The 67,989-nt window shown below is 54.5% G+C and overlaps 4 protein-coding genes across 11 annotated transcripts; 2 read left to right on the top strand and 2 right to left on the bottom strand.

Annotated features, from left to right (window-relative positions):
• The first annotated feature begins 26,255 nt into the window (after positions 1 to 26,255).
• On the top strand, positions 26,256 to 42,352 carry TTYH1 (tweety family member 1). Of its 6 annotated transcripts, none has more exons than XM_059381593.1 (14): positions 26,256 to 26,682; positions 30,598 to 30,772; positions 32,737 to 32,848; positions 33,567 to 33,787; positions 35,935 to 36,030; positions 37,269 to 37,341; positions 37,711 to 37,786; positions 38,280 to 38,335; positions 38,503 to 38,595; positions 38,758 to 38,850; positions 41,390 to 41,532; positions 41,661 to 41,706; positions 41,795 to 41,875; positions 41,995 to 42,352. In XM_059381593.1, exons 1-13 carry the CDS (start codon positions 26,271 to 26,273, stop codon positions 41,831 to 41,833), a joined length of 1,635 nt encoding a protein of 544 aa, XP_059237576.1. In that variant the 5' UTR covers positions 26,256 to 26,270; the 3' UTR covers positions 41,834 to 41,875; positions 41,995 to 42,352. The 6 variants fall into 6 exon arrangements, with proteins under 6 accessions (XP_059237576.1, XP_059237575.1, XP_059237577.1 ...); XM_059381597.1 differs by having other exon boundaries at positions 26,472 to 26,682; positions 30,598 to 30,776; XM_059381592.1 differs by lacking the exon at positions 41,661 to 41,706.
• Positions 42,353 to 46,311: 3,959 nt separating this feature from the next.
• LENG8 (leukocyte receptor cluster member 8) lies at positions 46,312 to 58,125 on the top strand. Of its 3 annotated transcripts, XM_059382759.1 has the most exons (16): positions 46,312 to 46,418; positions 47,993 to 48,085; positions 48,801 to 48,975; positions 49,297 to 49,398; positions 50,250 to 50,360; positions 51,198 to 51,450; positions 51,650 to 51,791; positions 52,006 to 52,194; positions 52,590 to 52,868; positions 52,962 to 53,102; positions 53,209 to 53,494; positions 54,025 to 54,126; positions 54,204 to 54,272; positions 54,363 to 54,492; positions 54,576 to 54,783; positions 56,857 to 58,125. In XM_059382759.1, exons 2-16 carry the CDS (start codon positions 48,048 to 48,050, stop codon positions 57,017 to 57,019), a joined length of 2,388 nt encoding a protein of 795 aa, XP_059238742.1. In that variant the 5' UTR covers positions 46,312 to 46,418; positions 47,993 to 48,047; the 3' UTR covers positions 57,020 to 58,125. The 3 variants fall into 3 exon arrangements, with proteins under 3 accessions (XP_059238742.1, XP_059238739.1, XP_059238741.1); XM_059382756.1 differs by having other exon boundaries at positions 54,576 to 56,950; XM_059382758.1 differs by lacking the exon at positions 47,993 to 48,085 and having other exon boundaries at positions 46,319 to 46,418; positions 54,576 to 56,950.
• Positions 57,903 to 60,430, bottom strand: LENG9 (leukocyte receptor cluster member 9). The gene has a single exon (XM_059382760.1). It carries the CDS (start codon positions 59,656 to 59,658, stop codon positions 58,210 to 58,212), a length of 1,449 nt encoding a protein of 482 aa, XP_059238743.1. The 5' UTR covers positions 59,659 to 60,430; the 3' UTR covers positions 57,903 to 58,209.
• A 434-nt stretch (positions 60,431 to 60,864) lies between these two features.
• Positions 60,865 to 65,324, bottom strand: CDC42EP5 (CDC42 effector protein 5). Its single transcript, XM_059382761.1, has 3 exons — positions 65,053 to 65,324; positions 64,683 to 64,799; positions 60,865 to 61,397 (listed from the first exon to the last, which is right to left on the bottom strand). Exon 3 carries the CDS (start codon positions 61,395 to 61,397, stop codon positions 60,933 to 60,935), a length of 465 nt encoding a protein of 154 aa, XP_059238744.1. The 5' UTR covers positions 64,683 to 64,799; positions 65,053 to 65,324; the 3' UTR covers positions 60,865 to 60,932.
• Positions 65,325 to 67,989: the final 2,665 nt, after the last annotated feature.

The raw sequence follows: 67,989 nt of genomic DNA, 5'->3' as shown, positions 1-67,989 counted from the left end.
ACCACTGTATCTGGGAATCCTATGTCCCCCTTAATAATGGAGGGTCTCATGAGACCTTTGCCCCTTTACTCCTCTCCTTCACTGGTGACTGTAGCATGATGGTGTGATAGATCGAGCTGCAGCATCCACATTGCAGCCATGAGGCAACAAGCTTGAAGGCAACAGCAGAAACAACTGGGGTGGAAGGGCACAAGGTCTAGGACCCATAGGAGGTCCCTGTGTTGCTAAACGAACCCCAGGACCACTTCTTCCTGGAGTTCTTGATAAGTAAACAATAAATATCCTAGATTTTCTGTCAAAATGGCAGACTAAGTCTATGGAGTTACACTCCACCTTAAAATACAATATTTCTAAAAACCTAAAGCTGCTTAATACAACATCTTAATAATCTTCTCAAATGCCTTAAAGAAATGAAAAGTATGTCAAGACTATGTAGCCAGAAATTAAAGGAAGTTGGGGTTCCCCAGAGTCAAAATGGGGGCTAAACCCAGCTCTCACCTTGATGGTGATGAGTTAAGTCTTATCTCCATTGCCTTGCAGACCATGGAGCGACGGAGTAAAGCCCAGAGGTCACCCAGGTCAAGGAGTCTGGGGATACTCTCCCTTTGCTAAGCCAGAGTCTGGAAGCTTCCATTTTAGCAACAGAGCGAACTGAAATTACTCACCTGTTCCTGAAGGCTTCCAAGAACACGTGTTTTGAAACAGGAAGCCGAAAATGGTTGCTCCTGAAAATTCTTCCGACTCTGCAACTTCCTGATCTTGTTCTGTATGTGTATTCGTCCTGGGATCTCTGTGCCTTTCGGTCTTTCTCTCACACTCCCACTTCCTTTCCGCCTTGGTATTTGTTCCTCTTCTTTCTCGTCCCCAGTGGCTGTGTGTCCCCAGGCTTCACAGCATCGTTCCTTGGTCTCCATCCATCAGGTACCCACCCACCCTACCCCAAACTGTGCTGATGGAAGGGGTTGACCCCCAACACACCCAAGGCCGAGATTGCCGATCTCCCTGGTGACTCCAGGTCACCCCAGACACTGTCCCAGCTTTGTAGGGGGCCAGGGGACAGCTAGCCCTGTAGGGTTAGTTGCCTGCTTTCTCTGGACCTCCAGCTTGCTCACTGGTGATGTGGGCCTGGTCCCCTGTTCTGCTTCTCAGTCCTTCTTCACTTGGGTGATGCCTCCCATGCATGAAATCCGCCCCTGGCCCCAATTTTTGTGTAGTCTTCATTAGTGATTTTTCACCAGCTTTATTTAGGCCTAATTTACATACAGCACACCGCAGCCACAACTATGTGCAGTCTGATGAGTTGTGAAACCACCATCGTAGTGACGATTTCCATCACAACCAAAAGAGTCCTTGTGTCCCCTTTGCCCTCCCAGCAGCCACTGATTTTCTTTCTTTCTTTCTTTTTTCTTTTTTGGAAAACATGTATTTGTTCGACGACATTTTAAAACAAATCTCTTCCCGTGAAATAATGTTAGATTTGCGGAGAAGTAGCAGACACCCAGAGAGTTCCCCTATGCCCCTCCTCCCCTCTCCCCAATGTCAGTATTTTACGTAACTGCGCTGCATCTGTCAAAACCAGGCAATTCACGTTGATACAGTAATTAACTAAACTGCAGACTTCATTTGGATGGTATCCATTTTCCCCCACTAACGGTCTCTCCCTGTGCCAGGATTCGATTCAGACCACATATTGCATTTACTTCATTCTCTCTTTTAAATAAATGGAAGAGTTTCTATTTTCCTAGTCGGACTCTAACCAGCACTCTCAACACACCTGCAGACCATACACCCAGGGATGGTGGGGGATGGGCTGGCTGTTAAGAACAGGAATGGCTGACAGCACCAATACCTAGAGGCTCCTCTGAAGACCGAGGTCATAGGGTCCCAGCCAGAAGTTGGCTCCTCTGGGTGGTTTTTTAGTTAAGGAAGGCAATGCGTTGCTGTCACCCGTCGCCCCTCTCAGACAGCCCCTCCACCATTGTATTCTTCTAAGATGTTGATCCCCAACGGGAGAATATTTAAGTCAAGGCTCACCACAGGGTAAGCATAGCACACCCTCCATCAGCAAAACCTTTCCTTGGTGGGTGCCTGGGAGGTTCAGTGGGTTAAGCCTCTGCCTTCAGCTTAGGTCATGCTCTCAGTGTCTTGGGATCGAGCCCTGCATGGGGCTCTCTGCTCAGTGGGGAGCCTGCTTCCCCCTCTCTCTCTGCCTGCCTCTCTGCCTACTTGTGATCTCTCTCTCTGTGTCAAATAAATAAATAAATGAGTGAATAAGTAAGTAAATAAATAAAAACCTTTCTTTGGACCGTTGTATGGCCTGACATGGTCCTTCCAATAGATTAAGATAGACATACAACATTTGCAAATTAAACATAAGCTGACTGTTTGCAAAGGCAAATGCTACAGACACACAAGATGTGGGGAGTGTAAGATGCGACAGGAAATGTTATTTAAGATGAGTTCTGAGAGAAACCAGAGTTTAAGGGTGGTCACCTAGTGGGTGGGCCCTTGCTGGAGACATTGGGCAAGGCTGTATATTTGTATCCTGGAGCCCTAACACAGGAGAGTGATTTTAGACAACAGAGCTGTATTCTAAACTGTTACACGTGCTTGGAGACTAGCTCTTAGCTGCTCCCACGACAAGAAGAAATGGGAACTATGTAACAGGACCCAGGTGTTGGCTCAGAGCACAATGGCAAGCCCATTGAATGTAAATGTATGGAAGTTGTGGAACTTTGGGTGGAAATTGTAACTCAATGTATTTATTTTATTTTATTTTAGCTCAGTAGTGGCAGATTTATTTGACTCTGTTTCACTAAAATTTCATTAAAATTTTCAGTTAGCCAACGTAGAGTACATCATTCGTTTTTGATGCAATGTTCACTGATTCGTTACCTGGGTATAACCCCCAGTGCTCATCACGGCACGCGCCCTCCTTAATACCCATCACCCAGTTACCCCATCTCTCCACCCCCTTCCCTTCTGTAACCCTCAGTTTGCATCTCAATTAAAAAACAAACAAACAAAAAAGATGAATTCACATCATAATAACACAGATATTCCAAATATCACAGTGTGGTCCTTCCTTGCTGACCAGTCCTCCTCCTGGGACCTCGATGGGGTAATGTGCTCGTGGATGTGCTGGGTTTCCGAGCTGGATCCCGGGCCTCGGGAGGTCTGCTTGGTGCAACCCCGGATCTCTGCCTTGTTACAGAGTACCCGATCAGATCCCAAAGTCCCCCATATCTGAGTGTCTGCAGCATGGCTCGGCCACCTAGGAGTGTCTGCGGGACAGAATCTGAGCCTAGCAGGCCCAAGGGTCTCCAATTCCTGCTGTTTCTAGAAAACTGGCCTGCAAAGTCCTCCCCAAGGCACCCGCATTAGCCTCCACCTCTGTGCTCCACAACTCTTGCCTGGATGTGTTCTCGTAAAACTTTTTTATTTTATTTTTTTAAAGAGCCTGGTGGTGGGTACCTTAAGAAGGGCACATATTGCATGGAGCACTGGGTGTGGTGCATAAAAAAGGAATCTTAGAACACTGAAAAAATAAAATTAAATTTTAAAAAAAGGTAGGACAGCACCCCCCAAAAAAGTTTTGATTTATTTATTTGAGACGGCGCATAAGCAAGGAGGTAGGGGCAGAAGCAGAGGCAGAAGCAGGCACCCCACTGAGTGGAAAGCCCGATGGGGAACTCGATCTCAAGACCCCAAGATCATGATCTGAACTGAAGGCAGGCACTTAACTGACTGAGCCACCCAGGTGCCCCTTAAGAATTTCTCAAATATATAAATTCAGGCAAAGCAACCTGGGGGTGGGGGTTCCAGATCCTCGGGCCTTGATGGAACCCTGGAGGGAAGGCTCGGGAAGAATGACCTGCTTCCAAACACATCCAAGCTCTCAGTAATGTGGCATTATCCCCGCTCCACGCCAGAGCAGCCTGGCCAGGACGTGGATAGTAGATGGACCCCACATCCCACAGGCTCCCGTGTCTTTAGGACAGGATTTTCCACTATGACACTGAGCTCCTGTCCCTTCCAGGGCTTAGGGAGACACACAGGTGGCCGATGTGGGCATGCAGACATGCGTCTGTAACTCCCGAGGCAGGAACCAAACACGAGTGAAAAAATGCACAGGATATGGTGTGGTTGGCACCAACACCATAGTTCAGAGAGTCTGCGAGTTAGCAATCATCTGTGAAAATGAGTGGTTTGGTTCTGCTCTGGGTGGGTCTCTGATCTTCCTCACTGGGCTGGGCTGAGAAGAGAACTCAGCTTCCTGGAAAGTTTCTTCACAGGAGACCCAAGGCTATATTAGGCAACCCACATCCTCAGGCACAAACCTCCTTTTTGTCCAAGTGTCATATCAAAGGATCACAATTTGGTGTCACCAAATGCTTAACTCATAGCAAAGTTTAAATTTTTTTTTTGTCTTTTTCCTTAACTACAAGGTTTTATTATTTTTATTATTAACCAATTAAACATTCCCTTACCAACTAAATATGTAAGTGTTCTTGTAAATTTTTTAAATTGTATCTTTTAAAAGATGTTATTTATTTATCTGAAGGGGGACAAAGGCAGAGGGAGAAGCAGGCTCCCGGCTAAGCAGGGAGCCCAATGCAGGACTGCAAAGGCAGACGTTTAACTGACTGGGCCACCTAGGCGCCCTGTAAAAAATTTCTTTAAACATACAAATTCAAATGATTATTTCAACTAGAATTCAGACTCAGTACCATATATAAAGCCATCAGTTTTCCTTCATGAAGCTCAGTGAGCTAGCTACTGAATGTAACTTGGAATTCCATATAATTAGGAATGTATGACACATATGAAAACTTTCTTGAGAATTTTATTTAAAATCCTTTTGTTCATTGGTCAAATAAGGGGTGTCCCTCCCTCCCTCCCTCCATCTCTCTTCCTTGCATACACCTCTCCCCCTTCCTGACTTTTATTTTTCTAGATGCTAGAAAATAGATGCTAAATGCTAGGCCCTTGTGAATACAATTTTCACCCTACTCAGGGCTGTGTTCAGTGGTGTGCCAGTCTCAGCCAGCTCAGACCAGATCCTGACACCCGACCAGGTGCCTCTGTTGCCGATCAACTTTCGGTGATGCCACTGTAGTAGCTTGGAAGTCATCATTATGTGAGTGCTTACACCCCAGAAATTGGCAAATGCTACAAACGGTGTTTTCTTTTAGAGAGCAGATTGTGAAACGTAGGATACCATGCTGATGGTCAAGGCTGAAACCCAACTTTAATGAAAATTAAACAGAACTCTAGGGACAAACCCTGTGAAATCAACATCCTACAGGAAAGTAGGAAGTTTGGTAAGATTGTATCTGTGTCTGTGGTGTATCCTATCCTGCCCCATTCCTTCCCCCCTAAAGAAAGGAACAGCTGGAATCCCGCTACATTTCCCCTGTGCTTTTATAAATACAATGTTACCACACACGCCTATGTACCTAGGTCCAATGTCATTGGTCATTTTATGACAAAGCATATTGATTATTGAAATCTCTTCAAATACAGAATCAGCACGTGCTAATATTTTATTTATTCATTAACAATGTGATCATCACTCAAAATTCTTATCCTTGGGGTGCCTGGGTGGCTCAGCGGGTTAAGCCTCTGCCTTTGGCTCAGGTCATGGTGTCAGGGTCCTGGGATCGAGCCCTACATCAGGCTCCCTGCTCAGCGGGGAGCCTGCTTCCCGCTTTCTCACTGCCTGCCTCTCTGCCTAGTTGTGACCTCTCTCTGTCAAATAAATAAAATCCTTTTTAAAAATTCTTATCTTTACTCAAGTATTTACACTTTCCATGCCTCTTCCTTCCATCCTGTGTGTCTCCATTTCCACTGAAAAGGATTAATTTCCTTTTGCCTGAAACTTTTTTACTTGTGGTCCCCGTCTGTCACCAGATGTTGGTAAGATTTATCCACAATGACGTGCGAAACTGCAGACCACCAATTCTCATTGTTCTAGAATATTCTGTTGTGTGAAGACCCGAGAAGCATTTATTCACTGAGCGTTAATGGGTATTTATTTATTTATTACATGGCCAACATTTTTGGAAGGATTGTATCGATTTAGACACAGTGACTTTGAGTGCCTTGGTTACTGCTGGACCGTCCGTTACTCACCAGCTGTGGAAGTTTCTACCTCTTCTGTTTCAGCTGCGCAGCCACTGGTAGTGATGACTTACTGAGGTTTCGTTTTACACTTCTTTGATGACTCATGCTGCCGGGAAATATTTTCATATGGTTTTGGTCATTTACATATCTTTTTTATTTGTGTGAAATGTCCATGGGAGTCTTTTTCTCTTGTCCTCATTTAAAAAAAATTGGGGTGACTCACCTGTTCAAGTTAACGGTAGGAAGCTTTTTGTTTTTCTTATTACGCACATGAGGGCTTGGTCAGATATGGTTTCTGTGAATAGCTATTTCAGCTCTAGTTGAAGCTTTACTCTCTTATTGGTGTATTTTGAAGAATGTAACTTCTTGCAGATGTGGAGACCACGTCCCAATGCTGGCGCTCCTCTGTGAAGGGGAAAACGCACACTTGCCTGCCTCATATAGGAAATAACCTAAAGAAGAAATCCGTGTGGGTCTGTGTAACAAAGGAGTATGTTCAAATAACCCCTCCAACCTGTGCACCACCTGGGGTGACTGACTCCTCAAGACATAAGAGGGACGGGCCACGTTGGAGTTCTGAGTCACATCACAAAGGCACAAAAAACAACATGCGTCTTGGCTAACCCGAAGAGAGTTGCCACAACCAACGAGAAGAGAGAGAAGTAGCCATCTGAAGGGGGGGTGAGTTTCCCATTCTCTTGGTGCTTGACTTTGGGCTTGAAGGGGTCCGTATGGCACATTCATTTCCCTTTCTGTCTGAACACGAGGAGCAGGACCCAAGACCGGACAGCCTCTGGATGTGTCCCCCGGAAGTCACCAGCTGGGGCTTGGACTGACACAGTGACTGTTGCAAAGTCCCAAACTGTCCAGTGCCGTGCCGTGGATGTGATGAGCAAGCTGGCCATTTTCCCACATTCCCAGCCATGAAGACAGAAGAGCAGAGTGTGGCGGTTAGGAGCTCAATCCCAACCATTGTGTGGTTTTCCTACCAAGTGTTTCACCGAAAGGTCATCCACACGACTTAGTTCCTTTTTCCCTTGACTGGGAGGATAGAAGAGAGCTTCCCCCCTCCACACTTTCTCATCCACACTCATGCCCTCCTTGAACATTATCTCAGGCCCAAACACGAAATCCAGATTGGCAACCCTGGCCTTGGGGTGTGGGGAGAGATTCCAAGCACTGATTTGGGTGTTAGACGTGTCTCACATAGAGTACGGTACCTCAGGGCACCCCGGCAGTCAGTCCATTAAGCATCTGCCTTTGGTTCGGGTCATGATCAGGGTTCTGGGCTCGAGTCCCATATCAGGTTCCCTGCTCAGCGGAGAGGCTGCTTCTCTCTCTCCCTCTGTTGCTCTCTCTGCTTGTGCTCTTTCTCTCATTCTCTCTCTCTCTCAAATAAATAAATAAATAAAATTTTTAAAAAAATAGAATATAATATCTCCAATAAGTCACCTCCCCAAGGAACTTTCATTGATGTGATTTGGTGAATTCCCCCCCGCCCAAACAGCACTTATTTATTGGGTACCCATCAAAGGCATGCGCCTGTGCCCAAAATTTGAGATACACAAACCAAAGGAGCACCTGGTCTGATGGGGGAAGACACCTATTGAACTGTTCAAAAAAGTCTATCATTGCAGTGGTGACACATAACCTATAGCAACCCTATACGTTCTTTTAAACAAATCAGCCTCACAAATAGCAGTAGTTCGTGGCAATGGAAGGTTCAGTGCTCACTCAGGTATGGGTGTCCTGAGTTGGAACCTGGATCTCCTCCATGGGGCCACGATTCTTCAACCTTCTGGCTCCAGTGCCTCCCAAGACCTTGGAGTATTCTGTTACTGGAGAGGAGAAGGAGAGAGAGAGAGAGTAAAAATGGCACATCCACTTCCTTTAAAAAAAAAAAAATAATAGGAGAGTGTGGGCAGAGGGCACAGTTTCTAGGAGAGAGTCAGGAAATGTTTTTGCCAGCTCAGACAAGTTGCAGCAATTCCAGAAGAGCCGGGGATGGGAGCACTAGGAGGAAAACCGTGGGGACTGAAGGGCTGTAGGGCTTCCTAATAGGCCTTGTAAAGATTTGGGAATTTGTCTTTAAGATTTTGGGTAAGGAGTGAAACATAAGCTTTGGTATAATTGGAGTTTGGTATGAAAGAGTCACTATGTACCATTCATTGGGACAGAACCTGGGGAGGTGGCAAAAATCACAGCGAACATTTTCTGAGCACTTATGTGAGTCTTGCTTATGAGTAGTTCACTTAATCATCGCCATGACTCAGGGAAGGAGTTTCCAATATCAGACCCATTTTATAGGGGACACTGAGGCTTAGGGGGTTAATTAATTTGATTAGTGTATTTGAAGTCTATAAACACCCCAAAAATGAATAATGTCCAAGAAATGGGCAGAAGACATGAACAGACATTTCTCCAAAAAAGACATCCAAATGGCCAACAGATGCATGAGAAAATGCTCAATATCGCTTGGCATCAGGGAAATACAAATCAAAACCACAAGGAGATACCACTTCGTGCCAGTCAGAATGGCTAAAATTAACAACACCACAAACAGCAGATGTTGGAGAGGATGTGGAGAAAGGGGAACCCTCTTACAGTGTTGGTGGGAATGCAAGCTGGTGCAGCCACTCTGGAAAACAGTATGGAGGTTCCTCAAAAAGTTGAAAATAGAACTGCCCTATGACCCAGCAATCTCACTGCTGGGTATTTACTCCAAAGCTACAAATGAAGTGATCCGAAGGGGCACGTGCACCCCAATGTTCATAGCGGCAATGCCCACAGTAGCCAAACTGTGGAAGAGGCCAACTGTCCAACAGTGGGTGAATGGATAAAGACGATGTGGTTCATGTCTACAATGGAATATTATTCATCCATCCAAAGAATGAAATCTTGCCATTTGCAATGATGTGGATGGAACTAGAGGCTCTTATGCTAAGGGAAGTACATCAATCAGAGGAGGACAAATGCCGTATGATTTCACTCATATGTGGAATTTAAGAAACAAATCAGATACACATAGGGAAGGGAAAGAAAAGAGAGAGGGGGAAGGAAATCATAAGAGACTCAATGACAGAAAACAAACTGAAGGTTGACGGAGGGATGTGGGGAGGAAATGGGCTGGGTGGGGGATGGGCATTAAGGACAGTAGTTGTGATGAGCCCTGGGTGTTGTATGTAAGTGATGAATCACTGAATTCTTCTCCCGAAACCAATATGCACTGTATGTTAACTCACTAGAATTTAAATAAAACCTCGAAATTTAAAAAAAATAAAACAAGAACAATAATAACTTGATTAATGTGTTCAGCAAGTAAGAAGTAGACCTAGACTCCAATCCCAGGCAGACCCTGTGTTCTCACCTAGTATTGCTACACTATGTTTAACAGTAATGTAATAAGTTATATTTTACATTTATCAAAGGAAACAAAAGCTGTGTGGATAGACCAGTTAGGAAGCTCTCGACCTCCAAAAGAGAGAAGAGTTGCTCAGATTTATATAAATGCATGGATGTGAGACAGGGAGGGAGTCCCCAAAGAAAGGCTGATGGAAGGCCTGGTTTCCAGAAATGTCTGACTAGGTTGTTTTGAACTTAATTTTCCTCTGTAAAAAATAAACAAAACAAAACCAAACAAAATAAAATAAAATAAAATAAAAACATGTGTTTGCAGAGCTTGGAGAGCTTCCAAGCAGGCAGAATCAATGACTCCAAGATGCAAAAGGGAAGAAAGCCAAGAGAGGGAAATTTATTATTTGGGGGTAGTTTTACATGGAGTGATTCTGCTGATTCTGAAAGAAAAAGCAGCACATGTGAGGCTGAAACGCTGAAGGAACATTTGGCAATCTAATTAAGCAACATTTCAAATCAGGGACATTGAGCAGAAGGAACTATCGTGGTTAAGGGCCGCCATAAACATCCCAGGCTCCGGGTTGGGACCCAAGGGGATAAAGGTTGATTGGACATAAGCCAGACATCAGCAGGGCAGAAACCCAGTTTCAAATCAAGGCGCCTGCTCCCCAGCCCATCTCCCGGCCAGAAGGAAAACCAAATCTTCCCTGGGGAGCTATTACCACAGTGGCAAACCTGCACATCATTTCTGGCACATATAATCACAAACAAGAATGTATCAAGAGGTCAAGATGAGGCCAGAAAATTCAGAGGAAAGAAATGTGACATAGGTAGACCTTACTGGATTTTGAGTAACTGTCATTTATGGTGTCGAACAAACAAACGGCAAGCAATGGGGAATACAAATGTCAGTAAAGAAAATTCTAGGGGCACCTGGGTGGCTCAGTGGGTTAAGCCTCTGCCTTTGGCTCAGGTCATGATCTTAGGGTCCTGGGATTGAGCCCCGCATTGGGCTCTCTCTGCTCAGCGGGGAGCCTGCTTTCCCTTCTCTGCCTGCCTCTCCGCCTACTTGTGATCTCTCTCTGTCAAATAAATAAATAAAATATTAAAAAAAGAAAATTCTAGAATTCTGAAACCTGAAATAACTCCTGAAATTATGAACTCAACCAACGAGGTCAACAGCACACCAGACTCCATGGAAGAGAGAACTTGTGAGCTGAGAGGTGGTCAGAAGACAGGGACCAAGTGGAGGCACAGAGAGAATGAAGAATGAATATTCAGGAAAGGACACGAGACAGTATGTTGAGCCAACCGTGCACCCCCAGGTCCCAGAGCGGGGAGGAGGCTTTCAGGTGAGACCCCAGTCTGGCTCCTTTGATGGGGAAGGTCCAAGCTGCATGTCACCAGCTTTGAGTACCAGCCCCAGATGGGAAGCGCGAGGATAATGCCTAGGTATTCATGCAGGGGTGTCTGAGAGGCAGGGCTGAGGCAGCTCACCTGAGAACGTGGGCTTCGTCTTCCCAGGCACTTCGCTTCTATGAAAACCAGACTGCCCCGCTTCTCAACCCAGCAATCCCATTGCTGGGCATGCTTCCAGAAGAAATGAAAACAGGGTGTGGAAGAGATTTCTGCATCCCCCTGTTCACTGAAGCATTATCTACAACAGCCGAGACAGAGAGACAACCTAAGTGTCCATGAGTGGGTGACTAGATGAAGAAGATGTGGGAAATATATACAATGGGACAATATTCATCCACGCAGGGAAGGAAATCCTGCCACTTGCAACGATATGGATGGACCTTGAGGATGTTAATGCTAAATGAGAGAAGTCAGAGGAAGTAAGTGTTCCCACCGCAAGAAGACAGGATGATTGTGGGACACATAGAGGTCTTGGCTGACACACAAGGGCAACCACGATATAACTGTATTGAGTCAACATGTTGCACACCTTAAACTTATACAGTGTTATATGTCAAATATAACATATATGTGTCAGTTAAGGCCAATGTATGAGTCTGATCCCACAGAGTAAGACATGCTGATAATAAAATATAATTTTCCCCTCAGAAAGACGTACAGGAATCTGCATCCTCAGTCTCTCTCTTGGTTTACTGTTCTCATTGCATATCCTTCTACCACCCCACCTTCCCGGCCTATTCTACTCCCGCCACACTGACATCTTTGCCGTGCCCAGATCACCTCAAGCATGCATCTGCCCCAGGACCTTTGCACTTGCCACTGTCTCTGCCTGGAATGTTCTTCCCTCAGAAATGCACACGGCTCACTCCTTTTCCTCTTGGAGTCTTACTCCAATGTTCCCTTCTCATTTATACCTTTTCAGACCATCCTATCTAAAATTGCTTTACCCCCACCCTGATTTCATGTTATCTGTTACCACTTTGTTCCATCTTCGGCATGTATTATTAACCTGTTATATATTTTACATATTACTATTATTTCTTGTCTGTCTCCTCTAAGATGTATCCTTATTTTAATTTCTAGTGTTTTTTTTTTTTTTACTGCAGTGTTTTCTTTCTTCCTTCCTTTTATCCTTCCTTCCTTCCTTCCTTCCTTCCTTCCTTCCTTCCTTTTTCCCTGCACTGTTTCCTGCTGTCTCCCTGCATCTAGAAGAGTACCTGGTATATGGTAGACATTCTGAGCAATGATGAATAAATAGACACATACAGGATAACAGGCAAGCTAGGGAAACATTCAGCGTGTATTGAATACGATTCCAGAGGCCACATTTCATTTGAATCCTGGCTCTGCCAGTTGCAAGCTCTGTTAACTTTGAGCAGGTTAATTAATCTCTTTATGCCTCTTCTGATTCCACAGAGGCTGCACCATTTTGCATTCCCGCCAACACCACACAAGTGTTCCAACTCCTCCTCATCTCCGCCAACACTTGTTATTCTCTGTTTTTTAAAAAAACATAGCCATCGTAATGAGTGTGAAGCAGTTTTTACCCCCTTTTTAAGTCTGTTTCAAAATATCAAAATGTTGGATGAGAGTCCTCCCCTCTGAGCTCATCCTGCCATCTTTGGATGGTCTCCAGGTGGCGTGATGACTTGGAGGTGGGTTTCTTTTCCAGGTTGCGCCTGTGACTGGATCCCCACAACACAGGGAGATAGGCCCATGGGGACTGTGTGTCTCCCATGTTTCAAGGAGGTGCTAGAATCCAAGAAATGGACCAGGTTCTTCATCACCATGAGATCCCCCTCCTGGGGCCGCGTGGAATTAACATGTATCTTGTCCTCCCTCTTGTGGCCACAGGGAAGAAATTCCCTTTGAAGTCAAAGGGAAATTTTTTTTCATCTGAGAAATTAATTTTTTTCATTCAATAAGTATTTGCTGATCCTCTACTGTGTGCCGGACAATATTCAAGATTCTTGAGATCCACCAGGCCAGCAGGCAAGGATCCCTGCCCTCGGGGAGCTTGTATTTTCGCAGAGGGAGGCACACCACGTCCCACGGACAGCAGTAAATTCATGGTCTGCCAGAAGGTGAGGAGTGATTTGGGAAATGAGAAAGTGGAGGGGAGGTCCAAGGGATCTAGAATGCCTGGGGGAGCAGGGGCAGGCTTTGATGTTACTAAGGAGGCCAGGGAAGGCATGGGGACATGGTCTGGGGGCAACCGTTGGGGCGAGAAGTGAAGCTGGTCAGCCGGGAGAACACAGCTCCAAGTGAGCAGAGGGGGTGGCTGGATCGAAGCCTGCAGTGGACGCGTGTGGAGCTCGTTCAGAGATGGCCAGGGGAGCAGTGCGGCTGAAGTCGAGGGAGGGGTGGTGAGAGGAAAGCCCAAGGGTTAATTCAGAGAGGAAACAGTGGGTCACTGCAGTCCCCCTAAGGGAGGTGGGAATGACCCTGAAGGCACCAAATGGAGCACACTTGGATCAGCAATTCCTTCCTGCATCTCTATTAGGAAGCTGAGCCCTTCTCCCAGCAGGGAGATGCCATTCTTCCAGCCTGGAAAGTCTTCAGCAATTTTCTCCCCTCTCTTGCTAGGAGCCAGGTCTCCTCCCTCCCTCCTGCTCTGGACCTGTATCTGGCTGACACCTGGATGCCTGCCTCAGAAGTATCCCTGCATTCAAAGTTTCCAGGGGGGGTGTGTTGAAAATAGACTTTGTGGGATGGTGACTCCAGAGTTGTGCAGTGCACAGACTACCCAGCTGTACAGGAAGCCTTGATGTCTTCCCTCCACAGTTACGCCAAGTTCTGTGCCCCCTATGTCATTTCTCTGGGTGAATCAGTGTCTTAATCTCTCTCCTCCCAATGGCCTGTAAGCTCTTTGAGGACATGCTAGAATCAGAATTCCATCTATGTTCCTGGTACCAGAAAAGGGACTGAAATATTGGAGGCCTCAATAGCACTCTATGTAACAAATAAAATGAGCAAATTGGGCAATTACGATTGGATTTCTGCAAAAGGCCAGATATTACGGCAGTGTTCTAGGAATTGTCCGTAATTATGCAAAGTCACCGAAGGAGACTTTGGAATGAGCGCTGGAATGAGCTAGGAAACCATGGCATAGTCTTAGGAACCAGCTGGGTAATTGCACAAGGAGCTGCCAGAGCCAGCTGGGTAATTGCAGTGGCGTCCCTGGAATCCACTGGATAATTAGCATAGAGTCATGGAATCAGCAGTGATAATAGTCGAGTCCCAGCTACAGACCTCAGGGAAAGTCTGGGGACGTCTTTGATTGTCACAGCTGAGGAGAGAGGCATCTCCTGGCTTCTAGCAGGGGGAGGGCAGAGATGCTGCTAATACAGGAAACATCTGAGATGCTCAGGGCGGCCCCCCAGAGCAGAACATCACCCAGTCCGGTCTTGGTTTGGGCTGCTGTCACAAGAAGACCACTAATGAGGTAATTTAAAACCCACATTTACTTCTCACATTTCTAAGGGCTGGGAAGCCTGAGGTCAGGGAGCCATGGGGCTGGGCTCTAAGGAGAGGTCTTCACCTGGCTCTTCAGGTGGCTCTTCACCTGGCACAGAGAGAACAGCCCCTCACCAGACACCTGATTGCTGGCTACTTCGTCTGGGACTTCCAGCCTGTGGAACAGAGGAATACATGTCTGTGGGTCTTTTGTTCTAGCAGCTGCACAGGTTACAGCAGTGGCCCGTGAATGAAAATCCTGGGCCCTTGCTCCGGGTTGGTTGGTAAGAGCACCGGGAATGGTAAGTTACTACTCCTATTCCGACTGTACCCACTCCAAGTCCTGGTTTACAAGCAGCAGAAAACGACGGGCTAGTTTCAGCAGAGAAGAAATATATTGCTACAATGTTGGGGATATTTCATGGAATCTCAGGAAGAACTAGAGAATCAAGCCCCCTAGGATGGGCAGGAAACAAAGGGGCAAAACATCCAGGTCTTGGGGCACCTGGGTGGCTCAGTCATTAAGCGTCTGCCTTAGGCTCAGGTTGTGATCCCAGGATCCTGGGATCGAGCCCTGCATTGGGCTCCCTGATCAGCGGGAAGCCTGGCTCTCCCTCTCTCACTCCCCTTGCTTGTGATCCCTCTCTCGCTGTGTCTCTCTCTCTCAAATAATAAATAAAATATTAACCAAAAAAAAGCCATCTTGGTCGGAACTCCCCCCAGAGGAATATATCACCGTGTTGAGACTACATGATGGGTTGAGCCCGGAACCGAGCCCACTATCTACCTGTGAGGCTGTGATCTATAATAAGAGATATGTGTTTGGCCTTCACCCCATTCCTGACACAGAGCTCCTAAAACCCTCCGAATTTCCTACAGGAGGCAAACAATAAAAATGTCTTTTGTTATGTGAATAAGTGACTTTGGGAAAACACCTAATGATGGCTGGAGGTAGAATCAGTCACCAGGGGCCAAGGAGTTCGTTGAGCAGGTCTACGTAATGAAGACTCCATTAAAAGACCCAAAGGGTGGGGTTTGGAGACTTCCTTGGTTGGCCCAAAGCTGGAGGTGCAGAGAAAGAGAACGTAAGCCTCACGCCCTTTCCTGGTAACTGCCCTGGGAGCATCTCTCCCAGCTGGCTCTTCCCGAGTTGTATACTTGTATAATAAACCAGTGATAGGGTAAGCGAAACGTCATTCTGAGTTCTGTGAACTGCTCTTGCAAATTAATCAAATCCAAGGAGGGGGGTGTGGGACCCTCTGATCTATAGCAGATGGTCAGAAGCCTGGGTGACAATGAGGACTTGGATTGGCCTCTGTGGGGAGGGGCAGTCCTGCGGGACACTGTCGTTCCTCCCCTGCAAGATCCGGACCCTGCCTCCAGGTAGACGGCATCGGTGTCAGAATTGAGTTGAACTGCAGGATGTCAGCTAGGGTCAGCAAGTCGCTTTGTGGTGTAGAAAAGATGACCATTGGAATGAGCGTCAGAAGCAAGATCTCAGGGGATGGGGACACCAAGCACCAGGGCTTCCCCTGAGGGAGGCAGAACACACGTCCCACAAGGATTCAGACTGACAGACACTTCCTTCCATGGAGAAAATGGTCCCTGTGCAGACTTAGCCCACGGCGAATTCAGTTTCCCCTTCCTCCACTAAACCAGTTCTGATGCCATCTCTGCTCTGTCCTATGACTGAGGTTTCCTGCTGGCGCAGGACCCTGCTGCAGTCCCCAGCCCACAAAAGCAGCAAGTGCAAAGCAGGGAGAGCAAAAGAAAAGAAAAAGAGGAGACAGAGAGAACATCCTGGAAAGCTCCCCTTCCTGCGAGCACAGGTGAGGCATACCTGTCCAGCGTCGCTCGGAAGGGATTACAGGAGTCGTGGGTTGTGCTGCCTTTTCTTGAGCTGGTGGCCTATCCCTGCCCCTCCATGCCTGTCATGCTTTAAAGAAAACGGTTTCATTACAGCACACCTACTAGAGCTCAGCACATTCGCAGTGTCTGCGCCCACAAACCTGTCCTGTTGAACTCCGGTCACAGACTCACTGCTGTGCCCAGAGTTACTCAGAACCCCCAACCATGTCTGTCACCTGAAGCTCCAAGTTGCTCTAGACTGCAGACCCTAAAGGAGGCAGTCCTGGCCACACCCCCTGCCAGTGTCCTCTCTCTCTTGCTCACTCCAGCCTCCCCACCCCCAATACAAACTGTTTTTCCCAGTTCCTCCAGCCCTGAGCTTTTCTCTGCCTCAGGGCCTTTGCATCTGCTGTTACTCTGGCTTGAAACTCCCCACAGCTTCTTGTATCACTTCCTCTAAAATCCTTCCTCATTAGCCCCATAAAACGGGGCTCTGGTTATACCTCCTTGGCTGCCCACCTCTTCTCCCATGGCTCTGTTTTATATGTACTACAATTTATACACACGTAGTCATGTACCCTGGGGACTGCATCACCACCAGAAAATAACAAAGCATCAGGGAAAAACAGCCTGTGTAATGAGAAGGGCACATCACCTCTCTGGTTTTCTCCCCCACCCCCAAATCCACAATTTCAGTCCACTGGTGGAAATAAATCAGACAAAACCAAACTAAAGGGGAAAAAAGAAAAAGAAAAAAAAAAAACTAAGGGAGGCTGGACACAATGTCTCCTCCTCAAAGCTGTCAAGGTCGTGAGAAACAGGGAGAGAACAAGGGTGGTCAAGGACCAGGAGGCACCACACGTCCTGTGGGATCCTGGACTGGAGAAGAGACCTTCGTGGGAGCCGGGACTTTCAAAGCCTCCCGTGCCAGTGTGGGACCCTCAGTTTACCATGACCACGAGCCCTCCTTACATCAGACATTAACCTCGGGGAACACGGTGTGAGGGGTGCCTTGGGAACTCCAACCTGCCTTTGCCACTCTTCTCTACATCTAAACATTGCTTCACAATAGAAGGTGGAAAACACAAAGCAAACACACCCAGTGGTTCCAGTCCTGGGCACATATGCAGAGGAACGGAAGGCGAAGTCTCAAGCAGAAGTCTTGCCTCCTGTTCACGCACACAGTAGCCCAGAGGCAGCAGGAGCAGCCGGAGTGGGGGGTGGGTGGGTGGTGGTTCCAGCAGGTGCGTGGGGAAGCCAGACGTGATGGATCCACACGACTGAGTATTATTCAGTCTCGAGGAAGGAAATCGTGACATGGGCTGTGACAGAGGGACTTGAGGACATTAGGTGGCATGAAATGAGCCAGTCACAAAGGACAGTGTAGGATCCCACTTACCTGAGGCAGCAGGAGTCACATTCACGGAGACAGAAGGTAGGACGGTGGGTGCCAGGGGCTGGGGGCGCGGGAATGGGGAGTCACTTTACGGGGAAAGAATTTCACTGTCGCCAGATGAAAAAGTTCTGGAAATTGGTTGTGTAACATTATGAATGTACTTAATGCCACTGACCTGCCCTCTTAAAAATATGGTCAAGATGGTAACGTTTAGGTCATGTGGATTTTACCACCATTAAAATGTTTTTTAATTAAAAAATGTAAAACTGCAAAAAGCAAAACAAAACAAGACCACCTAACCTATACGGAAAGTTCCGGAGAGCTGGGTGGTTGTTCTTCTGGCAGGACGCAAAACCCTTCCCAGAGGAGAGTGTTGGAAAGGGTGAGGCAGGAGGACAAGGCAGGAGGACAATGGGAAGTCTGGCCGTGAGTGTTACCTGGGTTGTGGTGACGGTGTCAAGGTGACTGCACGTGTCCACAGTCAGCAAACTGTGTGTGAGACATTTGTGCAGTATCAGTTACACGTCAGTTAAGCTGGTTTTAAGAAAGAAGGAGGGGCGCCTGGGTGGCTCAGTGGGTTAAGCCTCTGCCTTCAGTTCAGTTCATGATCTCAGGGTCCTGGGATCGAGCCCTGCATTGGGCCCCCTGCTTCCTCCCCACAACCCCTCCACCCTGCTCATGCTATCTCAAATAAATAAATAAAATCCTAAAAAAGGGGGGGGGGATTTTCCTGCTGTCTGTGCTCTTGGGTTCAGGTCTTAATGATGTCCTCAGACTTCCCCAAGAGCCTGTCCCCAGCGCCAACAGTGGCACGTTGGCCCCATCCCCCATTTTGAGATGAGGGCGGTATTCCTTGATGGGTAGTTTGCAGAGTAGGACATGCATTCTTGTAGGGTGTGATGGACTGAAATGTTGCCCCCCCCCCCGCCGACTCCCTGTAGAAGCCCTCCCCCAGATGTGGCCCCTTTAGGAAGGGAGGCCTTCTGGGATTGGTTAGCCAAGACGAGGGGGTGGGGTGCCCGGGATAGGATTAGTGCCCTTACAAGGAGAGGAAGGGATGCTGGAGGACGCTGACCCAGTCTCTGTCTCTGTCCCGGAAGGATGCGGTGAGAAGTCCATTCCCTGGAGCTGGGAAGAGAGCCCCTCCTCTGGGAACTGGTGACTGTGACAAGCCATCTTCCTAGTGCCAGCCACCTGCTCCTGATCTGTGGGCTTTTCTGTATCTGAATAACAGAATGTAGACTGTAAGGCATTGTGGTGCCTGCAGGGGACTGAGCTGGAGCCCGGTGTCCCCAAAACCATGGGGTTCAGGTGAGCAGCTGGCTGGACCGTCCTTGTAGGCACCCTGAGCACACAGCAGAAGCCTCATCCACCATGGTGGGGAGCTACGGCGAGAAGGGCCCCCCAGAGGGGACCCCCCTGGCTTGTGTCCTTTGGGTGGGAATGGGAGAGTCAGGCAGGACCACAGGGAGGAGCAGGTAAGCCACTTCTCAGGTTTGGCACAAGGGCCAGCTGTCCACATTGTCATGCAGGCTGGGCCTCCCAGGACCAGCCTGGACCCTGCTGCAGGGGGTGGGCGGGCAGGATTCTGGGCCAAGCCTGGCGCTCACACCCATCACCTCTGCCGGTATTCCGAAGCCCAGATCAGTCTGGGCCTGGGAGGGATAGGAAGAGAGGAGAGTGGGGACTTGGCTGGCAGGGAATCCGGAGCTCTGGTCTTGTGCGGATGTGCAGCTCTTTGCTCTGCCAGGACGTCTCACGGAATAGCCCCCACTCTCTGACAACATCCAAACCTGGAGCAAAGCCCTCTGTCCCTTTGATGCTGCTGCTCCGGTGACTCCCCTGCATGGGAATCCCAGGAGAGCTCGTTTCCAGCACACACCCCCCCCCCCGTGTTAGTCTGCTGGGGCTGCTGTGATGGAGATCCACAGACCAGGGGCTTGGACCACAGACGCGTGTTTTCTCCCGGTGCTAGAGGCTGGAAAGCCAAGATCAAGGCATTGCTCCAGAAGGTGTCTCCTTCCCTTGAAGACGGCTGTAGTCATTCTGCAGTTTGTCACTAGGACTATGTATGTGGGCTCCACCCAAGGCCCCTGCTGTCTCCAGAGTGATGAGAGCCAGGAAGGTGTGCGGTTCCTGTAAAGAGGGGACCTCTGTGGACCCTGAGGAACAAACAGGGTTTTGGAGGGGAGTGGGGGATGGGTGAGTCTGGTGGGTACTAAGGAGGGCATGGATTGCATGGAGCACTGGGTGTGGTGCATAAACAGTGAATCTTGGAACATTGAAAAAATTAAAAAAATTTTAAAAGAAAGAGGTGACCTCTGGGCGGCTCCTCAGGGCAGAGGGGAGGGAGCTGGAGATGAGTTCCATCCCCAATAGACCCCCATGCACCTCTCCCATCTGGCTGTCCCTCAGGCACGTCCTTTAATCATACACTGCTGTAATGTTCCTCTGAGTTGTGTGAGGCACTCCAGCAAATCAGTAGAACCACGGGGGTGGGGGGCGGTGAGGGGGTCAGGAACCCGAGTTTATATCCGGTGGGTAGATTAGAATCTGAGCTGGTCGGCGGGAGGTTGGGGGGGGGGTCTGTGGGACCGATGGTCTGATGCTGTCTCCATGTAGATTAGTGTCAGAATTGGCTTGGCTTGGAAGATACCCAGCTGGTTGGTGGTGTGTGGGGGGGAAATACATCAGAATTGCCGTCAGGATCTGAGCCACCGCCTCCCTGTGTCCTCACACGGTCTTCCCTCTGTGCCTGCCTGTATCTTAGTCTCTTCTTAGAAGGGCATCATCACATTGGATGAGGACCCACCATATGACCCCCGTTAATAGAATTACCTCTTTAAGAGCCGGTCTCCAAACACAGTCACTTCTGAGGCACTGGGGGGTTAGGACTGCAGCACAAGGATGTAGGGGGGACCCAGAGCAGCCTGGTGCTTGGTGTGGGTTCCCTCTCACCGCAGTGAGGAATAAACCCAGCGTGGGCGACTCCAGGTGCCTTCCTGGGGGTCAGTGGGCAACAGCAGTAATTTGGCTAATTTGAATAATGTGAATAATTTCCCCTGTGGAAGAGAAGCAGAAATTCTTAGTGGGTAGAAGGAGAGGGGAGGTGGCTTCCCTAGGACTCAAAGAGGAGATTGGACAAAGTGACGCCGCGCCCCCCTCCCCACACTCAGACCTCCCCCAGGAGACAGAGAATGACTTTGGATGCCAGATGGTTTTGGTATTGAGTTCGGCTGGACTATTGACCCCCTGAAATTGGGACAGTTGGAAAACCCCAAAATGGCAAGAAAATCTGGAAGATCGGCTCCAGATATAGCCCTGGGGGAGGAAGAGGGGACTCAGACAGATGGTGTGTGAAGGCTGGGTGAGAGAGAATAAAGCTGTTTCCTGTTCACACCAGTGAGCCGACTTTTTTTTTTTTTTTACTATCCTATCTTTTTTTTTTTTTTTTAATTTGGATTTTTTTAAGTGAAATTTTTATTTTAGATTAGTTTTAAGTTTATAGAAAATCACAAGGCCGGTACAGAGAGTTCCCATATACCCTTCACCTGGTTTCTCCTGTTGTTAATGTCTTGAATGGCTGTGGTATGTTTGTCACAGCTGATGAACCAATGTCAAGACATTATGATTAACGAACATCCACATTTATTAGGATCTCCTTTGTTTTGTTTTGTTTTTACCAAGTGTCCTTCTGAGCCCATATCCTATTATATTTGTCACCATGTCACTATATGCTCCTCTGGGCTCTAATAGTTTCTCAGACTTTTCTAGTTCTTGATGAACTTGACCGTTTTGAGGAGCACAGCTGGGTATTTTTAGAATGTGCCTCAACTGGGGATTGACAGATGTTTTCCCCATAATTAGACGAGGGTCACAGGGAAGAAAACCACACAGGTAAGCACCACTTTCAACACACCATATGCAGGGCATAATGAACACGACTGAGCATGCCTAAAGCTGGTCTTTATCCCTGGGAGGCAGTGTTGGTGAGGCTTCTTGACTACGTAGTCCCTGCCCCCAATTTTCATGCTGTTCCCTTTAGAAGGAAACCACCACACTCAGCCCAACCTCAATGTGCTCCATCGCCTTAAGGGTAGAATAGCAACACAAATCATTCGGAATTCTTCTCTGTGGCAGATTTATCTATTCTCTCTCATTCGTCACATTGATTGCTTTCTCTGATCATTTATTTATGTCATTTGGGGTTTATAGATATTTATTTCACATTTGGGTTATAATCCGATGCTAGTTTATCTACTCTGGTGCTCTACTTATAGTCCTGCTCTTTTCTTCTCAATATTTTGTTATGAAAAATTTCAAACAAGAAGAATTTGAAAAAGCATCCAGTGGGGAAAACCCCAAAGAATCCAATTATAAGGTGGGCAAAGATGCTGAGTAGACATTTTTCTAGAGAAGACATTCAGACGGCCAATGGGTTCGTGAAAAGGCGCACGACCTCATTCATCACGAGGGAAATGCAAATCAAAACCGCCGTGAGATATCACTGCACACCCTTCAGAACGGGTAGTATCAAAAATCCCCAAGAGACAGCAAATGTTGTTTGTGGAGTTGAGGAGAACAGGGAACCCTCCTGCACTGCTCATGGGAATGCTAACTGATGTAGCCACTGTGGAGAACAGTACAGAGACTCCTCAAAACATTAAACAGAAGTGCCTGTAATCCAGCAAACCCACCTTGGGTACTTATCGGAGGAAAACAAACCCACCAGCTCAGAGAAATCCTGCCACTTGTGACAACATGGGTGGACGTTGAGGGCGTGATGCTAGATAAGTCAGATAAAGGTAAATATTGTATGTTCTTACTCATACGTAGAATACAAACAAACAAACACATAGACATAGAGAACAGACTGGTGGTTGCCCAGCGGGGAGATGGGAGGGAAGGGGTGAAATTTGCTCTTATGAGATGTATAAGTGCTGGGAATCTAATGGACAGCGTGTGACTATAATGAACTACCGTGATGTAGAGTTGAGAGTTGTTAAGAGAGATTTTGGAAGTTCTCGCCAAACACACACATACAAAATGTGACTGTGTGAGGCCATGGATATGTTAACTAATGCTACTGTAATCATCATTTTGTAATATACACGTATACCAAATCATTACATTGTATACTTTAAACAAATAGTGTTCTCTATCAATCGTATCTCAGTACAGCTGGACAAAACAAGGACTGCCACAGTGAGTATCCAGATACCTGCCGCCTAGATTCTACCATTAATATTTTGCTTTGCTACATATCTGTCCCTCCCTCGATCCATCTTATTTTCTTTTTTGATCCATTTCAAAGGAAACTGAAGACCCAGTATACCCCCCCTTCCACAATATTTAAGTATGCATAGGGTTAGCTAGAGTTCTTATTTTCTTTGGAGGTAAAATTTGCAGTAAATGTACAAATCTTAGATATAGTACAAATGCAGATCTCCATGAAACCCAAATCCTTATTAAAATACAGAACGATGCTCCCAGTCCATCCCTTCCCAGTCTGTCCTGTCCCCACCTACCCAGAGGTAACCCTTGCTCTGATTACTGTTGGTACCATAGGTTCATTTTGTCTGTTCTAGAACACTATCCTAATGGACTCATGCAATATATACCCAACCACCTGGTTAAACTGGTGAGTATCCCTGAGTTTGAGTCCTGGGGAGTACATGCTGAACTCTTAAGCCAGGACCTGCTCTGGTCTTCCACCAGGAGAGATAGGTCAGGAGGCCTTCCTGGAGGAGTGGCATTCCTGCCTCTCTCTGGCTTCCTTTCTGCCTCTCTGGGCTGCTCCTCCGCAGCCTCTTCGTGGGCCCCTTCCTCTGCTTGCTGGTGCTGCTGAGCAGCTGGCTAGACCAGAGCTTATAAATCAGCCAGATCCAACCCACAGACAGGTTTTATTTGGCCCACACAGTATTTTTTTTTTTTTGTATTTGAATTAGTTTTAACATTTAAGAGCTGAGGGATTTTGCTTTTAAAAATATCCAGATTTCTGTCTTCTCCTGGAAATTTGAAACACCTGGCAATGCTGTGTCCCTCTTCCCATATGGCCATCATTGGCTGAAACTAGAGAGGAACCACCCCATTCTCTGAGCCCTCCTCCACTGGGGGGGTTCTCAGGCACACCAGCCCTGAATTAACAGCTACATAACTCGAGATGGTGTTGCAGTGGTATTCAGCCAAAAACCCTAGAAATGCTTAGGGCCCACCCTGGGAAAACCATTTATCTTTCCCAGGAGGAACAGACTCAGAGCAAGGGCAGGAAAAGGTCAAAGAGAACAAATTTCTATCAGACAGCATCTCAGCTCTCCCATTGACTGGGATGGATGCCTTGGGCTTAATCAGCAAAGGCCAGAAGCAATGCCCTACAGAATACAGACTTTGTGTGTGTGAGAGAGACAGAGATAGATAAAAGAGAAGGAGCCAGAGGGAGAAAGGGGAATTCAGTCAACAAACCTTTTCCTGAAGGGGAGTGAAAGGGAGTGGTGTGTGCCTGTGTGTGTTTGTGCCTCTCTGTCTGTCTGTTCATGCATGCACACATGCTGTGAGGAGGAGTGCGGGAGTCAAACACTGAGCCTCCATCCCCACCCCACGAAGCCAATACAATCTACTTCTGCTTAGTAAGAGTTACTCCTCATCTAACACCAACCCAGATTGTTCTCTAAAATTCAAGGTTAGTGTTTCTCAGATTGCAGGTCAAGACCCACTAGCCAGTCATGAAAAATTCAGGTTGTGACCAGATTTTTATTTCTGAAATAGAGTAAGCATAGAAGAGGTCTGAGATAATTGTGCTTAGTGGAGGTCAGTTTTGTTCATGAAACTTTTCACTTCGTATTTGTGTGTACACGTGTGTGCATACCAGGTCATGTAAAATGTGTTTCTCAGGGTAGTTGAAGTCCCACAGGTTGGAAACCCACCACTTTCAAATATCCATATCAGGAAGGGTGGACATAAAGCCAGAGGTGGAAGACTTGAAAGCAGGACTAAGAGGGTTTGTTTGACCTGAACCCAAGGGCAATAGGGAGCCACTGAGTGTTCTTGAGTCACTAATGGCCACCTCACCCCACCTGCAGATACATGAGCCCAACTACACACATTATGGAATTTGGAATTCTTCTTCCCCTTAGCAAGTCCCACTGGTTCTGCAAACATTGGCTGCAGACACGATGTAGAAGATTATCCAACAAGGGTTTTTAGGACAGGCTAATCTCACCTTTCCCCCATCATTTTACAGATAGGGAAGAAGACACTCCAAGATAGAAATTCACTTGCCTGGGGTCACTTAGCACAGCTCATGGATTCTCATCTCGGGAGCTTTGTCATCTCTAGGCCCCATGCAGCCCACCTAATTGGGGACAGTGGAGTACATGACTCCAGCCACTGGAGTTGGAATTGGAGGTGGGCTGGAGAAGACCAGGATAGAGAGGATGAGAGAGAGAGTGTGTATGGGTATGTGTGTGGTGAGGGAAGTTATCCTCACTCTTCCCTGTCTCCATCACCACCATCACTACCATCATCATCACTGTCACCACTATCACTATCATCATCATCTCACTCATCATCACCATCACCATCACCATCACCACCATCTCCATCACCATCACCTCCTCCCACCACCATCATCTCCATTACCATCACCATCACCACCATCATCATGACTATCACCACCATCATGACCACCCCCATCTTCCTCATCATCACCGTCACCACCATCTCCATCACCATCACCATCATCTCCATTACCATCACCACCATCATCACCATCATCACCACCATCATCTTGTGACTATCACCATCATCATCACCATTACTATAATTATTTTTCTCCTAGCAATGGGACGGGCAACTGCTATCCCCAGCCCTTTCTTACCAGTCTGGGGCACAATATTGGGATGAGAAAGGTGGAGTATTAACCTTCTAGGAGAGGCCAGGTGTGGGGATCCCAGGTGGCAAAGTCTAGCCTAGTTCCACAAAGGTGGGAAGGATCCCTGGGTCAGATTCCCAGGAACCTTAGTTTTAGCTTCAACAGTGACTGCCCAGGGGGTGATGTCAAATAGCTGGGTCCCCTCCAAGGGTCTCTACTTTTCCATGAATCAGAGTGGTTCAGTGGGCTCCTGTGAGACTCACTATAGACAGCAGCTGGGAAAATACTCTGTGAACTGTAAAGTGAATGGCAAGAAGCAGGGAGATCCTTATGTACATTGAAGTAATCCTTAAAGAGTCTGGAGAGGTTCTTAAGCCCATGGCAGGCATTCTTATAAAGATATGAGGGGTCCCTATTCCTAGATAGATGAGCGGGGTTCTTCTTGGGGTGGAAGGGGTCCTTATGCAGGTGTGAGGGGTCCTTAACGCCGGTATGCAGGCTTACAACCTGGAGTGGTCTGCACACATAGGAAGGTTTGTGTATAGAAGCTGTCTTCTTATGCAGATTTTAAAAGGTGGGGGTTTTACCCAAATGACAGCCTTTATAGGTGAAAGGACGCTTACACACAGAAGTGAGGTTTTTTTTTTTTTTTTTAAATTGATGTAACTGACCGTTATTTGTAAAGTGCTATGCAAATATTTAGTGACCTCTGCACAGACGTAAAGGTTCTTCCTAGAGATAAGGGAACCTTATGCTGTTCTAGGATGATTGCATGGTATGAGCGGCCCCATTTGGACAGTGATGTCGCTGGACAGCGTGGTACCTGCGCCGGCCGCAGGTGGGAGCCGTCACCGAGGGGCGGAGCGCTGGGGGCCCGCTGGCAGTCCCCCCGGCAGCCACCAGAGGCAGCACCGTCCCCGTCTGGCCCGCGCCTCCCCCCTCCTCCCCCAATCTCCGCCCCCCACCCTCTTCCTCCCCCTGCTCCTCTCCCCTGAGCCCCGCCAGACCCCGCTCCGCCCGCGCCCCGCTCCACTGCCGAGGCTCCCGCAGCCCCGGCGTCGGCCCCGCTGCGCCCTCCCCGGGGGCTATGGGGGCGCCCCCGGGCTACCGACCCTCCGCTTGGGTGCATCTGCTTCACCAGCTGCCCCGCGCCGACTTCCAGCTCCGCCCGGTACCCAGCGGTTTCGCGCCCCAAGAGCAAGAATACCAGCAGGTGGGAGCGGGTGCGGGGTCGTGGGGGCGGGAGCAGAGGGGGGAGCCAGAGCTTATGGGTCCCGAGGGAGAAAGGTGACAGATTCCTGTGTTCTCCGGGGGTGGGGGCCGAGCCCGGACTTTGGGGTACCTGAAAGGAAGAGGAGCATGGGGTTCCCATACCTGGAGGTTCCCCTGGGACAGGCGCTGGGAGACCAGAGCCCCGGCTCCTTAAATAAGGAAGGGCCAGGGGTCTGGACCTCTTAGGCACAGAGGAGGGATGGGACCTTGGAGTCCAGGGTCTCTGAGAGCTGCCTGGGAGGCTAGCCTCTAGGGTCGTCAGGGTGATAGGTCCAATCTCCCTGTCCTGAAAGATGCCCCCTCCCCTCATAGGATCCGGGGTGTCCAGTTAAGGTGGGACTCAGCAGAGACAGGAACTGATAATGGTGGAGAGGAAGAGGCTGGGGTGCCCCAGTTCAGGATAGGGTTGAGACCTGAAATGGGGAAGGGGCCAGAGGATGTAGGGCCAGGGCTGGGAAGACAAGGCAGAGGTGCTGGAAGAGGAAGCTGCAGCCAGTCCCCAGCCCCAGGACAGAAGGGGGGTGGCCAGGGTGCTCGGGTGGGGGGCGGTGGAAACGAGGTTCCATCTGGGGACCAGAGGATGACAGAAATGGGTCCAGAGGGTGGGGCCGGGGTGGGAACCTTGCAGAAGCAGGGGTCCCTGGGGAAGGGGGGCCCAGCTTGGGTCAGCTCCAACAGGGGTGAAAGAACTGTCCCCTGACCCAGTTTAATTCAAGTCCTTGACTTTGAGATTAATGAGGAGCAAGGCTTAGCTGAGCCGGGGAAGGGTGGGGGAGTGTGTGCCTGCGAGGGCGGGGGTGCCTGGGAGCCCTGGTGGAGCCCTGGTGGAGCCCTTGGATCGGTCCTGGGCCCTGCCTATAGGGTCCAGGCCCCTTGGATCTGGTCTAGGAAGCTCCTGGGATAAAGGGCTGGGGAATGGAGAGCTTAGGACGCGTGGGGGGTCCCAGAAAAGCAGAGAGGGGGATGTGTGCTGTATTCTGAGCTATTTGGGTCATGGCTGTACCAGTCGGCAGCAGCTCCTCCCTGCTTTCTCCACACTGCCCTCTTCCCACCAAAAAGGGACGGCCATCCCCTTGCTCAGGGCCTGTGGTGTACACAGTCACGACCTCTAGGGCTGGTCACCCACGCGGAGACCTGCCCACACAGCCACAGCAGGTTGCTGGCCCCAGGCTCTGCCCCAGGCGCTCAGAGAGGCTCACTCCGCCCCCCCCCAACCAAAAGGCAGGGTGACAGCACTGGGACAGGCACGGAGTCACATGACCCAGAAGGGGACACTGCCCCCCAGGAAGATCACCGCTGTGGTCACAGCTGGGAAAAGTCAGGCACTGGGTGACACAGGGCTGGAAGACAAACTCACACAATCACTTGTAGACACATACACAGCCACATATCCATACACATGTTTACACACACACACACACAATTCCTGCCCTTACACACACCCCCCCACACCCCATGTTTACTTGTATACACGGTGACACACGTTTACACATGCACACACACTCCTGTCCTCACACACTCACACACACCCCGCATAGTCACATACACATGCCTTACACTTGTGTACTAACTGACACACGTACACATGCACACACATCCCTGTCCTCACACACACACCACACACTCACACATCGTTACATATACATACCCTATTCTCGCTTGTATACACACAGTCACTTATCCATACACGTGTTTACACATACACACAATTCCTGCCCACACTCACACGCATGTCCCACGTTTACTTGTATACACACTGACACATGTTTACATATGCACACACACTCCTTTCTCACACACTCACACTCCCACATAGTCACATATACATAACCCACATTCACTTATAGACACAAACACAGCCACATATCCATACACGTTTACACATTCACACACACAATTCCTGCCCTCACTCACACACTCACACACCCCACATTTACTTGTATACACACTGACACACATTTACACATTCACACACAATTCTTGCCCTCACTCACACACTTACACACACCCCACATAGTCATATACACACACCCCACACTCACTTGTGTACACACAGACACATGTTTACACATGCACACACATTCCTGTCCCACCACACACATAGTCACATATACATACCCTACACTCACTTGTATACACACACAGTCACACACACACACACTGAAACACTTGCACATTCACACTCACACAATTCCTGCTCTCATTCACACCCCCCACACATACATACAACCCACATTCACTGTGTACACATGAACATTCACACACACACAGACACGTTTACACATTCACACACATTCCTGTCCTCACACACTCACACACACTCCACACTCACAGTCACCTATAGTAAACACACACACAATTCCTGTTCTCATTCACTCACACATTCACACACCCCAAGCTCACTTGTTTACACTCACACATTTACACATTCTCATCTTCACTCACACACACACTCACACACATATACACACTCCTACACACTCACATGTCACATTCACTTGTATACACACACACATTCTTATACACAAATTTGCATATACACATACATTCACTCATATATAACACACACATGTTCACACACACACACCACCGAGGACCACTCAGACTCAAAGAATCATGCTCAGAAACACACAAATGCCAACAGATAACTCTCACACCTGTCAACATAGGTGTTTCCACAGGGACACTCATTCGCTCTCTCTCCCTCACACACACACAGGTGTAGTATCTCATGGCAGATAAATACAAAGATAAAACATCCAGTTTCATAGCCATAGGAAAAAATATACCACACAGTTGTGTCATTCACACACACACACCACACTTGTGTCCTTCACATGTGCACACACACACACACTCCAGCCACACTGCAAGGACAAAGGCAGAGACACACTGTGGTTTACAGGAAACAGCATTAGTGAGTCCGGAGGGGTAACTGTGTTCTGGATGTTGTCCCTGCCTGCTGTTTGGCTTAAGGTAAACCCAGTCCCATTCTGGGCACCTGTGAAGGGGACAGGACCTCACAGCCGCTCCTGTAAAGTCTTGCCCTGCTGTCCTGCAAGGCTTTTCCACATACCTGTCCCCCACCCCGCACACCCACCTCTGCCCTCCCAGCTTTTGGTGTCTCCGTGTCTCCTTTCCCTGCATCTCTGCTTTTCCCCTCCTCTGTTTCTCTCCCCGACCCCCACTCTGTGTCTACCTGTCTCCAAGTCTCCATCCCTGAGTCTTGCACACACACTCTGTCATGGAGGCTGTCACGCCCCCCTCCCCGTGAGTTCCTGGGTGACAGACTCACACTGCGGTGTGTGTGCGGAGCTCAGCACAGGGGAGTGAGCGAGCAGTGAGTGGGGAGGACTGGCAAGGAGGAGGGAAGAGGAAGCCTGCCGCCCCTGACTTCACACCCATCTCCAGGAACAGGCACCCCGTCCACCCCCGATCCCACCTATTTCCGGACGCAGGTCTCAGAAGGTTTCTGGGAGCTGCTCTGTTCCAGCTGCCTGGCTGGAACACAGGGGATGCCTGGGATGATGAGGACACAGTCTCAGAGAGGGGAAGGCTCCTGCTGAAGGTCACACCCAGAGCAGAGCTGGACTCCAAGCTTTGGGCCTCTCAGTAGGAAGCTCCCTCCAGTGACCCAGCCCCAAACTGCCGAGCCCCAGCAGCCAGCCTGGGAGGGACTGGGGACCCCATCTTTCCCCACAGACCTGGAAACCAGAGGCTGGGCTTGGCCCCCCTTTCTAGCCAGAGCTGCCTTCCACCTCTGCTGAAGTCCCTGAAGTCCCCGATTCAGGACCTCCCGCCATGCAGGGAGGGAGCAGGGAGCCCCTCTGAGGCCTCACGTCTCCCCCTTCCCCAGGCCCTGTTGCTGGTGGCAGCCTTGGCAGGCCTGGGCTTGGGCCTGAGCCTCATTTTCATTGCTGTCTACCTCATCCGCTTCTGCTGCTGCCGGCCCCCAGAGCCCCCCGGGGCCAAAAGCCCCCCACCCGGGGGAGGCTGTGTCACCTGGAGCTGCATCGCTGCCCTTCTCGTCGGCTGGTAATGGGGCCCCAGGGTGGGTGGGGAGTGGGGACGGGGCTCCCCACAATCCTGGCTGGTCTTCCTGCGAGTGCCCTAGAATCCCACCTCAGCCTTGCCGTGGGAAGAGCTGCTCCCATTTCGTGGATGGACAGATTGAGTTTCAAGAAGAGGAGGGACTTCCCAAGGGCAATCAGGCTGGCAGGAGGGGGTAGGGGTTAAGAGCTAGGATTTGGTGGCTTTGTCACTGAAGTGATGCGCAGCTAGGGGAGTGGTGGAGTCAGTTGCTCCAGGACTCAGTTTCCATGTCTCTGAAATGGACATTATAGTAATACCCACCTCCTCTTCTTAGTTACGGTGGGATTAAATGAGAGAAGGTACAGAGCCTGGACCACAGTCCTACTAGGGGAGCAGTAACGCTTGATATCATTCATTAACTCACTCGCTCATTAACTCACTCGCTCATTCATTCATTCCACAACTATTTCTTGCGGATCTACTCTGTGCGGGAAGATACTGAACTGGCCAGGCGAGGTTCTTGCCCTCCTGGAGCTGATGTTCCAGTCAAGGAGACAGACAGCAAAGTAGTGTTTGCGGTCCAAGAGCAGAGCTGGGAGTCCAGACCTGAGCTGGTCTAACTCCTTCGCACTAACCCTGGGCAAGTCTTGGGGAGAGGGACAAAGCAATTTTTCAAGGTCCCTTCGCCCAAGTGGCCAGTGGAGATTCAGACCCGCAAGCCCCTCTCAGAGGCTGGGAGGGGGCTGGGGGGTTCTGTGCAGCGGGTGGGCACTGGGGGTTAGAGAGGAGGGAGCACTTGAGGACACGCCAGCCAGCTCACCATTTACCAAGAGCCCGGCTCCAAGCCCAGCCCTCCCTGTCAGGCCACCCCCAGCAGCGCAGGAGTTCTATTGCACAGATCAGGATGCTGGGATCCCAGAGAGACCCGCCCCGGATCTGGGAGAGTGCCGGGCTGGGCCCTACCCCCACTGCCTCCCTGCGGGGAGCAGCACAGTGTGTTTGGGGGTGTCTGTGGTGGTGGGGGAGAGCAGGGCGTCCTAGATCCCAAATGCTTCCTCTTGGGGCTCTCCTGACTGGGGCTGGGGGTTGGCGAGGGTGGTGGACAAAGGCCCTGTGGGGGAGAGACACGGCCGGCCCCCAGCGGCCTGGGAACAAGAGCAGCTTTGTCCCGCCGGGAACAATGGGCGGGGGCGCCAGGGCGGGCGTGGGAGCCCAGGGTTAAGTATGGGGGGGGGGCTGGCCGGCGCTGGGAACTGTGAGGGCGTGCGGCTCCCTCCGCCGGGTCGGGCCTGGCCCCTCCGCGGAGGGACACTCTTGCGGGTGGGGGGGATGGGCCCACATTCAGACCCCACAATGGAGCTCTGTGTGCCGGCCGCGGAGGGGCGGGGGCGCAGGCTTCTGGCCCATCGGCCCACATTCCCTTGCTTCGCTCTCAGCTGGCCAGACGCTTGGGTCGTGGGGGCGGGGGAAGGCGGGGAGCTCCAGACCCAGGGGAGCTCCAGACCCTGGGGCCCCCAGGAGATGATGACTGGGGACCAGCGGTCCTAGGAAGCCCCAGGAGGCGGGGAGGGGACAGCGGCATCCTCAAGGGACCGGTGCTGAAGACTTGGGATGCTTGAGGAAGGGATGGAGGGTTGGGTATGGGCCGACAATCCTGGGGGGAGGGCTTCTCCTGGGGCTGGGCGTGACGGGGTTCCGCTCCAGTAAGGTGCGGGTTAAATCCGGGCCCCCCCCCCCGCCCCTCCACCCACCATTAGCATCACAATGACGTCCCTAGGACGGGGGAGGGGGGCTTCCCGTTACCTTGGCAACCGGTGGGGGCCAGGCTGGAGATGTTCCTTTCCCACGACGGGCTGGACCAAGGGGGTGGGGGTGGGGGAGAGGATTGGGTGTGAGGAGGTTGGGGGGACGCGGCCCCAGGGTCCCAGGACGGGTTGTGATTTCCCGTCCCTCCCCCTCTCAGCGCCGGCATTGGCATCGGTTTCTATGGCAACAGCGAGACCAGTGATGGGGTGTCCCAGCTCAGCTCGGCACTGCTGCATGCCAACCATACGCTCAGCGCCATAGACCACCTGGTGAGGGGCCAGGCACCGGCCAGACCCCAGACCCACACCCAGACTCGTTCCACCTCCCAGAGAAATGGGACCCAAACTCAGAGTCCAGACCCCACACCTGAGACTTAGACCCCAGACTCTGACCTCAGACTATACGCCCCACCTCCAACCCTGCCCACAGCCAGGACCTTATACTTGGCACCCTCAGACCCTCCACCTGGATCTGGAACATGCGGCTCAATTCTAGACCCCTATTCACACTCAGTCTCAGCCCTGGATCCCTGCCCTCAGGTCAGATCCAGGTCCCCAGACCCGATCTGTTCCCTAAACGTAAGCCCAGGGACCTCAGTGCTGAGACCCAGGACTCTGACAAGGGGCCTTGCTCCCATCCCCAGGCCCAGGGTTCCAGATCCAGAGCTGAGACCCAGGCTGCCCTCAGACTTCAAATTTCGTGTCCAGGGCAGACCCTGGACCATGGAATCCAGACTTAGGACCTCAGACCCAGACAGACAGACGCCAACTTTAGACTCAAATGCTCAGGTGTAATTACAGTTCTGGGGCCTTAGTCTTACCTGGGACCCAAGCCACTGACCCTCAGGGCTCCTGATGGGAGCCACAGAACATCTTCCACAGATGTCCTAGTCCCCAGATCTCAGACACCTGCCACAACTACTCCACCCCAACACCCGCCTCTCCAGGGCATGCCTGCCTCTGACCCCAGACTCCCCCCTGCACGCAGGTGTCAGAGACGGTGGAAAGGCTGGGTGAGGCCGTGAGGACAGAGCTGACCACCCTGGAGGAAGTGCTGGCTCAGCGTACGGAACTGGTGGCTGCCGCCCGCGGGGCTCGGCGGCAGGCAGAGGCGGTGGCCCAGCAGCTCCAGGAGCTGGCCTTCTGGAGGGGAGTGCCCTTGAGCCCCCTGCAAGTGGCTGAAGATGTGTCCTTTGTGGAGGAGTACAGGTGGGTGATGGGGGTTCTCACCCCGGGTGACTCTGCATCCAGGTGGCCATGGGGCAGTGTCTGGGGACACTTGTCTGGCCATCGCAGCTCGCGAGGGGGCGCTACTCACACCTGGTCGGTGGGGACCAGAGCCGCATCCTGCCATGCACAGGATGGCCCCCAGCAAAGGATGGCCTGTCCGGAGTGTCCCAGTGCCCGGGCCGAGCCACGCCCCGCTCACATCCTTGCATCTGCCCACTCAGTCGCTCTCCCCTCAGTCATCCATCTGACGCGTGCATCCCCTCAACAGATGTTTATCTAGCACCTTCTGGTGAGAGAGAGGGGTGCCCGGGGGTTAGGAACATGAGCTCTGCAGCCAGGTGGCCACTCTGGGGCTGTGGGACTGGTTACCTTTTCTGAGCCCTTGATGTCCCGATCTGTAAAGTGGGAGTGATGGGTTGGATTGTTGAAGATCAGAGGAGTCCGTGCCTGTTAAGTGCTTACAACAGTGACTGGCACGCACCATACAGGTGTGTGTAAGATGTACGTTTTTATAAGACAGGGCAGTGAACAAAACAGACACCAGTTCCAGCTCATCTTCCAGTAAGGGGCCCAGTAATAAACGAACGCCTGTGAGGGGTGGGTGGTAAGAGCTTTGGAGAAAAGTGAAGCAAGGGAGGAGAACGGGCTGGGGACAGAGGCTGGCAGTCTGCCTGTGGCCCCGGCAGGGGGGGGGGGGGGGGGGTGGGGGGGGGTCATGGGGAGGCTGCGTTGGAGAGGTGGTGTGTGAAGGAGGGACATATTATGTGGCTATCTGGGGTGGCCGCCCTTGCCAGCAGCCCATAGGATGAAGTCCTCATTGCTTTGGCTGCTGGGAATGAGGTCTCCTGTTTATCTGATTCTGTCTGGGGGCCCAGCCCAGGTGTGGGGACAGAGGCAAGAGATGGAGTCCTGGCTTCTGTGCTCTAGGGTGGAGGGCCCCCAGGAATGAAGCAGTCCGTGACGAGGACGCCCCCGTGGGGCATCAGACAAGCCTGGGTCCCAGGGAGTCCAGATTTTGCGCTTTGGCTAGGCCATCCTTGGGCCAGGCCTCAGCCCACCTCCAGGGGCCCCAGGCAGCAGAGGGTTGAGGCAGACCTACCTCCAACAGGAAAGGTCGCTGGAAGTTCCAGTGTGAGAGCCTGCCCCTGGGAGTCCTCCCTCAGGGAAAGTGCAAGGTTTCCTGCAAGGTTACTGGGGCCCCCAGAGGGAGAGCTTCCTGGCCGAGTTCCCAGAGACCGAGACCAGGCATGCACAGCGGCTTAGTGCAGAAGGGTGGGCTGCCCCTGATGGAAGAAGGGAGAGTGAAGCTGGGGTGTGGGGTGGGGATGCTGGGAGCAAAGGCCTGCAGGTCTCCCTGAGCCACGCAGCCCAGCTCAACCCCAGGAAAGCAGGGTCCACTAGCTGCTCAGGTGTCTCAGATGGGCACAGCTGTGGGGTACCCGGCCGGTGGGGGCCCAGCCGGGGCCCAGCTGGGGCACACCCAGGGGCACTCACCCGGCCTAAGCAGCGATTTCCAGAACGCCTCCGCCATGCCAGCCCTCCGAGCAGAGGGAATCAGTCGTTAACACACACTAACTGTTGGAAGCTCCCTGACTGAGGGTCCAGCTGGAGTTTCAGGCCGTCTGTGTACCCGGCACCCTTCTAAGTTCACGCTCCTTAGCCTCACAACTCCCTCTCAGAGTGGGCGCTACTGTTCTCCCCAACGTTACAGGTGGGGAAACCGAGGCACAAAGGTAAAGCCCCCGAAACAAGGTTGCCCACAGGTAGGAAGTGGAGAGGCTGGTGCCCAGCCTCAGGGCACGCCACAGGACACTCAGCCCATGCCCAGGAACTGCTCACTTCACTCTGCAGGTGCCGTGGCAGGTGGCACTGGGGGACACCAGTGGCTCGTGCCTGGTGACAGGGCCTGTGTGTGGTCCAGCTGGGGAGGCGCCTGGCCCCCGGCACCTGAGCTCTGAAGGGCCACAGTGGCTGGCCTCCCAGTGCACCTGCTTCACAGGGAGCCAGCTGTGGCCTGGGGACAAGAGCATGAGTGTGGGGGGCCGCCCCCTCTGCCGGGCTCCAGTCGGGCAGCCTGGGTCCGGAGGGCCAGATCTGCTGCTCAGTGGCCCTCGTCCCTTCTCCAGGTGGCTGGCCTATGTTCTCCTGCTGCTCCTGGAGCTGCTGGTCTGTCTCTTCACCCTCCTGGGCCTGGCAAAGCAGAGCAAGTGGCTGGTGATCGTGTAAGTCCAGGTGCCCTCCGAGTGGCCTCCGCTTTCCCTCCCGCAGAGCTCTGGCAGGAGGGACACTGCCCTCCTTCCCTCATCCCACAAACTTCCAGGGAGGTCCTGGGCTGGGCCAGCACCTGCCAAGACACCAGACCTAGAGCAGGCCGGGCCGGCAGAGCAGGGAGCACAGGCCCCGAGGCAAAGAGCTCCATAATCCTAGGGAAAACGATATAACGTTTGCGCTGAGGATGGGGCGGTTTCTGACTTCCCCCGATGGCCTTGCACACACAGCTCCATGAGGGACGGACCCCTCAGGCACCTGACTTGCAGAGGGGTACTGCAGGCAGAGGGCTTCCACCTCTGAGGCTGCATGGCCCTTATGGGGCTCAGGGAAACTCAAGACCACATCCTTACTTAACGGCTTGTTCCATGTGGCCAGCCCTATTTTGGAACCCTCGCTCTGACCCTTCGCCCCATTAGCACGGAGAGAGGGGCTCAGAGAGGTTGGGCCACTTGCCCTGGGCCACACAGCCAGGAAGAGCTAGAGCTGGTTTCCGGCTCAGGCCAGTCCATCCCATGTAGAAGAACCCCTGAATCCTTGCTGCCTCTGGGGGTCCTGCTGGTGCTCCCCTGTCTCCACACTCCCCTGGGTGAGAAGTCCTGCTGTGCCCTGCAGGCTCCCCCTGAGGCTGAGAGGTGGTGAGCACCCTCTAGTGCTGACCCTCACCTCTGGACCCCTCCCCAGAGAAAAACCAGGCTGAAGTTCCAGCCCTGGTGGCAGCCAGGTCTTGGAGGAAAGGTGTGGCTGGCTCAGGAAGCCAACGAGGCCATGCTCCAAGCTGGGAGACAGGCTGGGACTGCTGGGCTGCTGCGGATGCAAAGCCAGGAAGCAGAGCCCAGAAGTGGGCAGCAGCTCTCCCAGAATCCCAGAGCAAGGCGGGGGCAGAGCTGGGCTGGGATCTGGGCTGCTGGCTTGCCAGCCCAGGGCCCTCTTCTCACTGTCCTCCCCCTCACTCCTGGGGAGAGACCAGATGTTCAGTTTGCTATGAATGATCACAGGTCTACTACCTGCACTCCCGTCCTCCCCTCCGCCCTCCAGTTTCTCTGCCCTTAATTTTGATCCTCGAGGCTCCAGAGGTTGGTAGGGAAGGAGGGGTGGGGCTGTGATGGGATTTGGGGTGGAGGAAGGGAAAAGATGAGGCAGGGAAATTAAGAACCCCAGAACCGCAAACCTGTCCTTTACCCCTTTATAGGATGACAGTGATGAGTCTCCTGGTTCTTGTCCTGAGTTGGGGCTCCATGGGGCTGGAGGCAGCTACAGCTGTGGTGAGTGCTGGAGGCCAGGCTCCTGGGTCTCAGGGCAGGTCCTGAGGGGAAGGACTTGGAGCCAGGATCACATGTTCTGAGGCCTAGAAGCTGGAGACTTAGACACTTGGGTCCTAAGGGAAGAGGGGGCTGGGGGCCTGGACTCCTGGGTCTGAGGGAGGAAGGGCTGGAGGCCCAGATTCCTGGGTCTGAGGGAGGAGGGGCTGGGGGTCTGGACCCCTGGGTCTGAGATGGGGGGACTGGGGGCCTGGACTTTTGGCTCCCCAGGAATGGTGGGGGCTGGTGTGGTAAGCCAGACACCCCGTTCTGTGGGAGTATGGAATTGGAGCAGTGTCTGGTCCAAGCACCCCCTCTCCCTGCCTCCCTCAGGGCCTCAGTGACTTCTGCTCCAGTCCTGACACCTACATCCTGAACCTGACCCAGGAGGAAACTGGGCTCAGTTCAGGTGACCCCATCAACACCCGCAGACCCTGACTCCTCAGGCCCTCGGGCGGGGTGGGTGCCTGGTCTCAGAAGCTCTCAGCACCTCTCCTGCTGGCCTGGGAAAGAGACAGGAATACAGATGCTGGACTTCGGGGAGAGCGGTCAGGAGACAAAGCTGGCTGGGAGTCCCTCCCCAGGAACAGGAGGATTTGGCCAGGAATGCGCACAATTTAGTCAAGGGCAGGACAGCAGAAGCAGGGGTTTGCAGGGAGTGTGGAGACCCTCCAGTTTTGGGCTGTGGTTGGAGCAGAAGTGATGGAACGGTGTAGGTAGCTTGTCCCTGAAGGCCAGGCGGCGGGCACCACAGGAGGCCCCTGGGCTGGGGAGAGGCCCCCCGTCCTGAGGGTGGGAAGGCAGGGCCCTGCCCCTTCCCAGCTTCGCGGGGCGGGTGGGGGGGGGCGGGCGGCTGCGGGTACCCAGGCTCATGGGTGTCTCCTCTTTTCCTCCCACTTCAGACATCCTGAGCTATTACTTCCTCTGCAACCAGGCGGTCTCCAACCCCTTTCAGCAGGTTAGGGGAGCGGGCAAGGGAGCGGGGTGGAGGAGGGCGGGCTGGGGCGGGGACTGCAGGTCCTGGGGGAGGCTGCGGGGACGCCCGGGGCCCGCAGCCCTGTGTCCTCCGGGAGGAGAGTGGGCTGGGGGCGGCCACTACCTGGCCCTCCCCCTGTCTTCCCGCAGAGGCTGACTCTGTCGCAGCGAGCTCTGGCCAACATCCACTCCCAGCTGCAGGGCCTCGAGCGGGAAGCTGTCCCCCAGTTCCCTTCTGCGCAGGTGGGCAGCAGGGCTCTCCCTCAGCACCCGGACTCGGACCGGAAGTGGTGGGGAGGCTGTAGGCGGGGCCCGAGGCCTGTGGGCGGAGCCCGCTGAGGTGGGCGGAGCCCGGCCCTGTGTGGTCCGGAGGAGCAGGTGGGGTGACCCTCCCCTCCCGCGCAGAAGCCTCTGCTGTCCTTGGAGGAGACGCTGAATGTGACGGAAGGAAACTTCCACCAGCTGGTGGCGCTGCTGCACTGCCGCGGCCTGCACAAGGTGCGCCCCGTCCCCCAAATTCTTCCAGGGAGCCCGAGACATCCCTGCGCTTCTCTCACCTGCCGTAGAGCTGCTCTCTACCTCCCCGCCACCCCCATCTGTCCTTCTGACATCACCTTCGCTCGCTCCGCCAGCCCTCTCTCATAGGCTCCTTCCCTGCCCCACCCTGCTGCCACCCACCCCCTTGCCCCTCTCCCCCTCCCTCCTCCCCCCTCCCCCACTTGTCTCTCTTCTGGAGCCCTGGCAGCTTCTTGAATTCTGGGGCCCGACAGCCTGGGCTCCTCACCTCCGGCCCAGGGGCCACAGTCTGTTAGAGTGACTCACTGCGCCCGGCTTTACTAGATGCGGCACAGGTGGGACACACCTGAGCCCTCGGTTCGTCATGCCCTCTGAAGGAAATGCTGTCATCACGGCACCGCACCATGACGTGCCTGTGAGCCTCCGCTGCCAGGCAGTCATCCAGGGTCATCCCTTGGCTTCCTCACCCCACCCCCATTCCCAGGGCCTGCTGCCCCCCAGGCCTAGTCTTTCCCCCCAGGGGAGCACCCATGCCTCATCCCCCCTCTAGTCTGTCCTCCCAGTGGCTCTCCAACAGGACTGCCAGATTTAGCAAACAACAAATCTCTCTTTCCTGTAGGTAGGTCCCACGCCATAGTGGGGACATGTTTGTACTAAATATTTTTTGTGGTTGGGCATCCTGCCTTTGATCTGGCGACTGCATCAGAGGGACCCATCTGTCCCACAGCACCGACCTGACCTGGCCCTTGCTGGGATCCGCACCCCTTCCACAGCTCCCACTGTCCCCAGAGCGTCTCAGATTGGCACTGCAGCACGGGGGCAGTGGCGGTGAGGGAGGGGCAAGGAATCAACACTCAGAATTGCTGAGTATGTGAGCTGCAGGACTCCAGAAGGCAACCCTGCTCTTTCGTTCAAGGGTAAACTGAGGCCCACAAATTTCTCTCCCGTCCGGGCTGACCCTGGTCTGGATCGCACTTCCCAAGGTTCACTGTGGACAGAGGGAAGGGAGGGAGGGTGGAGAGTGGATCAGTCTCACCCTCTACTTGTGCACCCCGTGACTCTGGGCCCGTTTCCCCTCTCTGGGCTTCAGCGTTCCCACATAATACATCCAGGATTGAGGGACATCAGGGATAAAGTGGTGGGAAGGTGTCTCTGGAGCCTGACAGATTTGGCTCTAATCCAGCTCTACCCCTTCCAGGTTGTGTGACTCTGGGCAAGTGGCTTGCCCTCTCTGGGCTTCAACTTTCTGCCCACAAAAGGCAGCAATGTGAGGGGGCCCAGATCTCTGCCTTGCAGGGCTAGGAGGAGCATGAAAGGACATGATCTAGGTGCCTGAAACAGTAAAAAGAGAATGTGCCATTGCTCTGACTTGGGTCCCATGCCCCTGGCTTGGGTTTCACTGGCACAGTACCAGACACAGCTTCCACACCACCCCCCCCCCAGGGGCTCAAGCTGGAAACCTAGGATCATCCCTTTTGCCGTCTGTCCCCACCTCCCACACCCACTCCCCAGGCAAGCTCTGCCGCCTGAAGCCCATCTGGACTCAGAGCACGGCTCCCTCTGCCACTGCTTCTACCCTGGTCACCCTCCTCACCTCCCACCCAGGAGCCACAGAGCATTTTCCCTGTCCCCCTGCTTGCCCCCCCCCATCTGTCCTCCCAACAGCCAGCAGCTGGGTGAGCCTCTCTCCCACAATCCGATCAAATTCTTTCTCCACTAAAACCCTCCAGTGACTCCCCAGCTCACGGATTAAAGTCTAGCTCCACCCCTCCCGCCCCTCCCGGGCTGGTCCCAGGCTCAGGCCCTTGCACCACCCTCTCTGCACTGGACCACAGCAGCCCTTAAACCGCTCCAGGGCCTAGAGCCCGTGGTTTCTTCCTGTCAAGGGTGGTCTCTGCTGTTGGGGTCCAGTCCTGCCTTCTGGTCCCCTCTCAGTTTACGGTCACCTGAAATGACCTTCCGAAGCATGGTTACTCAAGTGTCCCTGGGACTGGGAGCCACACCTGGCACGAGCAGGCCCTTGGCTACTCTGTGGGGTGAATGATGGCTGAGCATTCAGGAAACAACTCAGCTCGATTCCAGACATGATGAAAGGGGCTGCCAGCATTTCCCTAGAGTGTGTTATGTGCAAGGTGCAATTCTAAGTTGGGGGTGGGGGTTCTTCCAAGCAGTGTTCTAAGCCGGAGATGTTGCTCCTGGGGGGCATGTGGCAGTGGTGGTCACAGGCAGAGTGGGGGTGCTCCTGGCAGATAGGGAGCAGGGCCCAGGGAAGCTACTCAACATCCTACCGGTGCGGGACGCCCCACCACGGAGAATCGTGGGGCTCACGATGTCAGAAGCCCCACACTGGACCGAAGCTGAGGTGGCGTGGTGGCTGGGGGTAGGGTGGAGAGGGGGCCAAGATTTGGGTTTACGTCTGCAGGTGTAGTAATGACAGTGGTTGGAGCACCGCCTGCTTATACGGAGGCACAGCCAGGGGTGGGGGGGCGTGCCTGCTGACACCCTCCCCCGCCCACCCCAGGATTACGGCGCTGCCCTTCGGGGCCTGTGTGAGGATGCCCTGGAAGGCCTGCTCTTCCTGCTGCTCTTCTCCCTGCTGTCTGCGGGGGCCCTGGCCACTGCCCTCTGCAGCTTGCCCCGTGCCTGGGCTCTCTTCCCGCCCAGGTCAGGAGGGGAGGGAGGGCATGGTCCTGGGGGAGGCCGTGCAGGGCGGAACCCTGGGCTCCTGCTTGGGGGGGAGCCTCCTGATGGATCCCCCATCCTGCTTCTCTGCCACTCCCCTCGTCCCCCAGTGACGACTATGATGACACAGATGATGACGACCCTTTCAACCCTCAGGTACTGGACTCACTGGCCTGAGGGCAGAGGCTGGGGGCCTGTGCTATGAAGCGAGGTCCCCTCCATGCCCCCTCCCATCTCCCCACAGGAATCCAAGCGCTTCGTGCAGTGGCAGTCATCTATCTGAGCCCCTCTTCCCTGCCAGACTGGAGACTGGGCCCCTACCCCGGTGAGCTCCCAGAGCTACGCCCTGGCTCCCCCCCAGCCAGCCCTGCTCACCTCGCCCTCCTTCTGGGCAATGGGGTGGCCCTGCCCACCTGCATGTGGCACTTTCTGATCTCCTTGCAGTTCCTTCCCTGGCTGCCGGAGGAGACCCCACTAACCCAGCCTGATGGTGCTCTCAGCTCTAACAGCACCTCTGGCCAGGGACAGGCACACGGGACTGCCTCCCTGCCCTGCCCCTTCTCCCATACACCCTTGCCCCTGTGAGTCATCGAGGGGGCAGGGTGGGCCCTGGGGCTATCAGGGAGGGGCAGCTAGCCAGCCAGTCCCCCAGGCCTCATCACTGGCCACCAGGCCCATCCTTGAAGGGACGTGAGTGCCCCCGCCCCTGCCACACCCGGAGGCTTAGGGCCATCATCCCAACTTGCAGCACTAACTTGGGAATGGGTTGATTTGAAATAAAAGGGAAAACTTTATTTTACAAGCAGCTGGGTCCTTATTTGTCTTCTCCCTGCTCTGGCCCCCTGGTTGGGGCCAGGGAGACCCCCTGCCCCCCCCCCCCCCCGCAACCTCCAGGCTGCCAGGCATTTCCAAAGACGCTGGTTTTTTGTTTGTTCTATTGTTGTTAAAATTATAAGACTTTTTGCCTGATTCTAAAAGCAGGACATATGTCCTGACCCAGGAAGAACTTTCAATGTGTGTGTGCGACAGAAGACAGATGTCAAGTCAGTGAAAGGCTGTGCAGTTTCAAAGTTTGGCAGACACAGCTGGTCTCTTCTGGAAGAAAACGTTCTATACACAAGGCAGGTGAAAATCCAGATGTAGACAAGGGAAGGGGTGGGCACATTGCACAGAGGAAGTAGGAGACTCTTGCTACATGCTGTACCTTGGCTGGAAAGGGGGTGTTTCCAGCAAGATACCCCAAAGCCGGCAAAGAAAAGGTAATTCATTTGACAAGTTGTGGAACTAAAAAGCCAGGAGGCAAATCGGTAGTCTTGGGAAAAGCTGATTTGTACGGCAGAAAAATGGGATTTTATTACTACATAAACTATGCAGCTTCTGTAAACTAAGAATAGGACAACTTAACTTGGAAATAAGCAACTGTGATGCCCGTTTGATGAAGTCAGCCCCCAAGGGCTGGTGTCCCAATCCTGACGAGGAGGAAGTGCAGAGTGAACCGAGGAGGGACGCTTTTCTTCCACCGCTGCAGTGAGACACCAGAGCAGCGCTGGAACCACCCAGGCCAGCCTGAGCTGTGGCTCCAGACGCTGGGACAAGTCTGCTCACGTGTCACCCCCGGCCAGGCCATTCTACTCTGGGGATTCATTTCACGGAAATGGAACCTCAGGATGTGTATCAAGGGCTGTGAACTCGGAGCCGAAGGCCGGGTCCCATCCGCGTAGCAGGGCTCTCCAGACCACGATGGCTCTCGGGTTCGGTATTTCCAGGGACAGCCTAGGTGATCTGGGGGTGACAGACGGTGGCAGCACAGTGGACAAATGCAGGGCCATGACTAAGGGCCCTGACTGCTGCTCACCACCAGATGGCTATGGGCAGTGGAAGCTCAGCCCACCCCCACTGGCGGGGGAGGGAGGGGGGTGGCAACATAAGAGGCTCCCCAGGCCCTCCTCTGAGATTCTCCTAGACCACAAGTCTCCCTGAACTCGCTGGGCTGTGGAAACAGATTACGCCCCTGCCTGGTGTGGCGTCTCCCCTCGGGAAACACTGATGGGGTGACTTCCAAGTGCCATCAGCGTAGCATACGGTGTGGGACACAAACCACGATGCTTCCCAGAACAGAAGCAAGCCGAAGCTCAAACCCTGGCCCCAGTAGGCTTCCAGGGGCTGCCACCTGTGCACCAGGGTTTCAGGTCAGAACTTGGTAGCCCAGAGTGCCAGACGTCAGGCCCTTGCGGGGCACATGCCACGGGGCAGCTGGTCTCATTCTTTCTAATTGTCTTTGTCTTGTGCACTGCAAGGAGTGCTCAACGAAGCTTTCCGTGTGGAGTAGCCTGAAGGTGGGAGGGAGAAATCGCCCGCAGGTGCCAGTGAGGGGCTCTGGGGGCCGTGTGCGGACTTTCTCCCCTGGACTGCTGCTGGCTGAGCTGTTAGACCCTGGGCTGGCCCACCGCCATTCTGGCCACACTGATCTCACACGCTGCCCTCTAGTGACCCTGAGTCCTTGTCCACAAGCTAAAGCAGATGCGTCGGGATATTCCAAGAGCACCCTAAGATTCAGGCCACCTGACTTCCTGCCAACAGGCCTGGCACTGATCTTTAACCAGGAAGCTTTAACCAAAAAAGAACATTGTGCATGACCTGTACAAAAGGGAAACCGACTTTTATTTAAAAATCATACATATGAGGACTTCTCACTTTCAACCAAGGTGGGAGGAGCAGGGACTAGATTTGCTCTCCTTCCTGAAACCACCTAAAGTCCAGACAAAATAGGTGAAACAATGGCACTCAAGACTCAGCATCAGGCCAGGGAGGAGAGTGAAACGACATTGAAGACATCGAGCTGAGCCCTGGATATGGCCACTGCCCGTGGTCCCAAGTCCGGCTGCAGGGCTGCCGAGTGGAATGGAGGCAGAACACCCCTCAAAGACCCCACCTAAAACTGCTCAAAAAATAAGACTTAAAAAAAAAAATCTCAATCCAGAAGGCAAGAAAGGGGAAAAGGGAAACCAAGATGGGACAGAGAGAAACCCAACAGCAAGACAATAGATTTACATGTGATCATACCAAAAGTCACATTAAAAGTACAGTTATAAACAGCTCTTTCAAAATGCAGAGGCTGTTAGCTTGGATGAAAACAAAGATCCCGTTACACGCTATTACACACTACGTACCAGAAACCCACCTTAAATATAATGGTGGAAAGAAAAGATACCAAATGCAGCGGGGTCCTCTGGATTGGACTCTGGCACCGTAAAGGACACGTTAGTGGGAAAAGAAATTCAAACAAAGCTGCAGTTCAGTTATGAGTAACGTGCCAGTGTTGGTTTCTTGTTTTTACCAAATGTACCACAGGAATCTGAGATAACAGCATTAGGGAAAGCCAGCTGTAGGGTTTCTGAATTACCTCTGCAACTTGTACACCCCAAATTATCCTGCAACAGTTTTGTTTTAGGACAGAAAAAGACCAACTCTGCTAACAAAATGACACTCAGTCATCAATACGACAGTTTCTAACAGTAAAAAGAGGAAGGAAGCCGCTTCTGAAATACTGTTCTACCACCAACCATGACTACACAGAGCAGTGCCTGAGCTAGACCGGATCACGTCATCGGACAGAAGCCTGGATGCAAACACATCACAGTGCTACAGGCCAAGTCCACAGTCCCCAGCCTGGCCCCAGTAGGCTTCCAGGGGCTGCCACCTGTGCAGACCCATCTGCTCAGTCTGGGACCCCTGCTCAGACCTATCTGCTCAGCCCGGGACCTCCACCTGTACACAGCTATCCATCCACTCAGCCCGGTCCCCGCCTGTCCACCTGCACACGCCTACCTGTTCAGCCCCCGTCCCTGCCAACCTACCTGCACACACCTATCCACTCAGCCCCCATCCCCGCCTGCACACACCTATCAGCTCAGCGCGCTCAGCCCGGGACCCCATCTGCCCACCTGCCCACACCTATCCGCTCAGCCCCGGTCCCCGCCTGCCCACCTGCACAAACTTACCTGCTCAGCCCAGGTTCCTGCCTGCCCACCTGCACACACCTACCTGCTCAGCCTGGTCCCCGCCTGCCCACCTGCACACACCTATCTGTTCAGCCCAGGTCCCCATCTGCCCACACTTATCCGCTCAGCCCCCGTCCCCGCCTGCACACACCTATCAGCTCAGCGCACTCAGCCCCCGTCCCCGCGTGCCCTCCTGCACACACCTACCCGCTCAGCCTTGTCCCCGCCTGTCCACCGCACACACCTATCCGCTCAGCTCCGGACTCCGCCTCAGCCATCTGCTCCCCCCATGGCCTCCCTGTGGTCCCCAGGCGCTGCTCGCCGCCCGCTTCCGCGTGTTTGCACGCGCCGCGTCCTCGACGAGGGGCGCCTCTGCAATTTTATGTAGCCGGCTGAGGGCTGTTCTCAACCCCTTTGTCCGACTTCACCATTCTCCGCCCTGGGCTTCCACATCGCTGCGCGGAGGCAATCTTAGAACCCACCTCACGCTAGCTTGTATTTGGGAACAACAATGGCTACCGCTCACGGAGCCAAACTAGGAATGCTTGCGCGGGCACAGTGCCGGCCGACTAGGCCGCCGCGCATGTCCCCTCGGGGCCACCGTCCCCACCCCTGGCTTCCGGCTAGCTTTCAACGCCCACGCGCCCTTGCGTAAGCGGAGGGCGGGCTCAAGTGAAGCCCGCGGCGCCCATTGGTGGCGCAGGGCCGAGGGGGGGTGGGGCGAGGCCTCCGCGTGACGTCAGGACGCCGCGGTCAGAACGTCGAAGCCCAAGGAAGACAAGAACCAGCCGGGTCTCGAGCAGTTCCGTGACCGTGTCGCTGTCGCCTTGGGCTGCCGGTGACGAGTCCAGGGGGCGAACGGCTAAGGTGGGTGGGGGGAGCGGCGGGCGGGCGGGCGGGCGAGCGGGCGGGCACGGCGTCTCCTTCCGGCCCGACGCCCAGCGGGTCCCGAGGCCTGGCGGGCCGTCGCACCAACGGACGCCGCGCGCGAGCGACGACAGGGTGTGGCGGGCGCGGGCGGCCACTGCGCCTGCGCGCCCTCGCGCTTGCGCCATCGGCCAGGCTCCCCGCCCCCCGCCCTCGGAATTCCTAGGCCGCGAGCGCCCCTTCTCTCAACCCCCATTGACCGGGCGGTTCCAGGGGGAGGATGGCGTTGCCCCGGCGACGCGCGGGCCGGGCGCGGCGTCCCCCCTGCCCTCCCGCCCCCGTCCCGTCCAGCGCCGCTGGAGCCGTGGTGCGCACGCGCGGCGCGGCCGGGCGGTGACTCTGGAGCGGGTGGCCGGCATCTGGACGGGCTCTGCCTCCACCTGGCGCCTTTGGCCTGTCGGGGCCCTCGGGACGGCCAGGTGCCCCTCGCGTCCGGTGCTCGTGAGACCCGCCCGCCCGCTCGCTCTCCCTACGCGCTGTCCCCACTAGTCCCCTCCCGCCCCTTCCCGAGCTTGCTCGTCCGGGGCGTCTTCCAGGCTCCGTTCCCGCACTTGCTGTAGGGCCGTCAGGGTCTCCGGCCTCGCAGCCCACCCATGCCTCTCGGCCTCCCAGGTTTAGGCCCCTAAGGCACCCCTCGCTTTCTCGCAGCCCTCTCTGCCCCGCTCTGAGTTTCTGGAGGGCGGTTGGGCATCTCGGGACCCCCAGCCCGTGGGGGAGGTTTCTGGTAGCAGTCTCCCGAGAGCTTTCCGGGAGCGCGTTTCTCCCCTGCAGGGCTTCCCGTGGCACCTCCGCTTCTCCTTGCTTCCCGGAGTAACTTCGCCCCCCCTTCCTCTCGGATTTGTTTTCCTCTGGATCTTTCTCCGGATTCCTTCGTCACAGACTTTGCTACTCAGCCCACTCTTAAGCTCTCTCTTAGGAGCTGTCTCCCCTACCCCACCCCAAGGCTTTTTAAGCCCTGCCCTGAGGTTCCTCCACCCCATCCCACCCTCTGCACCTTTCCTCTGTGGCAGGGTTTCCCTGGGGCCTTCCCTTTGCTCTTAAGGGTTTCAGGTCCTTCGCTTTCCCTTTGGGAAATGCTTTCAGCCTTCCCTGTTTTCAAATCCTTCTTGTTCCACTCAGAGCACTGCAGGGAGGCGAAGGTCTTTCCCTCACGCAGAGTCCTCTTCAGCGAGTCCTATTTCACAGGCTCCGTGTCTGCCTGGCTTCTTGTGAGCCTGTTTCCAGCTCTCCCCACTTCGTGACTTTTTTTTTTCTTTAAGATTTTATTTATTTGACAGAGAGAGATCATAAGTAAGCACAGAGGCGGGGTGAGGGGGTGGGAAGCATGCTCCCTGCTGAACAGAGAACCCGATGCGGGACTCGATCCCAGGACCCCGAGATTACGACTTGAGCTGAAGGCAGAGGACTTGAGCTGAAGGCAGAGGCTCAATGCACTGAGCCACCCAGGCATCCCCCACTTCGTGACTTTTTCTTGCTCCTCCTTAAGTCTACCTAACTCCTTCTTTTTCTTATAGACAGTGAGAAAGCAGTCTGGCTCCTGAGGCCCGTCCCTTATGCCCCAAGGTCCAGATGGCGGCCAACGTGGGTGATCAACGTAGCACAGATTGGTTAGTGTGGCTAGAGGGACAGAGACCGAGGGGAGGGCAAGAGGAAGCCAGACCCAGTGTTGTTCTCTGGGATGGGAGTCCCATGGCGTGGGGGCTGGAGCAGTCCTTGTGGGCACAGTGCGGATGAGCTCCTCCTCTGGCCACCAGGGTAAAGGGAAGCGTTTGGTTGTAGTGTGGACAGTCAGGTCTCCATCTCTCTGAGCATCGTGTTTTCACAGTTCAGTGCTGAGTTCTCAAAATTGGGATGATTCATTCCATGAGCTGTGATGAAGGTGCAGCCTCCAACACTTAATACTTTGCCTGCTCTGTTTGTTAATACCTTGTTTTCCCCAAAACAGTGTGATGATAGCTTGCTGGCTGGGGAGGTGTCAGAATTGACTCATAAACCATTTAGACCTAGGAGGCACCAGGTGCTACATTAATTTCTTTGGATGCTGGTGATCATTTCATTTGGTACTTAGCCACTGCTCTGTACCAGGCACCTGGGAAAGTGCCTTAGGTCTCTCTCTCTTGGATTTTTCCCTCACAGGAAGGCGTGAGACAGAAGGTGGTCGTCAGCATTTTAACAGATTCATACGTTCTAGATTTAAAAATTCAGCCTCCAGTAGGTAGTGTGAGGGAGTTTACATTTCAAGCCCTGGTGTGTGCCTGTCTGTGTTTTGCCCACTGTGTGTACAGGGAGAGAGAGGACTGACATGATGTCCCTTCTTTTCAGGTCTTCTCAGTACAGCATGGTGGCTGGGGCAGGCAGAGAGAACGGCATGGAGGCCCCCATGCATGAGAACCCAGAGTGGGAGAAGGCCCGCCAGGCTCTGGCCAGCATCAGCAAAGCAGGAGCCGCCGGCAGCTCCTCCAAGGCCAGCAGCAATGGGCCTGTGGCCAGTGCACAAGTGAGAAGGGTTGCTGGGGAGGGAAACGCTTGGTCTTCTCTGGGATCACAAGATCAGGGTGCCCCGAAGACGTTTGCAGAGCCTCAGATGGGAGAGCAAGGGCTGTTTCCTCAAAGAGCCCAGGGCACCATGTGGGAATCCAGCCTGAGGAGGGGGACGTGCCCTGGGTCCCCAAGGTGCCCCGAGTTCATGGGTAGAGGCTGTGGCTCTTTGGAGAGAGGCAGACCCAGTTGTGTCCTCAGGAATTAACCACATTGGGGGCTGTAGGGGGGCGGTGTAGGCTCCTGCCACCAGTGCTGATGGCGCGCACTCTGTCCACAGTATGTGTCGCAGGCGGAGGCCTCGGCCCTGCAGCAGCAGCAGTACTATCAGTGGTACCAGCAATACAACTACGCCTACCCGTATAGCTACTACTACCCCATGGTGAGTGCCGGGCCCGGGGGGCGGGGACGCGGTGGTGGACAGGGGATAGGGGGGCCTACCGGTACAGCTACTGCTACTTCATGGTGAGTCCCGGGCCCGAGGGGTGGTGGTGGATGGGGGACAGAGGGGCCTACCTGTACAGCTACTACTACCCCCATGGTGAGTGCTGGGGCGGGGGGTGGGGGGCATCTGTACAGTTACTAGTAATTCCCCATGGTGAGTGCCCTGCCCAGCAGGGACAGATGGGGGCCGGGAAGGCTGGAGGCACTAGGTTCTAGGGGCCAGGGGAGGGCTTGCAGATAGCAGTGACAGCTTCTGAAACACTGTCCACTCACACGTTACCCTCATGATCAAGCCGAGAGCCTTTCCCAGGTCCAAGTCCTATGTTCCCCACTTCCGGCCACCACTCTGCCTATGCTCAGTATGTCACCTGCGATGTCCGCCTGTGTTCTGCTCTAGCTCTCGTCCTGTAGTCCCCTGTCCTTCTGTGTCCTCACTTTGCAGAGGGCTTCCCAGCTCTTTCCTCAGGGAGCCCTTTCTCTTACTGGCTTGACTGGTTAAGGCTGTGTCCCACAGCCCCCTGCCACACCCCAGTTTGCTTTCACGGGGCTGATTGCTGGATACGCCGTGCATCTGTCTCAGCTGTGCACGTGTCTTGAGTAGACTTCGTTGGAGCGTGGATTTTCATATTTCATTTTTGGTTGTGTTCTGGTGTTTGGTGAATGTTTGTAAAGTAAAGGATGAATTGATAGAGGTTTCTTGTTCTTTAGTTGTTTTTAACACTCCTCAGCAGGCAGGAGAAGGGGTGGGAATTGGGCCTCTGCTGACCCTGGTTTCTGTGTCCTTGGCAGAGCATGTACCAGAGCTACGGTTCTCCCTCCCAGTATGGCATGGCCAGCTCGTATGGCTCTGCCACGCCCCAGCAGCCATCGGCACCCCAGCACCAGGGGGCTCTGAACCAGGTAACGCCCCGCCTAGCTTTGTGCCATGTTCAAGAATGGGAATGTTGTTTCTGTGAGGGGGCATGCTCGGGGATGCTGGCATTTTTTAAGCTGCCCGCACCCTGCCTTCTCTCCTGCCAAGCACCTCCTGATCTGATCATGAGGAGGGCAAAGCACAGTGTTTGAAACCAGGATGGGTTTAGGACTGGGGCGAAGCCAGGGGCTTGGTGTTGGGGTGACAGTGGGAGTGGTCTGCAGCATGGCGGCCTGTTTTCTGAGTTTCCCTCCAGCGTGTGCATATACACGTGCACAATCACACACACAGTCTGGCCTCGTACTTAGTGTGCAGTGTGGAGGAGTGTGGAGCTGGTGCAGGGGAGCTGGTAGACCTGGGCTGGGGTCCCAGCTCCCCTGTGGCACTGTCGTTATGAGTCCTATGATCTCCGCTTATCTCAGCCAGTCCTGTCAGGTGGGAAGGAGAGTCACTTCACAAGGCCCCTGAGAATGTGTGTGGATCATGTGTGGGTTTGAATGGCACATGTGATGTGCTCAGACAGTCTTCCTGGGTGGACGTAGTGTCGGGGCAGCGTTCACCAGGAGGTATATGGCAGGGTTTAAATGCCCGCTGCCACCCCTCACAGCTGGGGGCCGGAGGAGAGCAGCTCGGAGTCTGAGCTGTGAGGAGTGGGCACTGATGCTCTTATTTCTCAGGGAGTCGCTCTGAGTGCCCAGGGCTATTTGATGTGGGAGGGTCATGGCACAGGCTTGGGAGCTAAGTGATACTGTGACGATGGGGACAGTGTAAGAGCCAGCACGGGGAGCTCTCCTCCTGCCCTCAGCACCCACTTCTTCTACCAGCCCCCAGTCCCTGGCATGGAAGAAAGCATGTCCTACCAGGCCCCCCCTCAGCAGCTGCCGGCAGCCCAGCCCCCTCAACCCTCCAACCCCCAGCATGGGGCTCATACTCTGAACAGCGGCCCCCAGCCTGGAACAGTCCCAGCCACACAGCACAGCCAGGCAGGGCCTGCCTCGGGCCAAGCCTATGGGCCACACGCCTACTCCGAGCCTGCCAAGCCCAAGAAGGGCCAACAGTTGTGGAACCGGATGAAGCGTAAGTTGGTGGAAGGAGAGAGGGCATGGGGGTTGGGCCTTGGGCAGAGCATGGGGCGCTTCTGGGTGTTGTGGTCTCCCCAGGCTTTGGGTACCTGCGCTGGAGCCCTTCTCTGGAGCTTGGTGTCTCCTGTTTCTGGGGGTGGGGCAGCCTGAGATAGGACATGGGAAGGTCTAACCCCAGCTCTTGGCTCTCACAGCAGCCCCTGGGACTGGTGGTCTCAAGTTCAACATTCAGAAGCGGCCCTTTGCTGTCACCAGCCAGAGCTTCGGCTCCACCTCGGAGGGCCAGCACAGTAGCTTCGGCCCCCAACCCAACCCTGAGAAAGCCCAGAACCACAGGTGACAGCCCCCCTCTTGCCCTTGTCCCAGCTCCCTCGCCTCTGCGGTCAGTCTGCGCCCCGAACCTCAGGCTGCTACTCCAGAATGGGGAGGGGTCCCTCCCCCAGGTTTGCTGTGAGCACAAAATGAGGGGAAGTAGCAAATGTTTCAGTTATGTCTGGTGTGTGTCTGCTATGCGGGCGGTAGCAATGACTGTCTTTGCTGCCCTCCTTAGGGGGAGCCTGTCTGGGAAGCCGGACGATTGGCCGCAGGACATGAAGGAGTACGTGGAGCGCTGCTTCACAGCCTGCGAGTCGGAGGAGGACAAGGACCGGACTGAGAAGCTGCTCAAGGAGCTGCTGCAGGCCCGGCTACAGGACGGTTCGGCCTACACCATTGACTGGAGCCGGGAGCCCCTGCCAGGGTTAGTCCAGGCTGGGGATGGGGAGGAGAGCGATTCTGGGTGCTGAAGCAGAGACCTGCAGACTTAGGTACTTCTGGCCCCAAGAATGAGCGAGAAAGTTGGATCCCGGAGGTGGAAAGCCAGGCGGGTAGAGCAGGGATGCAGGTGCTGCCTGAGGGTGCTGTCTTGGGGCGGGGTGAGGGCCCAGAGGGCTAGCGAGTGCGCGGCGCTCAGCTGCGGAGAGCACTCTCTAGACAGGAAATGTTGGGGTCGCCCCTCACGTTTGCAGTGTGTTAGCTGAGTCTCCCGGGGAAGCCCCTCTCCTGCCCGAGGTGGTGTGCTCCGGGGGGTCGGCTGGCAAGTATTGGGATGCGGGGGGCGCTGGGTTGGTGATGCCCTGCCCTGCTTATCCTCAGGCTGACTCGGGAGCCTGGGGCTGAGAGCCCCAAGAAGAAGCGGTGGGAGGCCCCTAGCAGCCTTCATCCTCCCAGGGGGGCAGGCTCAGCAACCAGGGGCGGGGGTGCCCAGTCCCAGCGAGGGACACCAGGGGCTGGGGGTGCTGGCCGAGCCCGGGGCAGCAGCTTCGCCAAGTTTGGCAACCGCAATGTCTTCATGAAGGACAACAGCTCTTCCTCCAGCACGGACTCCCGCTCCCGTTCCTCCTCCCGGTCCCCTACCCGCCACTTCCGCCGCAGGTGCGAGGGCTGGAGGTGTGGGGGTGGGGCGTGGAGGGTGGGCATCGGGGGAGGAGCCACTTCAGTCCTTACCTCCCTGCTTCTTCTGTGCAGTGACTCCCACTCGGATTCTGACAGTTCTTACTCAGGGAATGAATGTCACCCTGTGGGTCGCAGGAACCCACCCCCTAAGGGCCGAGGAGGTCGGGGGGCCCACATGGATCGGGGCCGAGGCAGGGCACAGCGTGGGAAGAGGTGAGACCCTGGGTAGCGGGTTAAGGCTAAGACTGGGATTCTTGGGTTATAGTAGGAGGAGCAGGCTATGACATCTGCCTTGTTCACTCCTGACCTCCCTTTCTAGGCATGATCTTGCTCCCACTAAGCGCAGCCGCAAAAAGATGGCCGCGCTAGAGTGCGAGGACCCTGAGCGTGAGCTGAAGAAGCAGAAGCGGGCGGCCCGCTTCCAGCACGGACATTCGCGCCGCCTGCGCCTCGAGCCCCTGGTGCTGCAGATGGGCAGCCTGGAGAGCAGTGGTGCTGACCCGGACTGGCAGGAGCTTCAGATCGTGGGCACCTGCCCTGACATCACCAAGCACTACCTGCGTCTCACCTGTGCCCCCGACCCGTCCACTGTGCGCCCTGTGGCAGTAAGCGCCTGGGATGGGCAGGGCCTCCCTGCAGGGTGCCAGGCCGGGGCTCCCATACTGAGGCTGTGGGTGGCGGCAGGGGCCTGCAGCTGGGCGGGGACATTGGGGCCTGGGAGCTCTCCGAGAGGGGACTTCCCAAAGACTGAACTTGTGTTTCGGAGACTAAGAAGTCTGGGTCCTGTGGCCTCATCGGGAGACTTGCTGGGCTTTGAGCCTCTGTCTCCTAAGAAAGCGATTTTCTCAGGCCAGCGTTCCTGAGGGGTGATCAGGCTCCTGAGTCCTGCTGAGGCTGCAGTAGTGGCATGGTTCGTTCCATGTCAGGGGACGCACTGAGGCAGCCGGGGTTGGGAGTAGTTACCCTTGCCAAAACGTGTTGGGTTCTTTTTAAAGTTGCTAGTGAGTTATTACACAGGTGTGAGGTCACAACCGCCATTTCAGAACACCGCATGGGTGGAAGCGTACCGGGTGTTAGTGATGGCTTTGCTCACCTGGCTGGAATCTTACTCAGCCGTAATGTGTTCCCTTCCCAGGTTTTGAAAAAGTCTCTGTGCATGGTCAAGTCCCACTGGAAAGAGAAGCAAGACTACGCCTTTGCCTGCGAGCAGATGAAGTCTATTCGGCAGGACCTGACGGTGAGGGGAGCGCCGGGGGAACCTGTGGTGGGAGAGTCCCGCCCGCGGTGGCCTTCACTGCTCTCCTGCCGTTTCAGGTGCAAGGGGTGCGGACAGAGTTCACGGTGGAGGTGTACGAGACGCATGCCCGCATCGCCTTGGAGAAGGTGGGTGGAGTGCTGAGGCCCTCTGGGTTCTTCCCAGGCTCCCCGTCCTGGCCTCATGGTCTTTCTCTCCCTCTGGGCCCTGGGCTCTAGGGCGACCATGAGGAGTTTAACCAGTGCCAGACGCAGCTCAAGTCGCTGTACGCAGAGAACCTGCCAGGCAACGTGGGCGAGTTCACTGCCTACCGCATCCTCTACTACATCTTCACCAAGAATTCAGGAGGTGAGAGGCGCTGCCTGTAGGATGGGGTGGCCCCAAGCCCCCGGGGTTGGGCGCTGCTGATCCTCGTTTGTGTTGGGCCGCAGACATCACCACGGAGCTGGCGTATCTGACTCGGGAACTGAAGGCAGACCCTTGTGTGGCTCATGCCTTGGCACTGAGGGCGGCCTGGGCTCTGGGCAACTACCACCGCTTCTTCCGGCTCTACTGTCACGCGCCCTGCATGTCTGGGTACCTGGTGGACAAGTTTGCAGACCGGGAGCGCAAAGCTGCCCTCAAGGCAATGATCAAAACGTATGTGAAGCTGGGTTCTCCCCTGCCCCCTCTGCTCTGCCAGCCCTGCCGCCGCCTTCCTCCTCCCCCTCTCGTTTTGCACACTTCTGGGCTGTCAGGCCTCCAGCTCCTGTGCCCTGGACACTGGTCCCTTCTCTCTGTCTCTTCTTTCTACGTGTACCCTGCTCCCCAGCTCCTCCTGCTTCTCTTCCCACAGTTGGCTCTATGTCTCCTGGGCCCGCCTCTGCATCTTCTTTTTTCCCCATTCTGTCTCGTGGCTCCAGGGTTCCCTCTCCACCTGAGTCTGTCTCTCTCCTGCTCACATCACCCTGGACCTTGGTTTCTTTTCTTGCTCTGGGCTCTTGGGTTTCCTTGCTCTGAGGTCTTTGTTCACTTTTCAAGGCTTTTGCTGATGCTGAGCTCCCACTCGGTAGAGACAAACTAGAGAAGATAGCTGTTCTCTTGGTAGCTTCTGATCTAATGGGACCCCAACACCCCATTCAGACTTGAGCTCCTTCAAGGGTGCAGAAAACGTGTAGGGAGACGGGTGATGCGGGGGCATGTCAGATCATGGACTGTTTGTAGGTCAGAAGAGCAAGTTCTCGGTACGTTAGGTGTCCTGTATCAAGCGCGTGCTTGTGTGTGTGTGCGCGCATGGTGGGGATCCTGTGGTTCTCAGGGCAGTGAGATTTGCTCAGGTGACACAGCTAGGTGTTGCTACTGGTGCCTAGTGGGTGGAGGCCAGGGACGCTGCTTAGCCTCCCATAGGGCCCAGGACACCCCACAACAGAGAACCACCTGGTCCCACTCTCCATCTCACCAAGGGCCTTGCCGAGGTACAAGGGGCCACATCAGTTAGCTCAGGAGCCACAGGCATGGTGTGGAATTGGAGAGGGACAGTACCCTGAAGTTAGGAGATGCACACACTCCAGGGTCTGGTTTTGGTCTGAAGATTTAAGGCAGAGCCTGAGCTAGGGCAGGGGCCGTAGAAGTAGACAAGGACGTGAGACAGAAACATGAAGACAGCAGCATACACAGGACCTGGTTACCTACCCAGGAATGACAGGCAGGTGGTGTGTCTCAAGGCCCTGTGGGTCTGCCTTCTGCGGTGGAACAGCAGCTGCCAGGGGTGTCGTGTGCGCGGGTCACTGTTCTGGCTAGTTTACATGTGCTGCGTCTTGGTTGGGACCATAGCTGTGAAGGTTCCTTATAGGAGGGGCCTTAGCCTAGACTGGCCACCTGCTCTCATCCCCTTCCTCCCAGAGCCCCAGACCAGGTCCCTGCAGTGTGGCAAGAATGCCAGCTCAGTTGTGGGGAGAAATAGGCTCTCTTGTGTGTGTCCCCCTCCCCCCTCCCCCCGTAAATCCCAGAGCCATGATGTGGCACGGACTTGAGGCAGGACTGGTTCAGGTCTTTTTTACTGTGTCTTTCCTGTGTGATGCTGGCAGGGTGGCTCTGCCTTTGGAGCTACATAGAGTTCGCTCAGCGCCTGTTTCTAAAGGGTAGGGTGATACAGTTTTGGGGAGAGAATTCAGCAAGTTCACAGCTATTTTCTGGTATGCGCCATCTTGTTGGCACCTGCATGTGATGTCACCGGCCAATTACATACGTGTTGGCTGACCCTGTGCCTGGCATTCCCAAGGCACTGTGACCCAGGCAGGGCAGATAGCCAGGGCGGATACCCCAGAGTAGCTAGCTATCAGACCTGCCAACCCATGCCCAGACCCTTGGGTCACCCCCTCTTCCTGCCCCCCTGCCCTTGGGCCACGGTGGGCCCTCTTCTGAGGGACTGCTCAGGCCCTTGAGCAGTGGAGGAGCCAGCTGGGCCCTTCCCTCCTATCCCCTCTCCTTGGTCCCCATGTACAGGTAAGTGAGGGTGAAGGGGGGCACAGCCGGGGCTGGGGCCACCAGCCCCACCCCGGGCCCCCCCAAGCCCCTGGAGGTGGGGAGGTTGGGTGGGGAGGGGTGAGAGGTCAGCAGGTAATGTGCTGAGGAAACCCTTTGGGTGCCTGAAGGGGGGGCGCCCACTCCCTGCTTGTGGGGCCCTCCCCTGCCCACCGCCCGCCTCATCACATTCTCCTCTTGTCTCCGTAGCTTCCGCCCTGCGCTGCCAGTCTCCTTCCTGCAGGCCGAGCTGGCCTTCGAGGGCGAGGCCGCCTGCCGGGCCTTCCTAGAGCCTCTGGGCCTGGCATACACGGGCCCGGACAACGCCAGCATCGACTGCCGCCTCAGCCTGGCGCAGCTGTCAGCCTTCTGAGCACCAGCGCGGATGGGGGCGGGGCGGGGGCAGGGCTGTTGGCCCCCCAGCGCCGCCTTTGCTGATTTTGTTTTTGAGCCATGGACTTGGGTTGTAAATTAATTCGTGGGGAGTGGGCTCCAGGAAGAGCCACCATCCCGTCCCCGTTTGCCCACCGGGGAGTCTGTACAGAGATTTTTTCTACATTTTTATTTTTTGCCTCCGAGGGAGGGGGTTGGGGGAGGAAGGGGTGGGACAGCGGAGGGTTGGGGGCATGGTCTGTAGGCTGTTCGGTCCGCCCGGCACCCCAACTAATGCTGTCTCAGTGTTTTCTCTCTCTCTCTCTCGAGCTTGTACTCCGGTACCGACCTGGCAGCCCGGCCCATCCCATGCCGGGGGGGCCTGAAGAAGACTGGCCACGCCGCCTGTGCCCGCCCGCGGCGGGGGCACCAGCACCTCAGCCCGCCGCCCGCCGCCTGCCCACCTCACCACAGACTCTTGTTGCACAGCCCTCCGGGGCCTCAGTGTCCGGGGCTCGGGGAGCCGTGTAGAGACTGTGCCTCGCCCTCAGCCCCCCATGCCAGCAATGCTGTCGCCAGGCCACCACCGCAGCCACACCGACACTGCGCACTGAGGACCCCAGAGGCCGCCGCGGGACCCCGGCTGGGCTGCCTTGGCTGCACTTGTGTCGTCTCCGTGGCCCCCTCCTCCCTCCACCCCAGTGTTTCTTCTGGTTTGTTTTCCTTCCCTCCCTCCTCCTCCTGCCCCCCACCCTTCTTTGGTTCAGCACAGGTAAAGCGGTTACCCTCCCTCCCTCCCTGCCTCCATGGATCACCAGCTCACGTCATGTTTCCTTCTCTTTTCTTTTTGTGTGTGTTTATTTAAGTTATTTTTCTTCCTCCCCTTTTTCTTTTTGGTCCTCCCCCCTCTTCTGCCATGTAACTGGAGGATGTGCGATGAGTTTGCAAACAGCTGGACTGTCAGGCTGCTTTTTTTCCAGATGTTCCTCCTCTGCCTCCCCTCCCTTCCCTCTCCCCTCCCTTCTCCTTCCTTCATTCTTTCCTTGGATCACTGAGCACCATTTGGAAGCTTGAGAGAAACCAAAATTAAAGAGAGAGAGAGAGAGAGCACTTTGTCCTTTCCTGCTTGGACGGGATCTTTCCAGGTTCTCTTGGTTGAGAGTGGTCTCCTGGAGACGTCTAAGGGGACCATCACCCCAGCGGCAGCTCAGCCAGGGGCTGGTAGGTGTCCCCTGCCCTGCCTATGCGGCACAGCCAGAGTTTCCCTAGGGCCTGGCTTCCCAGCTCCTGCATTGGGCTGAACCCAGTCTTGGGAAGGCCGACTTGAGAACCGTGGGGCACCTTGGCTAGTGTGAGGTGGGGGTGCAGCCCCCCTTGGGGCCCTACTACTCTGAGCCCTTCAGCTTCCAGCCTCTGACTCAGCACTTGGGCCATAGCTTGCAGGGAGGGGGAAGGTGGGGCACAGAGCACATGCTGCCCCAGGAGAAGCAGGCTCCTGAAAGTCAGCTGCGGGGGTGCCTGAAGTCCTGGGGCCGAGAGCACACGTCTGAGTGCGCCCACTGCGGCGGCTACCTCCCCAGGGCCTGTGAGCCTCAGGAGGGCCAGTGTCAGGTGGAGGGCCCCCGCGGGCACCAGGAACACAGTGCATGAGGGTGCAACTCTAACCAGCTCTTCCTGGGCTTTGGCCACCCCAGCCTGCAGCCCAGGATCAGTTACCATGAGAGCCACAAAATGCGTGGGGCGGGGCTGGCGATGCTCCGGGGCCCGGGCTCCAGCGGCCGCTCCACCTTCCGAGGGCCAAGCGCCAGGATCCCACTCGGCTTCCGTCTCAGAAAAACCTGCAGGGAACCGTCCTGAAGCTGTCTGTGCTGCTGCACCCCGCGGCTCCGCGGTGGCCGGCTTCAGCGCCCTTTCCAGCTCTGTCCGCAGGGCAGCCTGGCCTTTGGCCCTGCGCTGCTCCCTGGCCTCCAGCCCAGCGCAGTCGGGTGCTTGGCGTTCAGTTCTCGTGTCAGCGGGAGTGGCAGCTGCCCCTTCGTGCGCGCTCCCGCCGTCCTGGGCGTCCTCAGTGCCGCCGTGCGCGTCCTCGCCGCCTTCGCGGGCATCCTCAGGGCCGTCGTGCACGCACCCGCAACGCGCGTCCTCGGCGCCGTCATGCGCGTCCTCGCCGCCGAGCGCGTCCAGGATGGTGGGACCGCGGCCCGCCGCCGAGCCCGAGCCGAAGACGAGGTCGGTGCGCGACGCGCGGTCCCACACAACGCGGCCGCGGAAGCGGAAGTAGCGCACCCGGTGCTCCGGCACAGCCAGGACGCCGGGCCCCAGCGCCGCCAGCGGCTCGTCCCAGCAGAAGGCGGCGAAGGGCTCCTCGCGCACGCCCAGGAAGCGGTCGGCGTAGCCCACCGCGAAGTCTGCCGGGTCGAGGCGCGGGTCCCAGCGGATGCGCTGGATGACGGCCGCGGCCGTGCGCAGCGGCGGCTTCTTGGCCCCGGCCTCGTTCCCGGCCTCGCTCCCCGCTCCGCGGCTAGGCGGCGCGGGCGCCCCTGGGTGGGGCTGGCGGCAGCGGGCGCCGAAGCGGCAGCGGCCCTCCAGGAAGAAGCGGCAGGCCGGCGGCGGTGCGGGCTCGGCTGCGGGGACCGCCGCCATGGGAGTGGGGTGCAGGGGGAGTCCCGCCGGGAGGTCAACGGCCGTGCCCCTTCCCCGCTGCCCTGGGAACCGCGCACGCGCTCTCGCGGGGCCTCGGATCCCGGGCCTGGCGGACGGCCCTGCGCGGGCGGTGTCCTCGGGGAGCCTGACGGCTGCCTGCGCGGCCCCACGATGCTCGCGTGTGGTCCTCCCCGCGTCCAAAGGATTTCCAGGCTGGGCACGGTCCGCAGAGTGACCTCCTCCCCCAGTGCCTTCGAGGAGGCGGACCTGCCTCCCTCCGCGGCCTCTGTCCCCTAAGTTTACAGTGCGACCACGCCCTCAGCCCGCCCTCGGCGACGCTCTGCGGGTACGGTCCCGCCGCCTCCAGGTTCCTCACCAGGCTGGCTCCGCCCTCGCCTAGGGCTGTGAATGGGAGCCCCCCCACACCCCCTCGGGGGCCCTCTGGGGCCTGGATTCCTCCCCTCGCCTAAAGATTTGCATGTGCTGCCCCGCCTTCCACCCCTTGTGGGTCATTCCCTTTACGGGACAACTGTACCCAGCAGGCTCAAACTAGGTAGCCCAGACTTGGGACACCAATGTACCCCTCGGGCCGACGCATCTTTCCGAAGGGGTAGGTCTCTGCTCCACCGGAACCCTGACTCTTCCAGCCACTTTACTCAGCTGCCACTCACGGGAAAAAGGGCGGGTCTCCTGAGGGGTTCACTGGAGAGGCGGGCCCGGCATCAAGCTCACCGAGCCACTGCACTCGGCCCCCGGGAGCAAGTCCGCCCCCCCCCCCCCCCGGCAACGAGTCAGGCCGGCCACCGGGAGCGAGTCAGGCCTGGTCCCCTGGAGCAAGTTAGGTGGCCCCTGGGGGATGAGACAGAGGGACCCCTGGAGCGAGTCAGGCTGTGCCTTGAGCTGGTCTGGCAGGCCAGGCCCCATCAAGGTTGATGAATGAATGCGTCTGTCAGAGCGGCCACGTTGGGACACCGCCCCTGAAAGGGGCACCGTGTACTCACGCTCCCCTGAGTTAAAGGGGCCACATCCCACCACTCCAGGCCCGACATCCGATCTTGACCTGGGTTAAGTCTCTGTGGGGAACCGAGCCACAGGTGATACACCTGGCCTTTAAAGGGGCCGGGACCCATCACCGACTCCCCCCTTGCCTCACCACTCCGGCCTTCCCCTCCCACGTGCAAAGTGAAGAGACCGAACTCGCGCAGAGACTTTTTAGCCGTTTATGTATAAAGAAGTAGGATGCCGGACCGTAAACGCATCGGCAACGCGGGTGCCTACAGGCCGATGACGTCGTCCAGCTCGAGGTCCGCGTTGGGGCGACAGTGGGCCCTGGGGTGCTGTGCCCCGGTGCTGGGGTCCAAATCGGGCTTGGCGGCAGCGGCCCCCGGGCGCTCCGCGTCCATGACGCCCAGCACCGCGTCCAGCATGGAGGGGCCCAAATCCAGGTGGAAGGACAGCAGCGGGTCAGCGGGCGCGGGTGCACGAAGCGCAGCAGGCGGCGGGGGCTGCGGCATGGCGGGCGGCGGCGCGGAGCGCGGGACCCCCGCGGGGGGCGCCCGGGGCTCAGGGGGCGGCCCACCGCCGTGACGGTTCAGGAACGAAGTGTCCCCGAAGGCGTCGCCGCCGCGCCCCACGTGCAGCGTGTGCCGGAAGTCGCCGAGAGGCGCGGAGATGGACAGGGCGCCGCGCTCAGGCCGCTTCTTGGGCTGCGCGGGGCCCAGCTGCTTCAGCACCGGCATCTGAGGGGTCGGGGTAGGAGGTAGGAGCGGGTCAGCGCTGCCTCCACCGGCGGGAGCCCCATGCCCCCGCCCCGCAGCCCGCGTCCCCACCCTGGGCCTAGGCACGGTTCAGAGGATGCTCTCCCAAATGACAGGTCCGGTCTGCCCGTGACCACTGCGCCAGGCTCATTCCACTAAAGGAATATTCCATATTCCCGTCTTCCCACCGGCTGGGCCACAGGCAACATGCCTCTCCAAATCTGAACGTTTCCTAAGCTTGGCAGAGGAACTGCAGCTTCTCTGAGGCCGAGATTTCCCGGGCCTTTCCCTGAAGACAGGGCTGACTTTGTCTACCAAGTGCCCCAGGCACCGTGCCTAGCCCCCACCCCCACCCCCACTTCTAGAGGCCCCAGAAAATGTTACCATGCTTTATTTTAAAATGGCAGATGTCAGTCAATCTGTCTTTACACCAGCACAGTTATAAAATATAAATAAATACTGATGCACGAAAGCTTTGCCTAGGGCACAATGCAGGTCTGCCTAAAACCTCAAATTCAGGTTCAGGGTGGGCCCGGGGATCTATACTTGCACAGATTTTATAATTCGAGTTATTTGATTTTGAAAGAGATAATATAATGTCTTACATTTTCACAAGTTTCCCTAAAAATAGCAAGAATGGCATAAATTTGAAACTGGCAGCTAGTACCGTATGAACTCGGTTTGCTATTGCCTCATTGCTGCCCTGGATTCTACGGTAAATACGGTAAATTGCCAACCTTTGCCTATATCCTGGAACTTGGTTGTTTTTATGGAACTTCTGGGAAGACCTTTGGTGACCCTGTACTTTGTTTTAACAATCACTGTTATCTTAATAATAATAATAACTTGGTTTGAATCAAAGCCCTACCCTTGGTTTGCCAGCTGTATGATTGGGATAAATTATGCGATTTCTCTATGTCTGTTTCCTCTCTGTAAATGGGAAAAAATAACACCACCTTCCTTGCGGGGCACATAGAAACATCTCAATTAAAGAAAATTATATTTGTAATAGTGCCAGCTAATTGGTAATTCTAGTGCTGGGGGGAAGAGTTGTCCTCATATAACTATAGAACAAGACCAAGATTTGATAAAATCCTATGACTCAGTCAAAGCAGCCACCATTATTCTTTTAGTAACTATCACCCCAGGAAGTATAAGTGATAATGCAGAGAAAAATGAAAGCTAAGAGGATTTAAAATAATGATAGCTGGATGTGTTCTGAAGACCGCCCTGTAAAGACACACACACACACACACACACACTTATTTCTCTGGGAAAACCAGTCTTGATTTACCACCTCTGTAGTGTTTCTCAAACTTCTCTGACCTCTGCCTAGATGAATAAATATATTTTAATTGCAACGGGGCATGCCATCACCTCTCCTCCCCACACCACCCCCAAGGAAAACAAACATTTTATGAAACAAGACTTACAACATGCTAGGCACTCAGATATTTTCAATTCTAATCTATTTTATTTTTTTAAAATGCTTACCTCTGCTCATTAATAAATTTCAATCCACAGTTTAAAAAAAACCCAAAAAGCGACAACAATAACAAACCTCTCCCCATGCTAGCAGTGGCTGTCCTTACTCTGCAGTGAATTGTGTGGGGAAAAGAGCACACAACTCAGACAAATGCCTGGGTTTCCATCTGGCTGTGTGTGTGTGTCTAGATTTGGGCAAGCTACTTAACATTTTTTACCTCATTTCCTTTTCTCAAAAATGGAACATAGGAATATAGGATGTTCCTATAAAACTTCGTAGTCTCCTTGCAAGATTGGTGGGATGTTGCCAGCAAAGTCTTGGCAGTGCTCAGGACACAGTCTAAAGTTCAATAAAATGCTCAGTAGCTATCTGGGATCATTCTCCCATGTCCCAGAGAAGGACACACTCAGAGAGGGTATGTGACTTGCCCAAGGTCACAAAGCCAGCTCTGTGGGACACCAGAGCCCAGACTTACCACTTCCACACCCCCCACCCCCCCGCCGCCCCTTGAACGACCCCTCCCCAGACAGCTCTCTGCCATTGGCTCTTCTGCCTGCCCATGCCCTACTTGGTCCCTCATCCCAACGCTCTGTTGCCCTATCAGCCAACACCACTACCATTTTCCAGTTCCTGGCCAAACACACCTGTCATTTCCTTTCTGTGGGAACCTGAACTCACTTCCTCAACCTTAAACCTCAGTTTAGTCCACTGAAAAACAGAAGTCAGAATGCCTCTTTGCTAGGGGTTTTGTGAAGTATATTCACCGTGCTGAAGTTATGTTTCCTAAGCGGGAACCTAAGTGTGTTACTCCAACAAACTCACTCAATCCTCAGAACAGCTCCATGAGCTCTACAAAGGTGGTGGCCAAGGTGTAGAGGTGGAGTAAGTTGCCCAGGGTCACACAACAACAAATGTTAGGGGATGGATTTGGAAACCAGGCAGAGACACTAAACCTGATGAGAGTCTGAAGATGATATCAGATTGCTCAGAGCCCCCCACGGATAAGATGGGTGTGTGTGCATCCCCATGGAAACAATGTTTCCATATGCTTTAAAGGCATTTTTTACACTCCTGACTATGTTTGTTTGCCTTTCTTTTCCTCTTTTTCCATCCCAGACAGAGAATAATGAGTTAGAAATCCTTTCGGAGTAAGACCTCTTCTTGCTAGCTCTGAGGGCCTCGGGCAAGTCACTCCAGTTTTCGGAGCCTCCAGCCTCAGGGTCCTCTTAAATAAAAGGCTCCAACCTCCCTCAAGCAGAGTTGTACGCTTGAAGCAATGAGGTCATGCTAGGAAAAAATGCCGTCAGCCAGTCAGGGCTCCTACAGAGAGGGCTGTTGTTCGCCACAAACGCGAAAGAGGCAGAGAGCGCAGGAGCGAGGTTGGGACCCCAAGGGGCCCGGGGCCCCGCGACTCCAGGCTCGGCGCAGCCGCCCTCCAGCCGCCCCTTCCAACCTCCCCCTCAGCAGGCCCGCCGCTCCAGCTGCGGGAGTGGAGGGCACAGCTGGTTCACCTCTGTCCTCTCTGGCCCCAGCCCCGCCAAGACGGAAATAACCTCCTGCTCCACGCCCGGCCAGACCGGTTCTCGGGTCGGGGGTAGGCAGCGAGGCGGGCGGAGCCAGGCCCGGGAATGGGAGACCCCCGCCCCGTGGGCTCGCCGCGCTTGCTCGGGCCACGTGGCTGCCGCCCTGACTTGAGCGCCCGCGCCCCCTTTGCCCGTCTGTCCCTCGTCCCTCCGGACCTGACGCGGGACCCTGAGGCCCGGCTCCCCGCGACCCCTTACCTCTTGGTCCTCGCTGAGAGGGGCAGGCGCGCTCTCAGGCTCAGGCTGGGGGACCCCCCTCTCCTTTTCGAGGTCCAGGCCCGCGCCTTCTTCCTTCTTCCTCCCGACGGTTCTCACCTGGCAAAGGAAGTGTCATGCGGACCCCAGAGTGGGGGGATGGGGCAGGTGTCCAGGACCCAGGCGTTCGGGTCCACAGTGCCCCCTCAGGACCCCTCCTCTCTCAGGTCCCAGGAGTCCTGCCTCCTACCTTTCTTACTCCTCAGACCCAGGAGTCCCAAGCCCCCCTCCTTCAGGCCCTGGGGTCCAGGCCTCAGACCCAGGAGTTCGAGCCCTACCCCTGGCAGCCCCTGGCACCGGGTCCCTTCTTTACCTGCACCGGAGACCGAGGTGTCAGCCCCTCTCGGGGGCCATAGTAGGAACCCAAACGGGCTGCGGAGTCACCGTCTAGGCCAGCTCAGTCCGTCTGGGGCAGAGAGGGTTAAGTCACAGGCCCCTCCCAGCCTTCCTGATTCCGCCCCCCCACCCCAAGTTTGCCTCTAGGATTTAAAGGACTCCAAAGTAGTGGTGGAAAAGCTGAGGCCTCCGGGCAGAGTGTAGAGTGTGGGGGCGGTGAGAGGCCCGACTGGGTGTGCAGAGAGGACACGCAGAGGGGTGGGGGATGGCCAGGGCCGCCCCCAGCCTGGCCCCTCCCCCTGCCCAGCTTGGAATTTCCTGAAGCTGGGGAAGTCTGGTTGTTTAGAAGAGTAATTTCTTCCAGATTGCAGCGGTTGGAGGAGAGAGTGTAGAGGGAGGAGGAAGAGAGGGAGAGAGAAAGAGAGACAGAGAGAGTTTAAGAGAGATAACGAAATAGACAAGGTCCCTGAGCCCTCAAGAGGATGGAGGTAGTGTTGGGGGCGGGGGGGACAGGAGGCAGCTCTAACCCTGCTTTGGAGGGTTTCCTGGATGAATGTCCCTGCCCAAAGCGGCTGGTAGAAAGGTCATTACAGGACTCCGAGCGCCTGTGCCTTTTGGTGACAAGAGAGTCTCAGATCTGAGTGTTGGGAAGATGGGTCCCAGGCCAGAGTGAGGGAGCGCTTTCCTTGGGAAGAGAGCAGAGTTCTCTGGGATGGGGCTGGCTGGGAGGAGTGGTGTGGAGATAAAGGCCCAGGGCGGAGACTCAGGGGGGAGCTGGGGCTAGGGCTGTGGGGCTGCAGAAGAGAGTCAGTTTGACAGATCACAAGGAGTGCAGCTTGAACACAATCTCCAAGAAGTGGCAAGTTAGAGGGCGGAAGGAAGAAAGCTGGGAGCAGGTTGGGAGGCAGGGCGGAGCAGAGGGCACTAACGTTTCTGAGGTCTCTAAGGTGGAGTTCTTTTTGCCTGGAGACGTCAGCTCAAAAGCCACTGGAGACTGCGGCATGCTGAACCAGGCAGGATAAGGAACAGGATAACACGGTCAGATCCCAGTACTAGAAAGTTCATTCTGGGATTCACGAGTGGGATGGACTGATTGGAGTGAGGCTGCAGTTCAAACCCAGAGCAAAATTTAAAGGGTGTGTGTTGGGAGAGGAGGGGAATTGCAGAAAACTCAGTAACCGAGATAAATAATATATTTAAATACAGATTTTTATTAACTATTTTTACGGAGGTTAAAGTCACATAACATAAAAGCAACTATTTAAAAGCAGGGTTTGGTACATCTCCAGTGTTGTGCAACCACACCTCTATCTAGCTCTAAAACATTTTCATCCCCCCTCCCCCACCCAGAGGAAGCCCCTTACTCATAACCAGTTCATCCCTCTTTCCCCTCCCCCTGCTCCTGACAGCCCCCACTCTGCCTTCCAGCTCTGTGGGTTTGCTTGTTCTGAATGTTTCGTATACATGGAATCCTAGATATGTGGCCTTCCGTGTTTGGCGTCTGTCACTGAGTGTGATGTTCTCCAGGTTCACCCACATCATAGCACGGTTGGTGTTTCATGGTTTTCATGACCCAATAATATTCCATGACACGCATAGACTACATTTTGTTTAGAGGAAATAAGATTTTTAATGCAGTATTTTAAGGATGGATGGATGCAGGAAAAATCCATAATGAAAAAAAAATCAAAAACTTCAAATAAACAGGGCACCTGGGTGGCTCAGTTGGTTAAGCGTCTGCCTTCAGCTCAGGTCATGATCATGGAGTCCAGGGATGGAGCCCCACGTGGGGCTCCCTGCTCAGTGGGGAGTCTGCTTCCCCACCCCTCCCTCTGTGCTCTCTCTCAAATAAAATAAATAGATAAATTTGTTTATTTTAATCTTAATAATTTATTTTAATCTTAATTTTATTTCAATAACTTTTAATAAATCTTAACAATTTATTTATTTTAATCTTAATCTTTTTAATCTTAAAAAGAAACTTCAGATAAAGACAGGATCAGGGTTGTTATAAACTTCATGGGATTGCTGGGGACATAAAGGAAAAATCTGTCACACTAATCGCATCTTCATTTAGATTTTTGATGTTTTGTTCATCATGGATGGGTTAGTGATTCTTTTTGTTGCATTTATTCATTTGTTGTGTCATATTGTTGTCAATCTTTGTTACTGACTCATTGATGTTGCTTTAATTTTATTTTAATATTATTATTATTTTTTTGCATCACCCTCCTACCTTCTTCCTGGCCCTGGCCGGGAGGCTGTGAGACTGGGTGTAGGGATCCTGGGGAGGGGCCTAAGTTGGAGCAGGGGCCACAGGGATGGAGAGGAAGGTGCAACCAAAAGGGATTCAGGTCGGCTTACCTGGACTTGAGAGCCAGGACGGACAGGATTTCCCGGAGAGAGAGGAGCCAAGGATGAGAGGATTGGTTTCCCATTGCTGGTGTAAGGAATCTCCACAACCTGTGTGGTTGACAACCACTCACATTTTTCATGCCACAGTTTCTGCAGGTCAGAGTCTGGGTGGGACATTAGGTCTGCCAGGGCTAAAGTCAAGTCAAGTCAGCAGGGCTCTGCCCTTTACTTGGAACAACCCTCTTCCAAGCTCATTGGGGGCATTGGGTGAATTCAGTTCCTTGTGGCCATATGCCTGTGGTGCCTTGCTTCTGCTAGCCCAGCTGGGGGCTGGTGAGTGGAAGCTGCCTGCATCCATCTCGTGCTTTCTGTGCTACTCGCCCCTGCTGGCGGTGAGTCAAATCCTTCTGATTTCCCATTCCATTTTCTTCCATTTCCCTCCTGCCTCTAGCCAGAGAGAGTTCTTTGCCTTTAAGGGCACCTGTGATTTGATTGGGCCCACCTGGGTAACACAGGCGTACCAATCAGGGTTCTCCAGGGAACCAGAACTTACTCTATG

Source organism: Mustela nigripes, chromosome 17 (genome assembly GCF_022355385.1).
Source record: "Mustela nigripes isolate SB6536 chromosome 17, MUSNIG.SB6536, whole genome shotgun sequence".
In the NCBI taxonomy this organism is placed as follows: domain Eukaryota; kingdom Metazoa; phylum Chordata; class Mammalia; order Carnivora; family Mustelidae; genus Mustela; species Mustela nigripes.
Note: the sequence above shows the minus strand (reverse complement) of the source record. Positions and strands in the feature narration are given on the sequence as shown.

What these genes read in the sequence shown, in the direction of transcription:
- TTYH1 (XM_059381592.1), top strand. Translation starts at nt 26,271, where the DNA reads ATGTCGCTGGACAGCGTGGTACCTGCGCCGGCCGCAGGTGGGAGCCGT. An exon ending in TCCTTTGTGGAGGAGTACAG is followed by an intron (nt 33,788 to 35,934) that starts GTGGGTGATGGG and finishes TCCCTTCTCCAG; the next exon opens with GTGGCTGGCCTATGTTCTCC. An exon ending in TGGAGGCAGCTACAGCTGTG is followed by an intron (nt 37,342 to 37,710) that starts GTGAGTGCTGGA and finishes TGCCTCCCTCAG; the next exon opens with GGCCTCAGTGACTTCTGCTC.
- CDC42EP5 (XM_059382761.1), bottom strand. Translation starts at nt 61,397, where the DNA reads ATGCCGGTGCTGAAGCAGCTGGGCCCCGCGCAGCCCAAGAAGCGGCCT.
- LENG9 (XM_059382760.1), bottom strand. Translation starts at nt 59,658, where the DNA reads ATGGCGGCGGTCCCCGCAGCCGAGCCCGCACCGCCGCCGGCCTGCCGC.
- LENG8 (XM_059382756.1), top strand. Translation starts at nt 48,048, where the DNA reads ATGGCGGCCAACGTGGGTGATCAACGTAGCACAGATTG. An exon ending in AGCCGGGAGCCCCTGCCAGG is followed by an intron (nt 52,195 to 52,589) that starts GTTAGTCCAGGC and finishes GCTTATCCTCAG; the next exon opens with GCTGACTCGGGAGCCTGGGG. An exon ending in CCCGCATCGCCTTGGAGAAG is followed by an intron (nt 54,273 to 54,362) that starts GTGGGTGGAGTG and finishes CCTGGGCTCTAG; the next exon opens with GGCGACCATGAGGAGTTTAA.